Raw genomic sequence first — 72,089 nt, 5'->3', positions numbered from 1 at the left:
CAGAACCTTCTATCAACTTGGTCAAGCTTAGATAATGAACTTTGTCCAATCTTTTTCTTCTAAACTTTCTAAGTTTAACCAATCATTTTGTAACCACAAATAGATTATCAATACATTATGTTATCACTATCTTAACTAATTCTTGCACTTCAATACATAATCATAACTCAACCTTTCTTCTAGGTACTTTTGTTACATCTTGTTGATCAAATCCTCCTCATTAATCAACTAAGTGATAATGCTTGAAACATATAAGAAATTGCCTTACCAACATGGGGCAAGTTTGACATCAGTGACAGAACAATGATTCAAAACACTTCTTCAACAATAACAATCTTTCTACTCAAATGATCTTTTCAATCATATATCAACAATCTCCTTCTTTGGCATTGATGGAAAACCAAACTTATCAACCAATCAATCAAATGATAAATTAATTAGGTTAAAACAATAAGGTAATACCAAAAAGAAATCTTGTGAATAACACTTCTCCCTCTATCACCAACTCCCTCTTAGGTTATAAAATATAACATTCTCTTTTTCATGGGTCAGCAGAATATCAAAATATCTCCCTCTTTTTCTTTCATCTTTCTTCCTCTTTCGTTCTTTCAGTCATCTGATCTTTTGATGATGTGCTCTCACTTCATTACTCCTCTTGTATACTGTACTTTCTCCCTCTGACTTGATTTTTTGCTTTTGATCATCTCCCTCTTGATCAATATGCATTTGATCAATTTCTTGTACTTTCTTCCTCTTTGACTAAAATGCCAAAGACATATACTTCAACACTTGGCATGCAAATATAAACTTTTGCAGGCTCTTCAATTTTCTCCCTCTTCTCATGCCCAAAATACGAGGTAAAACACGTATAATTTTTTTTTTAAAGATTAATAAAACTACTAAGTTGATAAGTTTGTTTCACAAGTTAAAGCATAGATACATTGTACGATAGAACAAGTTCTCCTATCAATACCCTAAGACTACATCTCAGTTTAAAAACATATAGGAATAGATCATTTAAATTAAACTTTTATTGTTAAATCGATTAATTAAATTAAGCAATCCAAATTCAATTAATTAAAAGATCTAACACATTATTACTTTTTAAAAATATTACTCTCACAAAATAGTAGTATACCATACCTACTAGTAAACATAATTTACAACTACTTTAAAGTAGTATTAACATTAATCATTAAAATATCCATTAAGCAAAATGTTAATTAGCAATATAATTATTATTTTTGAATATAATGTAAAACTAATTATTCGAGCCGTTGAAATAGAAAGAACTTACTAACTCAAACATCACATCTAACATGAAAATATTTAAACTTTATTTTGACTTAACACAACAAAACATCTTTTTAGTTTTCTATATTCATTATGATTAATTAAAATCCCTAAACAACAACTTTGTGTTAATTTAAAACAATTCATTGTTTTTATACTTACCACACAAATAAATAAAATATATATAAAACAATAATTATATAAAACTTTAAAACTAAATAAAATTATATTACTAACTAAAACCTAATAACTAACTCACTCTCCTAACTTATTATTTAATATTTTTAAATAATACAATCTATACTTTAATTAATACTAAAATTCAAATTAACAAATATTAATTAAAATCTAACATATGTTATACAACTAATTTTATAAAACTTAAGCCCTTAATAACTTTAATGCAATAAACATTATCTAATTTAAAAATTACTACAATCTAATTTTAAAAACATTACAAAAGACATACTTAAACTAAAACTAAATTATACTAATTAAACTTTTTAACTAACACTATTTAAAAATCTAACATTTAATAATTCTAATTTAAAAATACTTAAAATAAAATAACACTAACTTAATAAATAAAAAAATACTAACATTCTAACCTAACTAACACTACCCAACCATCTCACGACACACACACCCCCCCCACCCGCCTTTTTCCTACATGGGCGCTCTACTCCACATGGTCTGCACTGACCTAAGGAGGCATGAGTGTGGACAACCCTGCATTTCAAAGCTCCCATCCCTATGCGGTTTAGAAGCATCTGCACAAGTTTTCTAAGCTGCCACCAAAGTGGGGTTCCACTTTCCCAATGCCAAATCAAGTGGAGGGGGGTTTGCATGTGACCCAAAGGGTTTTAGATCTACATGCCAGCCAATGAAATTTTGGCTTTAAAACAAACATGAATGGAAGCTTTGTCCCATTGTGACTTCAACCTCCCAAATCAATGTAGACTACATCCAAGGAGAGAGGCAGAGCAGATGAGATTAGCCACATCATTAATGGCCACCCCTTTTTATTAAATGCCTAGGTAAAGGTAAAGGCATAATGCAAGTGGGATAGATTAGATAGGTTTTCGAGGAGAGTGGAAATTATTACATAAAGTAAAGTTGGTAACTTAGGATATTAAGTTTTTAATATTTGTTATATATTTATTTATTATTTTTTAAAATTTAATTTTCATGATATTAATTTATTTAAGCAAAGGCCCTTTTTTTTTAGAATATAAATAGAATATTCTTTGTTACCACAAAGGGGTTTAATTTTCTTCTCATGTAAAATCCAAAGAGCATTTTTGCTCTAGGGAGGGTATTTTTTTTTTCAAGTCCATTTTTTGTCTAAGTGTTAATTTTGAATGCAAATTATTTTTATTTTTTCTAATTGGATTTATAATATAGGGTTAAATGTAATGCCTTAGAATTTGAATAGAAATATTTAACTTCCTCATACTCATGAATAATTACAAAATTGAAGTACCAACAAATCTTCTTTTAGCATGGTTGGGTTTCAAAATTTTATAACTTAATATATTTCACCAATTTGTCCAATGAACATTAATCAAATAGATGCAATGTCAAAGTATATAAATGCCATAGTAAGATAAAATATCATTACATCAAAGTTCAAGTAAACATATGTAAAAAAATGAAATACCAGAAATATCATAAGCAAGGATATTACTCAATTTTTTTTTATCAATACTCGTGGTCCAGTCATTTCTCATTTATTTTATTGAACCACTTGATTCAAAGGCTCTATTGGGAAAGAACCAAGAAGAAAACCTGACATTGTAATCATTTCAACAATAAGTTTTAATATAACATTTTTACATAGGATTATTATCCTGAGGAGAAATCTCCCAACATATTTGAATTTCCATAACAATACTGAATTTCCTACTTGGCTCCATAATAGGGGAACCAATACGAAGTCTACAACACATCGAGGTGATCATGGAGAGAACAAAAATTGGTTGGGAGAGAATCAATCTTAACATGGAGACAATTTCAAACCATTCACTCCCATCCAAGTTTTGTGCAACAGGTTTGTTATTGAACCAAACTAGGGAGAAAGTGGATTTTTCCAACAAGAGATGTCAGGCACAATACCATAACAGGTGCCCTTTCAGGGCTATAAACTCAAGAACTTCTGTTCTTCCATTTTTTAAATTTCAAAACTCAAAACATGGTTTGTGTTGACGAGTAGGGGCCCATAACACCCTACTTTCTCTCCCTTTCCTTGTAGGAGAAGACACTCTGCACTGTCGGAGTCTAACTAAAGACCTCCTCCTGTACATGGCCACTTCTGCCCTATCTAAGGGTGAGTAATTCCAATACAACCCATACAATCCCTTTGAAAATCAAAAGTGAAAAACAAAGGAAAACATTTAATGAAAACCCATTTCAATCCCTCCCAAACATTTTATCAACCACATGAACATACATATAAAATTAAAACTACTTAAAAATGAACACAGCATGAACAACATGAGCTAAGGGATTCCTACCTTCAAAATAAGGTTATGGCAACTGAACAATTTGAGATGAGCTTTCCTTCCTTCTCCTTCTCCTTCAATCCTAAATTGCTCTTTAAAACTAGAGGTTGGGTGAACACCCTTCCTCTCTCAAATTTGCCTCTAAATAGGATATTAACTCAACCACCTTCAAAAATGTAATAACTCCCCCACTTGCCTAAGGTTCTAAAGAATTCTAACTCAACTTGTCATAAGGCTAACCTCAAGGTGAAGTTTAACTTATCCAACTCATAGTGAAAACATTCAATTTTCGCAATAGAGAAAAATGAAATATTTGGAGGACCATAAAAGTCAACAAAAGGGGCTAGAGGGGTGGAAAATTCCCCCAACCCATACCCATACCCCTTAAGTACTTAGTTTTCATATTTTTGGCTTCTAGGACTAATTAGAGACCTATCAAAATGTTAGAAAATTTTGGACTTTCTAACAACCTTCAAAAATGCAAATTACTCACTAATCCTAATCAGGGTAATTAATCTTGATTACTAACTGATTAGCAAAAAGGTAACTAACCTAATCCAACTTAGATCTTTAGGTTACTCAATTAATCCTAACTGTCAAGCTAAAATGCATATATGAGTCATGAGTGTCAAGTGACACTATAAAATCACTATTACAAAACATTAACATTTAAAAATGATAGAATGACACATTCATTCAACTCACGATACAAATAAAATACAAACAATGGGGTCTGCATCTTTCATTAGACTCAACCCTGGTTTCCACAAATGGTACATAGGGTTTAGTTCTACTTCTTTGTTAGATTTTTCAACTAAAATATTTTGCACACTCATTCCACACATTAGTAGCCCAAGAAAATCACATGCATATATATATGACTCATCAGGATAATCACATAACTCAAAACATAAATCTTTTAACTAATTAGTTATTTATCTCATTTTTGTTCATATACTTAAATACTAAAATTGAATAATCAAAGTGTTAATTCTACATTCATTTTCTACACTACTTCATTAGTATACATGCTCATAAAATATTAAATAACATAATTAAACATCTGAAAGTAAAACATCACACAACATAAGATAACATAATAATGTTTAATGTATTCGACAATGTCTCGACATATCGAGTCATGAGTATCAAAATAATAATGTATCGACTATGCTAAGATGGGTTGGGGTGAGGCCTCACACCTCTGTCACCTTGCTTGTGACTAGTTTTGAAATTCCAGCTCTATAATTACTTTAGCCAACTTCCTAAAGTAAGATTCACTACATCAATGTGTATGATATGAATATCAGCTTTTTTGATGCAGGGTACTCCCTCTGTCATTTACATAGCCTTTGATAGGTGTATCATCCCTAATTTTCATCTCAAATACTATTAAGCATCTTTAGGTAATGCTTTGGTGAAGATATCAACAATTTTCTCCTTTATGTTGATATAGTCCATCTTCACCTCTTTGTCTTGAACCAACTCCCTTACATAATTATACTTTATTGCAATGTGCTTTGTCTTTGTATGCATGACAGGATTCTTTGATATGTTTATAGCACTTGTATTATCACAATAAAGTGTCACTGGTTTAGTGATCTCTTCCTTCATTCCCTTAAGTAGCTATTTGATCCATACAATGTTTGTACAATTAATAGCAGTAGCAACATACTCTACTTTAGTAGCAGATTGGGAAGTACAACTATGCTTCTTTCTTGTCCATGTAACAAGTCTTCTGCCTAAGAAGAATGCTCCTCCATTGGTGCTCTTTCTGTCATAAATATTTCTAGCCTAATTACCAACAGTGTAGGCTTTGAGTTCAAACTTTTCATTCTTCTTATAGTATAAATCATACTCTTTTATTCCTTTCAAGTATCTCATTATCCTTTTCTTTTTCATCAAGTGATTTTCTCTAGGATTAGTAAAGAATCTAGCAACTATCCCCATAACTAATGCCATATTAAGTCTGCTATGTACTACATATTACAATTTGCCAATCATGGATCTATATAATGTTTGATTGACCTCAGCTAATTCATCATTCTTTGATAGCTTGAGTGTTGTTACCATAGGTGTACTTACTAGTTTTGAATCTTCAAGTCCAAATGTCTTCAATATCTCCTTGACATATTTTGACTGAGTGATATATACACCATACTTCATTTGAGAGACTTGTAATCTCACAAAGAATTTGATCTCACCAAACATTGATATTTCAAACTCTTGCTTCATTTGATTTGCAAAATCCTTACATAGAGCATCTTGTCCTCCAAATATTATGTCATCAACAAAAATTTCAGACAATAGTATACCTTTTCTTTGTCTATTTTTATGTACAAATTGTTGTTATCATTTGTCTTCAAGTATGAAGTCTCTCTTACCATGCTCTTGGTGCTTGTTTCAATGCATATAGGGCTTTGTGAAGTTTGTATACCAGGTTTTTATTGTTTTTGTCCATAAATCCTTCTAGTTGTTTTATGTAGACCTCTTCTTCTAATATTCCATTTATAAATGCAAACTTAACATCCATCTAATAAACTTTGAAACCTTTGTATGTAGCATAAGCAAGCAGAATTCTTACTCCTTCCATTCTTGCAACAGGGGCAAATATTTCACCATAGTCAATTCCTTCTTCTTGTGCATATCCTTTACAAACTAGTCTTGGTTTATTTATTGTCACTCCACCTTTTTCATCTAGCTTGTTAATAAAAATACCCATTTTGTGCTAATCACATTCTTGTCTTTTGGTCTAGGAACTAGGCTCCAAGTCTTGTTCTTTTCTATCTACTAAATTTCTTCTTCCATAGCCTTGTACCAATCATCATCTGCCCATGCATCTTTTACTATCTTAGGTTCCTTCATGCTTAGCAAACATGCTTCACTTTTCAACCTATTTCATTTCATTGGCCTTGCATCTTTGTCTCCAATGATTTGATCTATAGGATGGCGTCTTTTGACATATTTTGATAGTCTCGGCTCAATTTTTGTGGCTGCATTCTATCTCTCAGCTTTAGTATCACTATGTGCATCTTTGTCAAGTATCTCAGCATCTATTTCATGTGTGCCAATCTCAAACTTAGGTTGAGCATTCTCCTCATTTTGCAACTTAGCATCTGAATGCAACTAGTCATTCATAGGATGTGGCTCAATAGTTGTTGAAACTTTCTATTGATTTGTTGCATGTTTTGTAACATATTCTTTAATAGGCATTCCTTCATAGTAGTATGCAAATTTCTTGTAGTCCTCTAGTTCCTTTGTCGTTTCTACCTCATGTACTTCTGTAGACTCATCAAAATTCACATTTGCATTTTTCACAATTTTTTTAGTGTTAGTAATTAAACACTTGTAAGCTTTACTTCTTGTGGAGTAACCAAGGAATATACCTTCTTCACTCTTTGCATCAAACTTTCCACTCCTAACATATTTAAGAATATAACATTTTCTTCCACATACCTTAAAATATTTCACATTAGGTGGATAACCATACCATAGTTCAAAAGGTGTTGAATGAGTACCTTTCTTTACTTGCACATGGTTCAAAGTGTATTCTGTAGTACTTACAACTTCTCTCCAGTATTTCATAGCAAATTTCTTCTCCATCATTAGTGTCCTGGCACAATCCATTAAAGATCTATTTCTTCTGTTATCAATTCCATTTTGTGGAGGGATCCTAGGTGCTGATGTCTATCTCTTGATTCCTTTGTCATTGTAGAATATCTCAAATTCATGTGAAGTGATTTCAACTCCTCTGTCTGATCTCAAACATTTCAAGCTCTTACCTATTTCTTTCTCAAGAATTGCCAAGTACCATTTAAACATTTGAAAACCATCTAATTTTTAATTTTAAGAACATAATAGTCATCATCCTAGAGTAATCATCAACAAGTAGCATAATATACCTATCTCATTTGTATCTTTCTACTTCAATGGGTCCACACAAATCAGTATGAACAATTTAAAGTATTTCCTTAGAGGCATAAGCTTTGCTTTTAAAGCTTGACTTTGTCTTCTTACCTAGTTGACATTGTTTACACATTATATTTTCTGGTTTCTTCAATTTAGGAAAACCTCTAACTCTTTTCATGTTACTGATACTATTTAGATTATCAAATTTAAAATGACATAATCTCTTGTGCTAAAGCCATACATCATCAAATTTTGCAATAAGACAAGTAGCATCTTCTATATCAAAATAGAATAGATTGCTCCTAGTTTGATCACCTTTTCCAATCAGATTTCCATTTGTATCATATATCTTGGTTGATTTGTTTGCAAACTCAACTTTTCATCTCACATTATTCAATTGTGACACACTTAAAAAATTGTAATTCAATCATTCAACATAGTAAGCATTGTCACATGAGATCTTGTCTATAAGCTTAATAGACCCTTTTCCTTTTATTGAACATGATGCATCATTACCAAATCTTATACTATTTCCATCATAACAAGTTAAGGTAATGAACTTACTTTTGTCTCCATTCATGTGATGTGAGCATCCACTATTAATGATCCATTTGTCATATTTGTTCACACAAGTCATAAGTGTAGTAGCCCCATCCTCATCTGATTCATCCTTCATTGCAACATATACCACTTCATCATCAGTTTCATCAAAGATATTTTCATCAACAATGTAGCATGACTTCTTTCCTTTATCTTTGTAGTCTCTTCCATCATCTTCTCTTTTATTTTTGTGCTTGTTACCTTCTCTGAAGTTTTTCTTCTATGTACATCTTGCTACAATATGGCCAACTTCATTGTAATTAAAACAAATGATAGGTAGCTTACCTTTAAATTCACCTTTTCCTTTGTGGAATCTTCTAGCCAACAATGCTTCCAATTGTTCAATGTCCTCCTCATCTATACTACTGTCACTGGATAAATACTTTATCTTTCTTTTCCTCTTCTTTGGCTTAACCTCCTTAGAGTCCTTCAGTAACAATTTTTCTTTGAAACCTGATTCAATACTTTTTGGGCTTTCATTGTCAAAATTAGATAACTCAAAAGCAGTGAGTCTTCCTACCAAACCTTCAAGGGTTAGATCATTTCCTAGCATACATCTTAACTCTTGGATTGTAAACACTCTAATGGTATACACCTGAAACAATGTTCTCAAGACTTTACTTAGCATAGTATCATCATCTATTTTACTAGTAGAACCTTTTATTGCACTAACAACTTCTTTTATTGTAGCAACATATTGAGCAATGATTTCACCTTCTTCCATTCTCATGTCATTAAACTTACCTCTTAGGCTTTTTGACTTGGCTCTTTGAACATTTTTTTCTCCTCCATAGGTAGTGGTTAGTGCATCCCACATCTTCTTTCCACTTTTAATTTCTCTGATGTCATCAAAATCAGCATAGCTTAGGGCAGAGGCAATCTCCAACATTACCTGATTGTGTGCTTTCTTTTTCTTCAAATCTTTAGTAGTTAGGGCTCCTACTAGATCAACATGTTCTATTTTAATGCAAGTTTGTGAATAATCTCCAAGTCCTCCAAGGTGTAGCTTCATCAAACTTTTCCATGCAAAAAAAGTTATCTCTATTTAGTTTGGGTACCTCTCTTTTTGACATCCTGATCTTTGTGCTTTTAGTACCTCAAAACTAATCTTCTTAAGCAACTGTGCTCTAATACCAATTATTAGAATTCTTTTTAGAATAATTGAGAGGGGGGGTAGGGGGGTTGAATCAGTTATTTAAGGTCCAAATGTTTAAATAAAACTTTTCACAATTCAGTGAACCCTTCAAACTTTCTTAACCATGCATGCATTCATTGTGTGTTAACCAAAACTGATATATTATAGTTAAACTAACATGTAGAAATGTAAAGAATAAGACACAACATATCCATCAATACACTTAACACAACGATTTAATATGGAAACCCAATTTGGGAAAAACCACCAATAACATGGTACTCCTTTTTCATGCTTCTAAAGTGATGCCCTGTTAAAGGTTTCAACACACACTGTTAAATGTGACCCAGTTAAGGGATTTCAATCACCCTGTTAAAAGTGAGCCTTGTTAGAGGACTCTAGATTATTCACTTGGAATGCCACCCTGTTAAAGGATTTTCCAATGACTATTAAGTCAACCTTTCTCCAAAGGATTTACCCTAATCTAATACAATTGTTAGAGAGTAACAGTACAGTTTGATATGATACAACTTACAATCTTACTTGTAGATTATAGATCACTATTCAGTCCTCAACTCTACTTGGCTTCCAATCTTTGTAGTTCTAACAACTTGTTCACCCTTCAAGCATTCATTGTTCTCTAGCCTTCTCTCTTAGCTCACCATTGCAGACTTCTCCTCTTGGGTCACTTGATGAAGCAAACCCTCTTCCTTCACCTTGTTAGATTTTTGAATCCAAAAACTTTCTAACCTCTATCCAATTTTGCTTCATGACTAGACATCCCTATGTATAGGAAATTAGGACTCTTTTTCCCACTCATTTTCCATCTCAAAAATTAGGGTTTTTGATGGATTAGGTAGGATACAATGTATCTACCCCATATCTTGTCTTCTCTAGAAACTTCTTGTAAAATTTATTTGCATTCACCTCCAAAATGGTTTACAAAAGATTCTATGCCTCTAGCTCATCAATCTTATCTTCCTCCTGATTTACAAGTTCCAAGAAAATAAAATTGTTGGCTTTTTATTTGGCAATTCTTTGATCTTTTTCATAATGTAGCAGCTCGACATTATCAATTTACTAATGCTCAGCACATACTATGTTAACATCTATTGAAAAATCACTCAACATCTACTAGATTTCACTAGTGCTCGACATCTATTAACTTGCTCTACACCTACTAACTTGCTTGGAATCTATTAGAAATTGCTTTCACTCATCTTCAACTAACTTTTTGCTCGTCTTGCACTAACTTTTCTCGGAACCTTCTATCAACTTGGTCAAGCTTAGCAAATGAACTTTGTCTAACTTTTTTCTTTTAAAATTTTTAAGTGTAACCAATCATTTTGTAACCACAAGTAGATTATCAATACATTATGTTATCACTATCTTAACTAATTCTTACACTTCAATACATAATCATAACTCAACCTTTCTTCTAGGTACTTTTATTAATCTTGTTGATAAAATCCTCCTCATCAATCAACTAAGTGACAGTGTTTGAAACATATAAACAATTGTCTTACCAACATGGGGCATGTTTCACATCAGTGACAAAACAATGATTGAAAATATTTCTTCAACAATAACAATCTTTCTACTCAAATGATCTTTTCATTCATATATCAAAAATGTTATCATATAGAATTTCATAGACTTGTTAGGTTCACTTGGATAAGATATTTTTCTTCTACAATGGTAATAAAGTACCTATTAAATAATTTTTAAGATTAGCACTACCCTGCTTGTTTAGATCTATGTTTTGTCATGTCATCTTCTTTGTATGATGTATGCTTGGCTAATTCATTTCTTCACACATTTACTTTTCTCAAACTCTACTTGATCTTCCTTCTACTCTACTCATTTCTTCTTTCTTCTTTCCTTATTATTATTTTATATTAATAATGTGCATCCATTCATGATTCAACCATCAACTAATCAATGAACAATCACTGACCAAAAACTTGTTCCAACTTCTCATTAAATAGTGAACTCTCCACTTCTAGATTTTTCCAGGTTTTTCTGGTTAACCACATCTATAGATCTCATACTCATTCTACTTATTCACCAAGAAAAAAGAAATTTCATTGAACTTTTTGCTCAACCTTATCATGTTTCAATCTCCATCATCATATTTTTATTGTATTTTTCCAATCATAAATCTTGTAACCATCTTTGACTTGCTCCTTTGAAATTATTGAAACTTCTTTATTTAAACACCATAAGTTGGCCTCAAAATTCATCTTTCTTAAATTTTTATTCCATCTCATAATCAGTGAACATTATATTTCACTTAGGCAATGAATCACTTAGTTTACATATGAATCACTCAGTTAACACTGTAGTACTTTGGGCAATACAATACTCCTTATTTTACCTTGTCACTTGGTTTAGCTTGCATAGCTTGGCAAATGCTTAAACTTCATTATTACATCAATAATTATTATTGAAAATAATTATTCGATTGTATGTTATCTTTGATGTTACATAAAATGTCAATCTTTTATGAAGTAATTAGTGATAATCATGTGTATGCCAAGTGTTTAGTGGTAACCAAGTTCAAAGATAATATTAACCAAGCTCAGTTGGTTAATGGAGCAGATCTTGTATTGATCAAGTTCACTTGGTTACCAAAGGAAAGTTAGCATAAATTTAGTATTGACCAATTTGGGTTGGGTAACATTAGAACTCCTATTCTAACTGAGTTGGGTCAGTTAATGAAGGGATAATCAGTGTTGTCCAAGTACTCAATTCTATATTAGCTGACTATGAGTGTATTGAGTATAGAAAATTTATTGGTTAATACAAGATAACTTAAGGGTTAATATTTGATTGATTAAAAGAGTATTCAAGCTAACTTGACAAGGTGAATTATCTATATGAAAGGTCAAGTTGAGGATTGTCATATAGAATTGGAGAAGATGAATTAAGGACGTGAATTTGAAGGATACTTATAAAGGGTAGAGTATCTGAGTTGACCAAGCTGCAAAAAATATTATGATCAAAGAGGATCAAGAAATCAAGCCAGAACTAAGATTTAAAACAGCAAACTTAGTTGAATCAGCAATCAGATCAAGTCATTATTACTCTCTAATAATTGTAATAGTGAATAAAATCTCTTAATAGATTTAGCCTAAGAATTATTTAGCAAATCCTCTAACAAGGTGGTATTTCTAGATTGAAGTATCTATAGACCTCTAACAAGGACAGTCCTAATAGGGTGAATTAAACACTCTAATAGGGTCACACTTAACAGTGTGTTTTGTAATCTTTAATAGGGTTGGCTCTAAACAAGGCTCACTTCAAAGAGTGAAAAATAGTAACTAGTTCTGATTGGTGGTATTCCAAAATTGGGTTCCCACATTAAATCTTGGTGTCTCTTGTGTTCATGTTATTTTCTTTATATTTTTTCAACTAATTTAACAAAGACTAATCACATTAATAGCTTAAGATCTCTATACTAAATGAGTTACAACAGAATATTAAGTGTTAACTAAGTTACAACAAGTTTTGGTTTTATATTATGTTGACATCTTAAAGGGAATTGGATTTATTTTTGTAGTAACTGATTCACCCCTCCACTCTCAATTACTCTTTTCCATTTCCAAAAAATTACATGATTTTAAAACAATTAAACTAATATTTTATTATCAATGTCCAACTCATTGATCAAGTGCTCATTGAATATCATACTTATCAACTATGTCATCAACATACTTTTTTCAAATCCTCTTCATCAATCAAATGATATGGCACTCTACTAAATTAGCATAATGTCTATCCAACTAATACTTTGACTTCAATGACAACATAACAACTTATATGACTCTCACATACATTCATAGCATTCTGAGTTATACATCAGTTGGAGCTAATAGCAATTTCAACAAAGTTAAGGACAAACCTTCTTAATAAATTAACTTATCAAAAGATGCATCTTATACCATTACAATTGGATAGTAGACATAGTTTTTGGATGGTGCTTACCCTCTCTCGATCTATCTTGATTCCTTCCTTTGAGACCTAGTGACCAAGAAATTTTGTCGTGCCTACCCCTAGTTTACTTTTCATGTTATATAGTCAAATTCATTTAGGCCAAATTTTATGGTTATGTGTTATTATTTAGTGGTACTTGGTTACCTAATTTGATTGGGCATGTTATTTCATACTTAGTTTATATATTGAGGAGCTACTTGATACTTGGTTATTTCATGTGTTCATAATTATTCTCTTGATGATGATGCTTTTTATTTTCATATAGTGATTTAGTTATTTCACGATGATAGTTAGATGGATGATTTATATACGATTTTCTATGGTTACTTACCCCATACTTGCATATGTATGGTGTACATGAATATTTTACTTTATGTGTGACATTTCTAATGTGATTGAGGGAGGGAGTTGTAGTCACCCATCAGTCAAGATCTACACAATGTACCACTCCCTACCATTTCCTATTTAGTTTAGATTTATATGCATATGTACATGTTTGGCTTTTATGCAAATTGTAGGTACTAGGCATCAACTTCCTTGAATTGCAAGGATGAGTGTGCCCTATCATAGTATCTCAATGGTAAAGAGAGGAGATAGTTCTCAGAGTCAAAATCCTAAACTGGAGCTAATTTTCCTAAAATATAGGACAAATATTTGAGTTATTTACCCTTCTAAATTTGTCAAGTGATGTGAATTTGAGATTTTGGCCCTTGAGCTTGAATTAGTACTTTGTCTTTTAAATAGATTTTCTTATTTAGGTTTGTGGGTTTGTTGTAATTTTCAATTATAATTAAATCAAATAAATATATTATTAAATGATTTAGTTTAACACAAAATTTGTAAAGAAAGATCAATTTTTAATTATATTTAATTAATTGATAAATTAATTAAATTTAAAAAATTTAATGAAAGTTCCAAATTTAACTTAATTATATTTATTTAATTTAATAATAATAAATTTAAGTGTTTCATTTTAATAATGAATTCTAATTATTATTATTAGCTAAATTAATAAATGTACTTTTAAATACAAATTGGTATATAATAAAAGCAAGAGATAATAAATTAAATAAAGGATTATTTTTATTTAAAACATAAAAAATTTGCACATGAAATTAAAATAAATTAAAATAATAAACAAAAAGGCTTTGCATGTTTGTAAAATCGAAACCCTAAAGCTCATTTCTCCACACACAGACTTGGAGGAGCAAATTTGTGGAAAGGGTTTTGAGAGAGGGGGTTTCTTACAACTTTTGAATGTTCATCTAGTTAGCATTAGATCAAGGTTGGAGCTCTAATGAAATTATTATAGTAGATTGCATTGAATTTTCTCTCTATTTGCTTTGTGTTTGATTGTAGATTTTGTTTTCAAAGATTAATTCTAGTTGAAACCCTTGTTTGGGAAAAAAATTTATTCATTATTGAATTTTCTATGAGAGAAATCAATTGAAAACTCTTATTGGAAAATGTTTTAGAAAATTATGAGTCAGGATAGGGTTTGGAAAACAAAAACCATATTTTAATTGAATGAATTTGATTGTTGTAATCATTTTTCATTTCAAAACTAGTGGGAAAATTTTTTAAAAATTATAATTAATTTCCATAGTAATTAAAAATTACTGTGGTAATTTATTGTTGTATATATATATAGTGTGGGGCTTAGGGAATCAGGTCATGACCCCCAATCCCCCCTCTTTTCTCCCTCTCAGCCCTTGTAACATGCCTCGCACTTCACATAATAGATGTGAGTTCTACAAGCAGTAGCTCATGCTACATAGAGTAGACATGAGTGTTGCAAGTAGTAGCTCACACTATCTTGGCACCCTTATGTATGTATCTAATTTAATCTTAATAAAACTTGTGTATGTGATTCAACACCATGGAACCCTTAGGAGATGTAGTTGTTAATGTATTTCTTATGTATGCATGTGAGTTATTTCTTCCACTATGTTATCACTCGTTGTTATAATATTTCAAAAATATTTGTTTGTCAAACATAGTGATAAATGGGAATGAAAATTGTTTCACAACTTTCACAATAACAACTCTTTTTTAGCTAGAGATTATCGTAATTCATGCTTCTTCAAAGGGATACTCATGAAACCTATTGAAACTTCTTGTAGACGCTTAAAATTGTCTCTAAAGACTATATTAATTTATTAATATTGCCTGTGACATTGTAATTAATTATTAATTAATTAATTATATTGGTCACATTCTTCTACTTATTTAATTATAATAATTAATTAAATAAGTTCATTCTCCTAAGTATTTTAAATTCAATTTAAATACTCCTAACCCTAATGTGTTAAATTAATTTAACACATGATCCTCCGTAATCCCTTTTTTAAATAAATCTTATTTATTTAAATCCTCACATCTCATTAATTTTTCTAAACCTATGATTAAATTAATTTAATCTTAAACCTAGCCTACACCCATCTTTTTAATCCTCTTAAGCCTACTTCTTCTATAATCCCACTTAATTCATCCAAATCTCCTTCCTAATCCCCCTCATTAACCTAAATGTGTGCTCACACATGTGTGAGAAGGCGTGCTTATACACTCCCCTTTGCACTCTTGTCTCTCACTCTTCTTCTCAAGTTTGCTCACACATGTGTGAGGAAACTTTAAATTTTTAACCACTTGCATGGCTTGCATGTCACCTTATGTGGCACTTACATGGAGGCGACCTCACCAAGCCCTCCCTCAAGCCTATAAATAGAGGCCTTGTCTCAAGCATTTGCATCTCTCATTATTACATTGTTATCATGTTGATTTCAAATTTGAGTTTTTAGTTGAGCTTGCATGCTAGTTTGAGCTTTCATAGTAGCTTTAGTGGTAGTTTTCATGGTTATTTCTAGATGCATACTAACCATTTGGTAGCTGGTTTAGCTTTTCACTTGCATCATTAGCCTAGTTTAGTTATGCATTCACATTTCCTTTGCATTTACATGTTAGTATAGCTTGCATACTTGGTTAGTTTTCTTGGTTGCATTTCATTTTCATCCTTAAATGCCTTCAAGTATGGCTTTCACTATAGCCATTTCTTGAGGTGTTCTTCATCTCATGTAGCTTAGATTCATATTTCATTATCACTCACATTTGCACATCCACATTCAAGAGATTCATTACATTGTTGTGTTTGAGAGAGCACACCAAACATACCTCACATCTTAACACACCAACAAGGCCTCTCATGGGTGCCTTTGTTGAGCTGTAGAGGTCACTTGAGGGCTTGATTTTTTGGTTGTTTTGAGTTGCAAAACTCAAGCAAGCATTAGTTAAGGTTTCTTTCATCTTGATGAGTACTTGTTGCATGTTTTTATTTGAACTAATGTTTGCTTGTTTGTTCATGCTTCCAATAGTTTACTTCTTCTATCACACATTTTGGCACACCTGGTGGGACTCACATTCCTAATTTCATTTCAAAAATTGACAAACAAACCATTTTCGGCCATAGAAATCCTTGCATTTTTGTCTTTGTGGGATGCAGTGTTGTCTGCGATAGTCATCTGTGTAGATCAACATCTACGCAAACTAGTCTCTCCACTTTCTAGCATCTTCGCTTCAGCTAAAAAGTCACCTTTGCCACATGTGCATTCATTTTGCATCATGTCAATGGTAGGAATCCATTGCATAATTTCTCTCTTGAAAAGAAAATCTTTTTAAGGATCCACTCCAAGGTTCAGTATGGGATGTACCAAAATCCGCTCAGTAGAAGATAAATGTGAGTGTTCACAAGGAGGCCTTTTCTATTTTTAAAAACTCTTTTATCTTGGAATTGAAGTAAAATCTGTTCGCTATCTCAAAATATCACACCAACAGAACAATATTTTTTTATTTTTCAATGCATGCAACTCTAACAATACAGCTACTATGAGGTCCTACTCTAACAAGGGGTTAGCAAAGTGAATAATGAAATTGAAAGAAAATAACATGAAATCAAATGAATTGAAATTGAAATTCCTAAATGGACATAAGCTACAGGACACAACATGCTACAATTTAAACCTTCGAAGAAATTGGTAGGAAACTAATCAAAATAGGAGTAGCACTTCCTAGAATCCATTGATGCAATTGTTGGTGAGAATCTTTAACAAATAAAATGATGTTTCACTCTTCATCAAATCACAAGGCCACAAAAAGTGCGCTCATGCGAGACAAAAAGCTATGTAGACACAATCGAGTGATCTCTTCTCAAGCTCGTTATGTCGGTGAAATTCATATATCTATAGCAAACACCAAAACTAAAAGATTGCACATCTAGAAACAATGCAATAAACCTTTGGCTCAATCACAATCTCATGAATAAAATTCACAAAACAATGACACATTCATGCAAGAATGACCACACTCTGAATGCTAGCACCAAAAGTATAATTTTATTGCATAATAACAGCAGCCCTTCTTACATTTTACAATGGGATATTTATAAGAAATCATCTCTTCAATTTGTGTTGACAGTGAGAGATATCCTCATGCAATAAAATACTTGTATGATATTAAAACAAACTAAATATATACAAACTAACAATCTAACTAGTGCTTAGAGGGACTCCATCCATATTTTATTCATTTATTAGATGCATGAGCCGTCTACATGTCAAAAACAAAGAAGAAGTGACAGAGAAAGTAGGAGGAGGCCATCAGTCAAAGTGGAAGTGCATGGAGGCATCAAAAGTGGAAATTAGCCCTTCATTAGGTGTGTGTCAGAGTTAACTTGCCATTAGAATGCACTCTTGATGCATGAAAAGTGCTATTTTTGGAACTGGCAGTCAACTGTCAGTGCACCTCTGAATTGCAAAGCTACAGAGCTCAAAAATGTAGAGCTGTAGACCTACATAGTTTTGGAGCTCAAAAAAGTGAAGTTGTGAACCTACGTACCTACAGAGTTGTGCACCTTGATAGCTCAAATCACCAAGAAATCAAATTTGTTAATTTTGAAAATAGTTTCTGGGTTTTTCTCAAATGGAGTTTTAGATCACTTTTTGTATATATTCTTTGCTCATTTTTGATGATTTATACCCTCTTTATAGCTAATCATTTTTATAAACTTGAACTCCTTCTGCTTCTTCGATCTAAAATCCTAAGGCACCTGTGTTGAATATTGTCGTTAATAGCTACATAAGATGAAGAACCTATTCCACTTCATGTGTCCAACCTTTGTATCTTCGACCTTTGTCTTCTCTCCAACTACCCTATCCTTCCCAGTAAGAAACCAAGTGATCCAAATGATCAAATGTTTGAAACTTTTTCATATTTTTTTCGCAAATGTTTCTAGGCTTTTTTAAATGGCTTTTTCGGAGGTCTTTTGCTCAAAATTTCAAGTTGAAACTTTCATCGGTCCTTAAAATTGGACAATCGAAGGCTCATCATTTTAGGGACTGAAATTAGATCTTCAATTCTTCTTTCCAATGGTGTAAACAGTTCTGAATTCTAAGCTCCAAGTCAAAAGTTATGACCCCAACAAGTTGAGGATACCTTTTTTGCCTACAAAAAGAAGCAAACATTAGTCCGGAGATATGAAAATGCTTAATTAAGACACACCCTAATGACATCAAAATTTTAAAAAAAGGCTAAAAACTAATTGTGTGGTGCATTGTAGCATGCACGGTGTGTTTGAAGCATGCATAAAGCCTATGAAGTGCACGCATGGCACTCTTTGGTGAACGCATGTTTGAAATGTGCGTGATGCCATTTCATGCACGTGGTGTGTGCAGGTGAGCGTCTGATGCATTATGGTGAATGTGGCCCTTTCTGACATGCATGGGGCCTTTTGGCATGCACGACCCTTTGGAGCACACATGCGACCTTTGGCGCTCAGGAGCACATGCTACCCTTCCTAGCATGCGGCACTTGGGTGCACAAGTGGCCTTTGGTGCATGTAGCGCTCAAGCACGCACGCTACCCTTGGCGACATGCGTGAGGCCTTTGGCGTGCACTTCTTTGGCGCATGTGGTGCTTGAGTGCGTGTGCTACCCTTAGTGGCATGTGCGAGTCCTTTGGTGAGCACCGCTTCGGCACACAAGGTGCTCAAGCATGCACTACCCTTGGTGGCGCGCACACACTTTGGTCGTGCACAGCCCTTTGTGGCACGCGCAGTTGATGATGATTTTATTTTTATTTTTTGTGTTTTCAAATTTTATTTTATTTTGTTTTTTTTTTTTGTAATTTTTTAATTTTTTAAATTTTATTTTGAATTTTGACTCTAAAATTCTAACTCTAATAAAAATTTATTTTCCCGACTCTCGAAATGTGAGTTTGGGAGTCAAGAAAAAGTAGGGGGTCTCCATTCCTAGTGAGGAATGGGGCATGTGTTGCAAACACCACAACACCACTGAAATCTTACTTTAGCGTCTGCGTAGGAGAGCATTATGTCATCTAGGTTTCCACATTGTCATCTGAGAAGTTTCCTTTGTTGTCTACGAATATTGTTCTATCGTCTGTGTGTTGTATGGCTTCTATTATGTTGTCTACAAATTTTGGCATCTCTATATTTCACATTGTCATCTATGTTTGACATAGTGCCACATCACGTCACCCCAAAATGTATTGAATTTTCCTCTATCATCTACAAGGTTTGTCATCTACAATTTCTAGCATCTCTATAGTTTGTCATCTTCAAGTTTCAACGTCTGTGCCTGCATTTTGTCGTCTACACCTATAGACAAAGTTGCCCAAGTTTTTTAAAATTAATCTTTGCTAATTAGCAACTTGCAAATTTTTACTAACGATTTTTCATGCAGGGTAGTTAACCTTAAAAACTTAAAAAACAAATCTAATAGTGATTTTCATCACTAAGGAAATTTGAAGTGATTTTAATCACTTAGACTCAAAATTTAATGAACTTGTATGCTTTAATCACTTTCATTGGAATGAATGAATGTTAGAATAGCAAACATTTAGACTTGGAGCTTAAAATTGACATGAATTTTAGGGTAGATAACATTTGGACTTGGTGCTTAAAATTGACATGAATGCTTAGGGTAGAAACAACATTTGGATAAAAAGAACTCATACTCTCTTGAATGTATTAAGGAACAATGGACATGTATGTCTAGGCTAGATAACATTTAGAATTGGTGCTTAAAATTGATATGTATGCCTAAGCTAGAACACATTTGAGTTTGGTGCTTAAAATGAAGTCACACACTCTTGAATGTCATAAAGAAAATTGACTTTTATTTTCAGCATCTTTCATTTTCAGCATTTTATTTATGCACACTCACTTTACTTTCTTATTGACGAATCTGCATTTTTCATTTACGTTGGTGTCATTTCAAGTTGGAAAGAACCTTGCATATTTTATTCATGAGTGTCTTCAAGTAGATAAAAAAACTTAAAGCTTCATTAGGAAATAACAAGTATCTTTTAAACCCCAAGACCACTTACGTATTCTATCCCCTCACACCTTTGGGTGATCTTGGGTGCACAAGAAATAAGTGGTTTTTTTTTTTCTTTTTTTAGGAGGCATGGTTGGGGATTTCATCACCCCTTGGGATGACCTCAACTCTAGTGTTTTGGTGGAGTATAAATAGTGGGAAGTGAATCAAAAGACACGTTTCTTGGAAGCATAATATTGTCACTCTTGGCTAAACCCCAAAGAACTTTATACCTTTGGGAAGTGAAGCAGGAGATTTGGATTACTGTCTCCCCCCGGCTGTGTGGTAGTATTTTCTTTCATCTATAGATTTGGGCCTCACATACCTTGCGTATATCGAGGAAACCCCTTAGATAATCCTTGTTCATCCTAGTGGCAGCCTTATTAGGATTGTTGGCATGTTCAGTGTGCTTGTTCAAACATTCAAAACCTAAGCCAAACATCAAACAAGTTCTAAGATGAGTGAAATTGTGAGGTAACGTTTCATTAAGTGAAATAGTGGTAAGTGAGGTCCTCTTGACTCATAGTTATTTTTAGTAGGTCTTACATTGATAGTGGTTGAGTCTAGTTAAGTCTTGTTGCAAAGTTTTTGGGTCTTGTTTTATTCCTGCCATGATCGATAAAGTCAACCAAGTCAAGCATAAGAAAGTGAAATTGTCTAAACCACCCATCTAAAAGAAAAGGAAGAACCTAGCACATGGTGACAAACAATTCCAATATGCTATAAAATACATTAAAAAGGAAGAAGCTAGACAAGACCATTATGATAGAATTGAATACAACAGAAAACTTTGAAATTGGTCTGCCTTCCTAGGAGTGAACGTAAGGTTTTTATTTCCAGTGAACGAGGATTGAGTTAACCACATAAGTGACCATAATATCTTTCATTTTCTATATCTACCTCCATTTTCCAAACTCCTAGTCTTCCATTTTCAAATCTTCTTCTAGAGAGCTTGAACCTTTGAAACATCTTTCGAAATTGTGATGCTAGACCTTTTATCTATAAGCAAACATTTATCCTAATTACACGTACTTATTTGGGATCACAAGTCCATCTTCAAATAGTGAGTAATCAATTTGGTGTCCTATCTTGCCTAAAAATCACTTGACTATCTTTGGTAGGAGAAAGAAACTATTATCTTCTAATCAAACTTTGTTTGCTAAACCAAGGTCTTTTGTCCACACTTGGGTGGTTGACCCTTTAATCACATAAGGTTAATAGCTCTCATCCTCATTTTCTTTTTCTCCGATAATCTTTCACCCATTAGTTGGTCACTATTGCATGGTATACACATGATTAGGAAGGTTCACATTTAATCCCATGTCACATTTTTGGGAATCATTGAGAAAAATCAAAGATGGAGAATTCATTTCTTCCACACACAACTTCAGTAAGGAGCACAATCCCCTCTAGTTCGAACCTTGGTATGCCTAACTCAACATCCACGCAAGAACTAGAAGATCCCTTTCGTAACACAACTTTGGGGGGTGATGATGAACAAGAATACCAAGATGAAGATCCTGATGATGATGTTAGGACATTTCTTGCAGATCCTTACAATTTGGAAATGATGGCGAAGTCCATTAGGGAAAACAAAACTGAGATATTCCTAAATTTGGTCAAAGATGGTGTTAATGTCCCCCTGAGCTTTGATGAGAGCACCTTGTTTAGACAAATTACAAAAAGGTGGTGCTCCTATATTGTCTACTTCAAATGCAGCTCCAAATTCTAGCAAAGGGAAAGAAACCATGGTGGCAACTAGTGTTGTGCCTACATCCAACACTTCCACACAATCAACATTTCAATTGAGTGCAGAACATATTCAACAAATTATTGGTGCTATGCCCAATGCTGCCACACATGCTAGCATTCCATAATCAACCTTGACAGGTACCACTATTGGATTCTTAAATGTTGGGCAAGTGTCTACTCAACCAATGGCAATTTTGACACAACCAATGCACTAGTCTTATTTACAAATACCAACAAGTATGGTAAAGACATACGTGCCAATTCCAAAAATAGCATATCAATACATTGCCCAAAGTGGAGTACTTCGACCCCCTCACACTACATTTGGGACTCCCTATAATTTAGGAGGTGAATTTGTGAACTCCCAACAATCACAAGTGCAACCCAATCAAGATTTGGCTCAACAATTTCAAGAATTGTGAAATTTGATCCTTAGCATGAACAACAAACTAGTGAAGGACTTCTCTTTGAGGGAATTTGTCCTTTTCCATTTGATAAATCCATCAATATGGTACCATTTCCATCTAGTTTTGAAATTCCTAAATTTGACAAGTATCTGTGAGAGACATGCCTCATCACACATCTCAAGTAATTTTCCATTCTATGCCAAGAAGTAGCTTACAGTGATGATTATCTTAAGAGACTCTTTGCACGAAGTCTCAGAGGCCTCACACTAGAATGGTTAATGAATTTACCTAAGGGTTCCTTTACTTCCTTTAGTGGTTTGACAAGAAATTTTATAGCACAATATTCTTACAACATTGAACATTATGCCTCATTGAGTGATTTGTGCAACACAAAGCAATGAAATGGTGAAACATTTGCCAACTTTCTACAATGGTGGAGGCATCTTGCTAACCGCATGCCCTACAAAATTTAGGATTCTCACCTTGTAGATATATTTATAAAGAATTTGATACCTGAAATGTCTTTCCATATGAAGATGGCTAGCCTCGAAGACTTTGCCACTTTAGTCAAGAAGGGCAAGAATATTGAAAATGGACTTTTGAAAAAAGGTACCATTAAACATTATAATTCATTATCCTCACATAATGAGGCAAACCAAAATTCTAGTCCAAGAACAAAGGTTTCATGCAAAATGGTGTCACTGACATTAAAAACCTTCAAGGAGGAAACAACAACAACTATCATAACTAAAACAACAATAATTCGAACAATGACAATCAACAATCTCGCAATCAAACACAATTCTTCCCCTACAACAACTACAACTACAACCATGACTATGATTGCAATAGAAAGTTAACTAACTTTTGTGAACCCTTGGAATCCATATTTCAAAAATTAGTGGATCACAATTTGATGGCATTTCCTAACACACGACCCTTTGATGAGAACCAACCCAAATCAAAATGGTATAGGGAAAATGAATATTGCAAATAACATTGCATTAAAGGACATGACACAAACAAGTGCATAAAACTCAAAGTCTTCATCCAAAATCTTGTCGATGATGGAGAAATTGAGATAGAAGGAGGACCATCCTCTAAAAATGCTAAGTTGAAGATATTTCAAAAACCATTTCTTGATCACAACAATGACAATAACAACAATGGAAAGAACAATGTGAACAATGAAAATCGAGCTTCGACATCAAATGTATTACCTTATGATTATTCCACTAACCAAATATCAGGGTTTGACTCCTTGTGTGGTAAAATTGAAATCAACGATATATGTGGATTTAACTCTATGTGTGGTTACATTGAAGAGGCAAAGACACATGTTAATACCCTTGTCCTAAAAGCAACTAATTATGATGCCACAACTCAATAAGGAAGACTTACTTTGCAAGCTGCCACTCCTAATCACACTAATCCATCAATACCACATGCGCTTGCCACGCCTTCCACTTCACAAAAGCAAAATTCTCGCTATGATGTGTTATCCTAGTTAGGTAAGACTCCTATACAAATATCCATTCTTGAGCTCCTAAATACATCACCCATCCACAAAGAGATCTTAGAGAAGGCTCTTTTAGAGTCTCATGTTCCTAAAAAAATTAATACCTCCCAATTCACTGCCATGGTTGGAAACCTTGCCACCCAACAAAACCTTGTCTTCATAGATAAAGATTTCCAAGGTCCTGATCCTCACCATAATTTGTCACTCCACATTGAAGTTCTTATACAGCAACATAAGATTAAAAGATTCCTTATAGATAATGGATCCAGTTTGAATCTATGTACATTGAAGATAATTCATTTCTTGGGACTCCCAGAAGACCTCCTAGATACCAATAAAAGGACAACAATCAAAGCCTATGATGAAAGGGAAAGAGAATCAAAAGGATTTATCATGTTACCTCTAAAGGTTGGACCAGCCCATAAATACTGAATGCCATGTCCTAGACTTGGATTTTCCATATAAAATTTTTCTTGGTCGACCTTGGATACATACTCTAAAGGCTATCTAAACTACCTATCATCAATTCTTGAAATTCCCTCACCAAGGAAGAGAGCTCACAATCCTAGGGGATCCTACACCTTTTTCATTTTATAAAAGATTGGAAGGTGCACCAGCAAATTTTTGTCCAATCAGTGAGTTTGCCAAAGTTTTACCTAGGCCTCTCACTATAACAAAATCACCTTCCACAATAGAGCCAAAATTAACCAATGATGATTCTGATTCCCAAAAAGGAAAAGAGAAGGTGGGAGATACTAAGGTCAATACTACAAGGAAGTAGGTTACTTTTATTGATTTAGGAATGGGAAAGTATAAGTTTGAAAATGCCTTGTGTGTTGGACAACTACTGCTCTCCCCTTGCTCCTTTGGAAAACCTTCACAATTGCTACCTCCCACCAAAAAAGTGACTAGGCATATTAACAAGACAACATTTGAACATTGGGGTTCACTTAGAGATAAACATATGGAATCTAATATTCTAGATTGGCTATACTATGATGGAAAAGATGAACCTGTTGAGTTCCCAAGGATAAGTATGTCAAGGCCCCTCCCATTATCAAAAACATGGGATATCATGGTACCGGCCTTGGACCTAAAGAAGATAGAATGAAGCAACCCTTAGAAGCTAATAGCTATCCTAAAGGATGTAGATTGGGCTCCATTAAATCTAAGGTATCCTTTGCTGACAACTATTGTACGGTTGAACCTGATTCTAAGACTAAGGAGGAGGAATTCTTTGAAGTACCTTTCCAATACATTGAGGATGACCTAGATAACTATGTCCATTCCATTTCCATAGATGATCTTTCATCCACCAACCTACCTCTCACCAACCCCGACATGATAGACTGGGACCTTCAAGATATACCACCAGCTCTTGATATCTGTAAGTTTGATGAAGCAGTGATGGCACTCTTTCGCCTTAAGAATCTCCAAGATTATGAACATGAGATCCAATACAATGAGCAAGCCTACTTTGGTAGCCAAGTCAACTCTCTTAGTCACAAAAGTGAAAAAGAAAATAAAAATGGAAAAATAAAAGAAACATCCTTTGGTGAAAACTCTTTTGGGGCACTTTTGGATGAAGAAAAAGATAAAATAAAGGATGCATCTTCTGGTGAAAACCTCTTAGAGGATCCAGAAGAGCGAGAGATTGACTTGCCATTCAGATCTTTACCACTAGAAAAGTCATCTATTTTAAATGAAGACACAATTCTAGTCAACTTGGGTACAGAAGATAATCCACAAATCACCTATATTGTCGCTACCCTAAATCCTGAAGAGCATAAAGCTATGACCGAATTCTTGAGAAAGGGTAAAACCAATTTTTCATGGACTTATAGAGATATACTAGGTTTAGATATAGATTTGGTTGTACATCATTTGATAGTAGATCCCAAGATTAGACCAGTGAAGAAAAAGTTGCGCAAGATGCATCCTAAGGTAGCACTTTTAGTCAAAGTAGAGTTATAGAAAATCTTAGAGGCAAAATTCATTTTCCCTATTGATTATCCTAAGTGGGTTTCCAACATTTTTTCTATAGGGAAAGCATATGGGGCCATCCATGTTTGTTCAAATTTTCAAGATTTAAATCTTGCATGTCCTAAGGATGATTTTTCACTTCTTAACATAGATATCATAGTGGATTTGATTGCCAGACATGAGATGTTGTCTTTGATGGATGGCTTTTTTGGTTACAATCAAATCAAAATTGTAGAAGAAGATCAACATAAAACAACATTTACCACCCCATGAGGAACATTTTGTTATCAAGTCATGCCTTTTGGCTTGAAAAATGTCGATGCCACTTATCAACATACAATGACCACCATATTTCATGATCTTCTACATGTCATAATGGAAGACTATGTTGATGAAATCCTAGGAAAATTAAAGACATGTGAGTCCCACATTGATGTTCTCACCACCATTTTTGACAGGTTGGATAAATATGAAGTGCGCCTTAATCCAAAGAAATGTGTATTTGGGGTCAAATCAAGCAAATTGTTAGGATACATTATGTCAAGAAGAGGTATTAAGGTAGATCCTACAAAAGTGAAAGCCATCATGGATATGCCTCCACCTACAACATTGAAACAACTCTACAATTTTCAAGGAAAGTTACAATCCATTAGGAGATTTGTGTCACAATTAGCAAATAAGGTCCATCCATTTCAGCATTTACTTCACAAGGGAAACAAGTTTCAATGGGATTGTCTATGCCAAAAGGCATTTGAAAAAATTAAGACATATTTGGCTAATCCTCCAGTTCTAGTCCCTCCAATTTTAGGATGACCATTGATTATATACATTTCAGCTACTTTAGTTTCCCTAGGAGCACTTTTGGTACAATTAGATGACAATGAGAATGAGCAAGCTATATATTATCTCAGTCGAACACTAGTTGGCTATGAGTTGAACTACACTGCTATTGAGCGAGCATGTTTGGTTGTAATTTTTTGCACGTAGAAGTTACGCCATTATATGCTTAATCATACTACATAACTCATTGCCAAGATAGATCCACTCAAATATTTGGTATTAAAAGCCATCCTCACTGTTCAAGTAGCAAAATGGATCTTGGTTCTAAGTGAATTCAACATTGTTTATAAGGATCGTAAGGCCATTAAAGGACAAGTAATTGTAGATCAGCTTGTTGAAGCTCCTCTTCAAGGTGACCATCCTATTGTAGTAGAATTTCTAGATGACACAATAAGGACTATAGCCCCTAATACACCATGGAAACTATTTTTTGATGGATCTTTTACACAAAAGGGATCAGAGGCAAGAATTTTGTTTGTGAAACCACAAGGATATCTCATTCCTAAGTCTTATAAAATCTCATTCCCTTGCACAAATAATATAGCTAAGTATGAAGGTTTAGTCATAGGACTACACCAAGCTATCAGATGGAATATCAAAAACTTATTGTTTTTGGAGACTCACAATTGGTCATTAAACAAGTCACAGATGAATACCACACCAAGGATAAAAAATTGTTGCCCTATCATAGGATAGTGGAGGATCTTAAGAAGTACTTTAAAAGGATTAGTTTTTAGAAAATACCAAGGGCTAATAATAAAGCAACGGATGCTATTGCAACTATTGCCTCCATGATTGCCATGCCAAAATATAGTCCTAAATGTGAGTTTCTTTTTGAGAATCTTTTTACTCCTACTTATGAGCAAATTGATTCACAGTTGGTGTGTGAGATTATTGATCCTGAGTCTTCATGTTATGCTAACATCTTTGCCTATTCATGTCACAAAACCATTCCCATAACCCTCACCCCAAATCAAAACAAAACCTTCATTTGTTGCACATCCAAATATACCATCTTAGGTGACACACTTTTTCAAAAACATTTTTTATGGAACCCTCCTCCAATTTCTTAGTTTAGATGAAGCCAAAACAATGTTAGAAGAGGTTCACCAAGGGATTTTTTTTGCCCACTCTAGTGGCCTTACATTAGCAGAAAATCTTCTTAGGACAAGTTACTATTGGCCCACTATGGAAGCATATGCATATCATTTTGTGAAGAGATGTATTCCTTGTCAATAGCATGGCAATTTGATAATGCTCCCACCCAAGACCTCCAACCCACCATCACTCCATGGCCCTTTTCCCACTGGGAATTTGATCTTGTTGGTCAAGTATACCCAAATTCCTCGAACGGCCACAAGTATATTATTACTGCCACTGAGTACTTCACAAAGTGGGTCAAGGCTATTCCATTAATCTACATCACCAAAAAATAGATTTCAAAGCTAATCTTGAACTAAATTCTCCTTCATTTTTGCATACCTCAAGATATCATGACTAATAATGGAACCCTTTTCAAAAATTAGGAAGTTGCCACACTATGTAGGAAATTCAAATCACCTAGCATTTTTCCACCAGATACTACCCCCAAGGCAATGGCCAAGCTAAAGCTACTAATAAAACCATTTTGAAAATCCTAAAGAAAACTGTTGATGCAGTTGGTTGTGATTGGCACCTCCATCTTGCTCCCAACCTTTGGGCCTATCATACCTCCATCTGTAACCCCATCGGAGCCACTCCATTTTACCTTGTCTATGGTTCTGAGGCTGTCTTACCCATCAAAATTGAGCTCTGTTCTCTCAGAATCTCTCTCAAGAATATGATGTGTAAAGAAGAATATAGAGTTGCTTGCTTGCAAGAGCTACAACTCCTTGATGAGAGATGCCTTAATGCTCTAAACCACCTCTACATGTATCAAAATTGCCTTCAGCTTCAGTATCATAAGAAATTCAAGCCACAAGAGTTTGAAGTGGGTGACTTAGTTTTGCAATATAATATGAGGAACCTTCAAACTATGAAAAGAAAAGAAAGTTTGACATAAATTGGCTAGGTTTTTTTATCATTACAGCCAAATATGGTTTTGGAGCATATCAAATTGCTACTCTAGAGGGAGATCCACTCCCTAAGCTTGTAAATATCCAACATCTCAAGTAGTTCTATGCTTGAGCCTTTGTAGTTCTTGTGCAGTGTTTATAGTCTCGCAAAAATCCAAAAAAAAAATAGAAAATCAGCAAAATCCAAAAAAAATCATAAAATGTTCCTCAAAAAAGCCTAAAAAGTAGAAAATGTTCATGAAAAAGTATGGGTGATCCATTGTCTATAAAGCTCATTTCGCTTCACTTCATTCCACCATTCCATTTCCCTTGTGCAAAGTCTAATCTTGCTTTTTGTGTTTCATGCATCCAATAAAAGACCTCTTGCCTGCGAAGCTTCACTTCACCTCCATCTTTTGAAAGACCTCTAGTCTATGAGGCATTTTTCATCAAGTGGTTATCCAATCCCATCGCGCTAAGATTTTTCACCATAGTGACCACACTTGGACTTACACAAAATCACCATTTGAGACTTAATGATTCTAGAAACTTGTTCGCTTCATAGCCCTTGCCAGAAACACATGATTTTATGATCATTGACATCTAACTTGACACATTATTATAGGATGAATCCTTCCTATAGGAAACATTGTAATATTCACTTCTAGACCTACTGTTCTTGGCAGGAAATGTGAACTGAATGAGTACTTGGTCATGAGGTCTCTTTTTGGTTGATTTTATTCTTGTGTGTTAGTGAAAGCCATTTATGCTGCACCTTGATCTTCTATATTTTGGTCATACTTGAAGGGATCCCATTGATTACACTTTTTTTTTTTTGGTATACTTTATTTTTTCTGAGGCTTCATTTCATGTGTTAGTTTTAGGTTATGTTAATGCATTGCACAATGGGGGCAATAGGTTAGCACACTTTCCACCAAAGATCCCTAAAAAGACTTTGGGTGAGCCAAGACCTCTCCATGGCATATACGACATTTGAGCCATCATAACTATGCAAACTACACCTATCATTCTAAAGTCTCTATATTTTGTTTAACGCAAAAGAGTCATGTCAATTATGCTTCTATAGCATATAATGCATCAACTCATTTGCAAAATCAACTTAAGGTGTGCTCTCCATATAAACACAATGAAATCCTCTGATATCATATAGTTAGGTTTCATGTAGCTAGGGTTTTCATTTGAGTAGTGCTTGAGACAAGGTCCTATTTATTTTCCCCCCTCCTATGCTACACTACTAGGTTTCTATGAGTGACAGTTTGGACAGATATTCATTTTAGGTTGCATTCATTTAATTCATTAAGTTGCATTCATTTTAGTTTATGTTTATTAGTGTTCCTTTTTCATTTTATTAGATTGCATTGATCATTCATTTCATTAATTACATGCATCCATTTTAGTCATCGCATCTCAAGGCATATGCATCATAATCACATCTCACATATATATAGTGCATCCATACATGAAAAAATAAATCTATGCATACATAATTGCCAGCAAAACCTACATCATCCACATGTTAGGCATCATGTACATATGCATACATCATAGGAAACATCACATAGCATCACATCCTGCATCACAAATGTCAGTATCCACATCATAAATATCATATGCATCACATAAGTCCATACACATATAAAGTCATCGAATCATGTCATGTATATATCTCAAAAAATAGTGTGTGTACAATCCATATACAAATCATGTAGAATCATATAGTACAAATGCATCATCAAAAACTCACTGCATCTACACATATTTTTCAAAAAATTGATCACTATACAAAATCAAGCCATTAGTTGTGAGGGCCTAGCCCCCCCTATATCCCCCCATCGAGTAGGTCTATGTCATCCTATGGACTACTCTGATCTGGCTCTACTACCCGAGATCCATGAGTTGGGCTCTCTCTCAAAATCTAGCTTTCGTCGATCAGTAGGCACGACCTCAATATAAAGTGACCTATAATAGGTTGCCTCTCGTATGGCCCGTGCCTCTACTTTTCTACCTGTGATGGCCTCTTGCAGCACTGTGATGGCTACCCCAGGCTATAGCATCTATCTAGCTATGTCCCTCTACCTGCAATATTTGTCCAGCTGCGCTTGAAGGGTAGCCCACTCTGCTTGTAATGTGGCTACCTCCCCTCAGAGTCTCTCCAACTCTACTCACTCCTCTCCCCCTGTAAGGATCACCATCCTTGCAAACTCCCAAGTATCCACTCATGCCTATAGGATCACTAAGGCCTCTTGTGCACTATCTCCTATGGCCCTCTACACTTGTAGCTCTGCCTATATGGCCCCCATGGCCTGCTCTAAGTTTTATTCTTGTGCCTGCTACACCTATGCTATCCCATGTAGCCAAGCTACCTCTGCATGGAGGCTATCCTACTTAGCCCTCACCATGTCTGGGTCCTCTACTAGCCCCTACCTTTGTCCCCCTACTAATATGTATACCTGTACCTATACCTGTGGCCCCTATCTTGGTGCTTGTGTCGGTGCCTGTGTTAGTGCCTATACTGGTGTTGGCCCTGGCCCTCTCCTCGCTCGGGCTTTGTGCCCTCATGGTCCCTCCTATGCCCCATGTGCTAGTGGTAGAATCATATCTTCTTTCCCACCATCCCCTACTCCATCCCCCTCTCCTTGTGGTTGCTCTACTAATGCAGGCACCCTATGCATTATGAGTCTAACTCACTGGTGGATGGCCCACCACTATGCATATGTTGATGTCACACCTGTATCTCCCCTATCATGTCCATGTACCCATGATAGTGTTGGCATTGATACTCATGATATGCAAGCCAACTAAAGGTTGGTCCCATGCCCCCATAGCTGACCATACTCTTGAGAGACAACAAGGTATAGGAATCTGTTTGGTACAGCATCCTGTGTCCTCCCAAACTATCGACATAGTCGAGAAGGCATGTACCACATAATCACGTTCATGGACTGACCAATTATCCAATAGTCAATCTGTGTGTACGGGAGGTACATCTGATCCTCCATGTCATCCTTGCCACATGCTACCAATGTCTGCCCCCACCGCTCTACTCCATCATATGGAGTCTACTCGAACATAATAATCTCATCGATATAGTGGAAAAAGAATCTCATCGACTCTATAGCTATATACTGAATTGGAGGCTAGTATCTACAAGCAAATGGCTCGTCGAGCTACTTGGTCTCCCATCGGATGATGGGCTAAGTGACTCCAATATGCTCCATGACTAGACCATCAATAATGTTATTCCTAGTCCCATAGTTCACTACATCGAAAGGCACACATGTACAAATTGTGGTATAGCTTTTCTAGGATCATCTGTCATAGCAATAGACCTCTCCATCCTCTTGTAGAAGGGTGCTCAGCACCTGCACCTATTCAAGAGGCCACCCATGTCCTGCATGAATAGGTAGCATCTGCCATATGAGGGAAGCTAAATATATTGCTAGCCTTAGTAATCTCTTATCTAGTGCTCCCCTCCAAGATAGCCATGATTGTTGGATCAATAGTCTCTTCTATAGTCTACCAAAGCACTTTGTCAAAAATGGGTCTAATCCCTCTAGTACATACTCTGGGTATGCCCCCTAGATTGGCACTCATAAGATCTACCACATGTCTAGAAGTGTGACTGTAGCCTCCCTTGTCAATAGATGGAAGCTCCTTGTAGGCGTGTGCCATCACTCTATCAATGTTGATAGCTGCACTAAGTGGGCCATTAGATCCGGCCACTCATGCACATGCTCCAACCCACATAACCACATGTGTCCCCAATTTATGTCTTTCAGCCACTCCTAGATCACCATAGTAGGAGGGTAGTGCTCCCTTGACCTAAACACCACAGTGTCCTCCTACAGCATAAACATGCAAAGCATTAGTCTTTCTAGCCTATGCTATCCCTAGAATGGGGCATCTTCCCTTACCTCCTACCAATGTGTCCCAATCAATAGAGCTGCTAATTAAAATAGATGCTGATAAGCATAGATGTTGATCGATGAAAACATTGATCTACCTAGATGTTGATTGGTGCAGACATCGATCAGTGTAGATGAAAAATCTTTTGTCATCTGTAGAGACAAAGACCTATGTTCTATCACCTCAATTTTCCCTAGCTACCTTTTCCATCCATGAAGATGACAAGATGAAACCTATCATCTCCATAGAGTCCATTCCTTTTTTTGGCATCGACGCAAACGATAGGATCAATCTTGTCATCTCTGTCGATGTCATGGGCACCACTTTGTTGTCTGCACAAATGACAGGGTGTAGACTGTCATCTTTAGCTTGATAGCATTTTTGTGTCATTTATTATGTAATAAATGTGCCTAATTTAGCCTAGTCTACCAAAATATGAAGAGGATCAGATGACTTACCGATGGGCCCATCTCCATTTCTCGTTGGTACTCCAAAACACATTCACCAAGCTACAATCGATCAATGGGGTCCATGATTTTCTCTGGATGCTCTCCTCTTGAGGGTGTGATAATGACCATCTTTGGGCCCCTCGGAGGCTTATATAGGGCCCCCATGGACCCTTTTTGAGCTCGTGCCTTCGTTGAGTCGTGTCCATCTCCTGTTTACTCACAAGTCATGCAAATGTAGTAATTCATTCCCTATTTTCTTCTTTTCCTTTCTTTTCGTAAGAGCTTTTCGCGAAAATTAGCCAAACTTTATTTTTTGCACAATTTTTGTGAGGGGGCACCCTCCTCCTCTGTTGTTTCCTATAGGACTTCTACCTTCTCTAGGGCACCCTATTTTTTTTCTTTGATATGATGTCGTTCTAACATCACATCAAAGAGGGGCAAAATGTAGACACTTAAAACCATCGTTAAAGACTATATTAATTTATCAATATTGCACGTGACATTGTAATAAATTATTAATTAATTAATTATATTGGTCACATTCTTCTACTTATTTAATTTAATTAATTAATTAAATAAGTTCATTCTCCTAAGTATTTAAATTTAATTTAAATACTCCTAGCCCTAATGTGTTAAATTAATTTAAAACATGATCATCCATAATCCCCTTTTTGAATAAATCTTATTTATTTAAATCCTCACATCTCATTAATTCTTCTAAACCTATGATTAAATTAATTTAATCTTAAACCTAGCCTTAAACCTAGCCTACACCCATCTTTTTCATCCTCTTAATCCTACTTCTTCTATAATCTTACTTAATCATCCTAATCTCTTTCCTAATCCCCCTCATTAACCTAAATGTGTGCTCACACATGTGTGAGAAGGCATGTCTACACACTCCCCTTTGCACTCTTATCTCCCACTCTTATTCTCAAATTTTCTCACACATGTGTGAGCAAACTTTGATTTTTTGACCACTTGCATGGCTTGCATGTCACCTTATGTGGCACCTAGATGGAGGCCACCTCACCAAGCCCTCCCTCAAGCCTATAAATAGAGGCCTTGTCTCAAGTATTTTCATCTCTCATTATTTCATTTTTATCATGTTGGTTTCAGATTTGAATTTTTAGCTGAGCTTGCATGCTAGTTTGAGCTTTCATAGTAGCTTTTATGGTAATTTTCATGGTGATTGCTAGATGCATACTAACCATTTGGTAGCTGGTTTAGTTTTTTATTTGCATCATTAGCCTAGTTTAGTTATGCATTCACATTTCCTTTGCATTTACATGTTAGTATAGCTTGCATACTTAGTTAGTTTTCTTCTTTGCATTTCATTTTCACCCTTGAATGCCTTCAAGTATGGATTTCACCACAGCCATTTGTTGAGGCATTATTTATCTCATGTAGCTTAGATTCATATTTCATCATCACTCAAATTTGCACATCCACATTCAAGAGATTCATTATATTGTTTTGTTTGAGAGAGCACACCAAACATACCTCACATCTTAACACACCAACAAGGCCTCTCATGGGTGCCTTTGTTGAGCTGTAGAGGTCACTTGAGGGCTTGATTTGTTGGCTGATTTGAGTTGCAAAACTCAAGCAAGCATTAGTTAAGGTTTCTTTCATCTTGATGAGTACTTGTTGCATGTTTTGATTTGAACTAATGTTTTCTTGTTTATTCATGCTTCCAACAGGTCATTTCTTCTAGCACACACTTCTTTATTTATTTCTTTATTTTGTAATAACATTGCCAACATTGTATGTTTAGATGCATGGAAATATATGATAAAATCCTTTTTAAAATCAAGATGAATCAAAATGAGGGCTTTGGCTATCTCCTTCTTCACCTCATCAAATGATTTCATGGTGTCTTCATCCTATTTGAAAGTTTATTTTTCACTCAAGAGATTAACCATAGGCCTTGTAGTTGTTAGATAAATGAGGGGTGAATCAATTACATCCAGTTATCCTATAGGACTTTCAAACACTTATGTAGCAATTCAAAATCATAAACATCAATAGCAATAACTCAGTAATCTCATTCAACCTCACAATTCAATCTTGTAATCAATTTAATTAAAATTGTTATCTTAATATTCCTATTATTATTGAGTATCAAAAAAATAACTTATGTTTTACTTTACTATTATCCACCATTTATGAAGTTGTAGTATTAAGTTAATACCATGAAAAGAAGCTTGCAACATAAAAACATTCACACATTTGACACCATGATTTAATGTGGAAACCATGTAAAGGGAAAAAACACCTTGGACCGACAATCCAAATAATTTTCACTCTTTTAAAGTAAGCTCTTTAGGAGACAAATTGTTAAAGTTTACATGGACATTTTTAGTGTGACCTGGTTAGAGGGTTTTAACACAGAGATCATCTAGACTTATCACTCCTTGATCTTTTCTAAAGAGTTCTCTACTCTAAAGGACTTACAAAATATCACTAATCAATGTTACCATATAGGATTTCATAGACTTTTTAGGTCCACTTAGTTAAGACATTTTTATTCTACAATGGTAAGAGAGTAACTATTAAATAATTTGTAAGATTAGCACGGCCTTGTTGTTCACATCTATGTGTTGTTATGTCTTCTTCTTTGTTTTATCTTTGCTTGGCTTATTCAATTCTTCACACATTTATTTTTCTCAAACTCTTCTTGATCTTCCTTCTAGTCTACTTGGTTCTTCTTTCTTCTTCCTTCTTCTTTTATATCAATAATTTGCATCCATTCAACATTCAACCATAAACTAATTAGCAAACAATCAATGGCCAAAATTCTTGTTCCAACTTCTCATAAAATAATGATTTCTCTGCTTCTAGATTCTTCCTATTAAACACATCTATAGATCTCATATTCATCTTCTTAGTCACTTAGGAAAAGAAATGTTCCTTGAACATTGTGCTCAACTTTATCATGTTTCAATCTCCATCATCATATTTTCACTATATTTTTCTAGTCATAGATCTTGTAACCAACTTTGACTCCTTTGACTCCTTTGCAATTCTTGAACATTCTATATTTTCACCATAATTCAGCCTCAGATTCCATATTTCTTAAAGTTTTCTTCCATCTCATACTTGGTGAAGATGATATTTTACTATGGCAATGCATCACTTGGTTTATTTATGAATAACTCAATTAATATTGCAATATCTCGAGCAATACAGTAATCCTTCTTTCACCTTGTTACTTGGTTTAGCTTGTATAGCTTGGTGAATGCATAAAATTCATTATTCCATCACATAATTACATAATTATAAAACAATAAAACCAATATTATATTATTAGTTTCCAACTCATTTAAGTACCCATTGAATACCATACTTATCAACTATGAAATCAACATACTTTCTTCAAATCCTCTTCATCAATCAAATGATATGGCGCTCTGCTAAATTATCATAATTTCTATCCAACTATGACTTTGTCATCAATGACAACATAATAATTGATATGACTCTCATATAATTTAATAGCATTCTCAATTAGATCATTTGTTGGGGCTAATAGTAGTTTCAACAAAGTTAGGGACAAACTTTCTTAAGAAATTAACTTGTCAAAAGATGGATCTTATAGCATTATAGTTGGATAGTAGAAATAATTTATGGATGACCCTTACCCTCTCTCAATCTATCTTGATACCTTCTCTTTAGGTCAAGTGACTAGGAAATTTCCCCTTAGTGAAAAAAATATAGATTTCATCAAATTTAGAGAGATTCCATGATCTTTACATCTTTCAAGGACTTATTCAAGGTATTTCAAGTGCTTCTTCCTTCTCCTTTAAAACCCAAGTAAATAGCAATAGTCTTATTAATAATATGACCAAATGTTGAGTTCATAGCACATTGGAAAGTGGCTTTGGCATTGATTAAACCAAATGACATCCTATTATAAGTAAATGAGCCCCAAGAAGTGGTGAAGATCATTTTGTGTTGGTCATCATCCACCAAACTAATCTGATTGTATCCTAAAAATCCATCTAAAAGGGATACAGAATTTCCCTCACACCACTAGATAATCCTACATCATAAGGCCTCATATTTGGTTGTGTTATTTGTATTTTCAAATTCCAAATTAAAAGAAAATTGAAATTTTCTTCCATGAGGTGAAACAAGAACTACACCTACCCCTAAACTTATCATAGAATAGGTACCATTGAATTCCATGATCCATGGGACATCTCCACTCATAGGTTTTGAACCTACAATGTCACTTTCAAGCATGATACAAATTTTGGGATATGGGATCTTCATAAGAGAAGACAATATACTTGGACTTGGTTTTAGAAAGTAAGATTACTTTCTAACCTCCTATGGGAATGATATCTTAAGAAAATCCATCTTAATCTCACCTCTTAAATCCCTACATACAGTTTAGCTCAAAAGCCTCTCATAGCTAGCTAGAATGATAGAAACCAATATACTTAACTTTATCCACTTCTCAAGAAAGGTTGCTAATGAGACTTGTGCATCTTTGATCTAACCAACAAAGGGAAATTTCTTAGAATCGATAGATTAATATTTTCCAAAGGTTTTGATTATTGGGAGGTCTAAGGCTTTGGCTATAGTTGATGGCATTATGTTATCCAAATCTCTAGAATCAATGATATAATTATTTAGTTTGAAACTATGTTATCAAAATCTTTAGAATCAATGATATAATTATTTAGTTTGAAACTATGTATGAACAAGGACACATAGAATGACTGAGGATTACCCCTAATTGGGGTGGAAAAGGCTAAATTTTCTAATTGAATAGTTTCATTTTAATGTGTGGCTAGTTCACATTGGATGTTTCACCAAAACATACATTATTAACTTATTAAGAGGTCATTATAGTAGGGGAACCCTTTACATAATCAATCAATTTATCTAGTTCATGGGTGTTCATTTTCAAATACTCAGCAATATAAATTTGGATCTTAATGGATCTACAAAATTCTACAATATCAAAAAGAGGTTTAGGATCATACCTTTTTAGGATTTGAACCTCTAGAGTCATTGCTAATTACATTTTTCAATCTCATGGATCCGGTCCCCTACATCTTTTGTTATTGGTGCCATAGAAGGAGACATTACCCAATCACTCATGATCCTTCCTTGTTGACCTCTAGTCAAAACTAAATAGGAAGGTTCCTCTAGTCACCAATATGTCACCGCCTCTTTTAGAATTAGATTCATACTCTAGGTAATAACTTACAGAATCACTAATCATTCCACAAGATTCATCTTGAATGGTTACTCCTTGTGTAGATGCTTTCATGAGTTCTAACTACTCATAGCATACATTTTTTGGACATGTAATCCCATTATGGTCATCAATTAGGTGAAAAATGCACATATTATTCTTATTTGTAGGGGTTGGTTCAATTTGCAACATTTATTGTGCAACGGACAAATTATACTATTTTCCTATGTTTCTTGTTCCTTGGTTCAAGTATTTTCATGCAATTCCTTGGTATGGGGTTGTGATGTTAAGTAATTTCTTCTTTGTAGTTATCACATCATTTACTAACCTTTACAAAAGAGGTTTAGTAGTGCCTAAGGTAAATACTTGTACATTTTTTACTTGTACTTCTCACTTCCACTTCCCTACCATGATAAGTTGATCTTCTAGCTTGATAGCTAACGTTTGAGTCCTGGCTAGCTCCACCATCCTAGCTCTTCTAAGGGGAAAATTAACATCAAGAGGCATGGAATTTAGAGAGAAACCATTTTTATTCTTTTCATTTGGCCTAGACATTGTAGAAATATGGTGTAAGATCTTATTAAATGTTGCAAAAAATCCCTTAGATGCATGTGTATGTCTTTCTTCAATTGATTTAATTGGAGCAATAAAATGTGTTCATCATTAGTGGCCTTGAACCTATTCTCTAAGGTTGATTTTATTTCATTCCAATTTTGTATAGAGGCATGTGGAAGGGGGTAGAACCAATAAGTAGCAGACTCCATATGGGCCTCTGTAAAGAACCTTACTAATACATCCTTCACTGGGACATTTAAGATGCTACAAGAAGAATGGAAGGCATTCATGTGATCCTTAGTTGATGTCTTACCATCTACATTAAAATTACAGAGAATGTCTTGATATCCTTTAGGTGAGGCACCAAGATTTCAACTAAAGTCAAAATGACCTATAGTCTATCTCCAGGGTTGATTTAGAGCCATTTTTGGCCAAAAAAAGTTCAATGGTTTGATGTTAATATGAATAAGTGCTACAATGCCAAGGATAGTTAAGGCTTGAATATTAGCATAGGTGTTTAAGGCTAGTGGTGGAGGAGAGGGTTTGAAACTGAATTTAAATTTCCTTTTCCTCCTCAAGTTGCGACTAGGGGAAAAATTTAATCATTTCAATGCCCCAAAATCTTCATCTAATAACCCCTTATTCTTGTCAATCATGGTATACCTTCTTTCTACCAGTTTAACAATTAATCAATTTCTTGTTGGGGGTTGACCCATTCAATTCACTAAAGTAGCTTCCTAAATGATGGGTACTCCTTTCATCTTTTCCTTTTCTTCAACAACCCTCATCACCTTCTAATATTATTGATTGGTCCTCCTTAAGTGTTATGCTACTGAAATTCAAGTTTGAGATCAAATCTTCTTATGTATCAAGGAATTCTAAATTTGGTTGGAACACAGGAAAGACATCATAATGTGGAAAAACCATGACTTCTCATTAATCAATCCAAAAGTTTGGAACACTAGGTCCTCAATTCTAATGATTCTCCAATAGATTCACCAAAAATTGTTACTGAAAAATCTTTCCTTCTTCTAGAATCTTAAACAACTCACATAATCTATCTCCCTAATCAGCAAAAAAAAGAATACACTAAAAATTGATCTTCTATCTTAGCAAGCTCTATGTATTTATAAGTTGCAGCTTCCTTACTTAAAAAATAATTCAATTAACTTTTCTTATAAAATAACATTTTTAATGGTACTTTTAACCAAAAAATATAAGTCAATAACATTTGATTCATCAATATGAAAAGAATGTGAAAATCAAATAACTATCCAATTTAACCATAATTATGAGTCACGTGACCAATTATTACAATGAATATAAAATAACTACTAGAATGGCTTCTCTTTGTCACTTTAGATGCAAGTAACTCATATAATGTTACAACAATTATCTCCACATACCATTCATTCCCATATGAAAACAAATGCATTTATGAACCACGGGATCCAATATTCAAACAATCAAATATATGAAGTTGTACTATTTAATATATATTGCATTGTATAATGTCTAATAAATGCAAAGAAAAATGTCAAAATATAAGTCTTTTAAAACCCATAAAATTTTGACCCTCTCAAAATCTTAAAAATACACTTAAATAGCCTCAGAGGGCCAAGATTCAATTTTCAATTAAACAACTAACACATGCAGAAGTCGATGGACTGGTAACTATACTATAACTAAAACAAAACTACCCTATTGGCTGCTAAATCCTTAAGGGACTATCTAATTACTAGCTAGGGTAGTAGAGTTTATAGGTTATTCTTGATTAATAGTAAGCCATCTAGTTGATTCTTTCCATTCTTTGCATGCATGAATCAAATTAACTCCTCCTTTTGTGGCACCCCTATGTGTTCCAATCATAACCTCCATATCTCTTTCACTTTGTAGATTTGATCTACCTTTGTCTCATGCATCTTAAGATGATACCTGCAAATAATCAATGTTGAATCAACCTTGAAAATAGTGGTGTAATCTTTGACTAAAACCTCTTCAACTTCCTTCATAATCTTCATCTTATCTTGAAAAGAATCTATTATTTCATTGGCTCTGTAATTAGTTTATTCTTCATTCTCCATTAATTTGATATCAATACACTTGATATCATTTCCATGTTTTGTTTCAAGAATTCCAACTCCTTAAGGATATCCACTAATTCAATCATACCTTTCTCAATTATGGCATCCCTCCATTCAACGTTGGCCCTAGATAGAAACAAGAAATGTTCATCTATACCATTAGTAGGTTTTTCAGTCAAAAAAATGTCCACACCATAAGCATGTACTTTGATAATCTACATGATGTATTCATACCATTTGACCTTTTTTTCCTTCATAGGCATTGATTTCATATTCTAGCTCATTGTTTACCTTATCTTCTTACATCTTGGTCTCAGAAAAATTTATACTATAATTCACTCCATTGGACATTATTGAATTAATATAGTCATTAAACATCCTCCCAACCACTTTGTCTTCTTTCATTTGGTCCAAGAGTTTTTGATTAGCAAGGGAGATAATGTTTACTACTGAAGTGGAATCTATAAATTCTAGGGAATTTAGATTTTGCAGAGCATGAATTTATTCCTCCATTAGCCTCATATATTATTTCATTCCTCATTTGTCTTTACAGTCCTTCCAAATATGACTGGCAATTTTCTAATTGCTAGCATCAATCATGTTAGCCACTCTAGTTTCTAATCCAATGTTGGTTCTTTTAATTTTTTGTTATAAGAGGGCATCCTCACAACCTAATCATATTGATTTCCCTTTATGGGGAAAGCTTGGGGTGAGACTAGTCCCTTTGGTCACATTGCAATCTATATCTGCCCCTAGGTAGGCATGATAAAATAACAACTGAACAAGTGAATCAAACCTGAGATCATGGAGATCTTCCCACAACCTCAGACTAATACACTTAACCCATGGGGGCTTCAAGGTTGGTTCTTTATATAATATAATCTTTAGGAATAATTTTGTCTCTCCATTTATCATTGGTTGGCTTTATATGCACATCAACAATAAAATGTCTAGTTCTTTCATTCACTTCAAGCATGGATTCCACTTTCAATTTCCTATTTTTAGGTTTCTTTCCCAAACATTTTCTAAAAATATCATCCATAGGACAATTACGAGAATGATGCTACATTTCTTAACAACATAAAGGTCAAACCACTTTGGGCCATTGGCATTACCTTGGCTCTATCGGGTTTGAAGGTTTGTAGGATTGCCAATGGCTAGAGAATCATGACCATTGGCACTATCCATCACCTACTTTTCTCCATGTCTCATAGTTCCTATTGAACTATCCATGATAGATTCTTCCACAATTTTTCCAACCTATTTCTCTGTGTCTAGGTTCACTACAACTAGTTCGCTTGCCTTCTTCTTTCGGTTGACTGATTCTTCTACCTTCTTTCTCTAACTCCTCGAGTAGTTTATCCAAAATTATGTTTTAATTTAAACCAAAACCTTCTCTTGTATAGGAAGTTCAACTTCAATATTAGGTTTTGAGTTACCTGCAAGAAGAAATTGCATAATTCCATCAATATGTTTGAGGGGTAAGGCTGAACTAGAAGCTATTGAATCTATTTAGGGATTTCACACTATTTCTTTTAGTTTTAGCATCTTCTTTTCTCTTATCCATTTTTTTATCCTACTCACAATAGTAAGGGTTCTTATCTGGAAGTCATCCTCCTTTCTATAGTCAATTTTAGGCATGGGAAAAGCCTCAATTTGCCCTATAAATTTGTGGTCAACCACTTCTTCACCTTTGATTTCTTCTACTTTAGAGATATCCATATGTAGTTTGAGGTCAACAATTTTCTTTAAGGTAAACCTTAACCATAATCTCTTTCTCACTCTGTATTCATCTTTACATTCAACACAATAATCCTCCATTTGGAGCTTGTGTGTGAATGCAAGATCTAGTTCAAACTTGGTTTGGAAAAATTCGTTACTGTAAAATTTGAGCTTGTCTTGATAAGACCTTTAATTCATGGCTTTTATTTTAGGTTCTAACTTGAAGGCATCCAGAATTCTCTTACAACAATAATGGCCCAATTCAATAGGAAAAAACATACCCAAAACTTCCTATAATGCTCCACCCAGAGATCTTGGAACAAGGATTCAATACAAGCCAATATATATATTTTTTACAAGTATGAATGCACATGACAACATCATACAAGGATTACAAAGATTGCAATGAAAGACTTCACCACAATCCTGACAACCAATGGATCTCTAAACACCACTACCAAACTGACACATGTAAACAAAAGCCAACAACAACCATGCACAAGATGAGGTCTCAAACAAACCACCACTCATCAAAAAAACACCAAGCTGGGGTAGAATGAAGAATCTTAAAATTTGGCTAAGTCTGAAATCCTGAAGCCCTAAAAATTGGCTAAGTCTGGATTTCTGAAGCCTTGAAATTTCCTAGAATCTTTATCTTATCTTTGAGAGGTCTAAAACCTATCTCAAAAGATTTGTTACATATATTAAAATATATCTTAAGTATAAGGAATTAAATCTTATACTTAAATGATATATTTTAAACCCCAAGAAATTGACTACTAAAACACACACAACTGAAATCAAAATGCAACACCATAGGGTTGAAGAACACTGAAGAGGGTGTCCAAATCAACTCTCAAAAAGTTTAGACTAGACTAAAAAGTGCCCACTACCCACCTGCACAAGTTTTTACAAAAAACCAAGTGATACTTTAATACAACATAGAAAAGTATCACATGACATTTCTAAAGAAGGAGAGCTACACTTTTAGTGATTGGGCAATACTTCTCCTTAAGATGTGTGACACTTTCAAGGTGTCGTACAACATTTCTTACAAGGAGGTACAATACTTTCTAGTATCACGCGATAATTCTCCAAGAGGCATGTGATAGAATCAGGGGATCCATGACAAAGTTTCAATGGGCGTGCAATACATTTTTGTGTCGCACCATACTGATAAAATGTCACCCATAGAAACACAAAAACACTTAAGGAAAACACAAAGGGGAAAAAATAGAGAAAATTTGAGTTTAGAACCTCCACACCGGGAGTAATGGATCCACATAGATCGAGGAGAAAACACTCGAGTGCATAATCAACAATATGCCAAGGAACAAGAAAGAGGAACATCTATCCATCTAAATCATAGAAATAACATAACATACTGAAAACAACATTGCAATGAACATAAACAGCATCACAATGTACAGAAATAACATTATAATAACTAAACAACCAAACTAAATATGTGGTTCCTTCCAACCACCAATAGCATCATAAGACCATCATGGATCTTAGCCATCCCCCAGGCGTAACATTCCAAGCCACTGATCAGATCATCGGTACTATTTTAATAGGGATGCCAATACTAAAACATGCTACAATATAAGCATAAGAAAATCTAACATACTAGTAGAAAAGCATAAGATAATCCTACAAGTAGATAACATCTCCTAGTCATATGCTAAACATCATAAAGATCAAAACACAAGGACAAGATGAGAACACAATGCAAAACAAAACACCCAACCAAAAGCAACTCAAGAGGACAAATTCTACATGAATCCCAAAGCCAATAAAAGTATACATCATGAAATCACTCTACCAGCCTTAATCTGGGAGTATGGATTCTACACGGATCCCAATGATGCAACAACACCAAACATCATGAACTCACTCAACTAGCCTCAATTTGGGAGCATGGATTCTACACGAATCCTAGTGTCCATAAAACAAAAGAAAAGGTCCAAAAGAAACCATAACATGGGTATAAAATTACTCAACCGAACACAAAGTCAAGAGTATGGGTGTGACATGCATCCTAATGCAACATAAAAGTACAATAGTGGTTTGACTAATATCCAAATAGATCATACAGGTCCATGACCCACATTGTGCCAAGAAAACTTGAGAAAATTGGGTGGCACACAAAACAAGGTAAAAACCCCAAAATTTTGAAAAACTTCAAAATTAAAACCCATTTGACCTTTGGGCACAAAACCCCCAGAAATCTAAAAATAAACAAGTTCAGACACTGTATTGTTAGCCTCAAAATGGTTTTTGACACTTGAGTGCCAACACACTTAACCACTTTCTATATTGGAGCCAAGTACACCATGTATGCTGAGCCACAACATGAGCCAAGTCAGGAAAGCCTTCAGATGCCGAGCAGCCTTCAGGTGCCAAGTGAAGATCAAGTGATGAGTGAAGTTCAAGTGTCGAATGACTTCAGGTGCTAAGCAGCCTTCAGGTACTGAGTGAAGATCAGGTGCCAAGTAAGCTAGTTTTTTATATGTGCCAAGCATCTGGAATCAATAAGTGTTGAGCAACACAAAATGCACATATGAGTTTGTAACTTTAAAAATGAAGATGTAAACCGTTTGCATGGCCAACATATGACGAATCTCGAAGGATTAAAAAGATAAGAACTAATCTTTTGTTTTTTCCTATGCAATCTACATGCAGCCAATAAGAAAAATAAAGAAGGCATGCAACCAATAGTAAATGTGCAAGGAATGAGTGGGAAATAGAGATTCAATATGGATCATAGATCCATACCTAACACTAAGTCTTTGAGTGTCTTTATAAGGAAGACTAAATCTCATTGTATGTGTGTGGATAAATGAGGATGTGTAAGGAAAACTAATTTTTAGAGTAAAGAGTATCAGATCACAAAGGATCAAGATCAGAGAAAGTAGATCAAGTGCCTATATTCAGCAATCGAAGGATTGTAAGCTATCAGGTTTATTATACCTAATACTCTCAGCAATTGTATTAGAAAGAAAACCCTATGGTGATAGGTTAGCTTAGCAGCTATTTTGCAGATCCTATAAATAGGTGATCAAATCCTTTAACAGGGTAACACTTCATGTAAGGTGCTTGAAATCCTTTAATTAGGTCACTATTGATACAGTGTAAAGCCTTTAATAGGGTAGACCATCAGAAGTGGTTAAACATTATTACTGCAGTAATTTTTGTGGGTATCATCCCCACCCCAGTTTTACCTTCTTATTCCTGGAGGGTTTTTGGGTTACCAAAATTTCAAGTGTTATGTGGTGATGCTTATGTGTTCTTCATAAGTGTTTGATATGTTTATATGCATACAATCTACTTTCAGTTAAAAGTTTTAATGGTCAAAGTATAGTACTTCTAATTCACCCCCCCCCCCCCCCCCTCTCAGAAGCATTATTCCTATTTGAATATTCAAACATGTATGCAAAAATGGCCAACATAATGACGTAAAACTCCAAACCTTCATCCTGAAAAATAGAGAAATGTTTATACGCACCCAACCAAGTAGAACTAGCATATAGAAATGGAGGGGAACACTAGTTCTCAGCCTCCAAAAATAGAAGTAGAAATAGAGTAGAACAATAAAATAGGAATGCCCTACCTCAAAACCAAAATGGAAAAAATGGGAATCTGAACCATAAAATAAATAGCCCACAGAAGTAGCAAAAAATTATGGCAATCCAAGGTTTCCCCATGCTGGATCCAATGAGCCCAACCTTGTGACGATCTCATGCCCGTAGCTCCCACAATGAACAAAACAGTAAATCTTCATGAAGAGGATTTTGGGTTTTACTCTCCAACTTTCTAATTCAAAAGTGGGTTTGAATCGACCCAAACGAAAATAAGCTATTCCTAGAAATAGGAATTCATTGTTAGCTTAAAGAATAAATTTGACAACTGAGAGTCAATACACTTAACCAAGATCAAGAGTAAGTGTCGAGTAAGATGAAGTGTCGAGCTATAATAAGTGTCAAGAGTAACAGTAGGTGCCAAGTGCAACAGGTGCCGAGTGATACAGTTTTGTTTAGGTGCCGAGCTATCCAAGAAACAACATGTGTCGAGCATCAGCAATGCTTCAGGAGCTGAGTAACATAGAATATCAACATAAAAGTTTGAAATTGCACAAACTATGATGCAAACAGTTTTTGCAGCCGACATAAGGAAAATCTCGAAGGATTTAATGATGAGATCGAATCTTTTATTTTTCCTATGCAATCTACATGTAGCCAATAAGAAAAATGATAAAGGCATGCAACTAATTAGTAAAAGACAAGTATTGAGCGAGAAATTGAGATTCAATATGGATCGTAGATCCATATCTAATTCTAAGTCTTTGAAGTCTTTATAAGGAAGATGAAATTTCATTGTAAACAGATATGAGTGGATATACAAGGGTGCACAAGGAAAACTATTTTTAGAAGCGAGGGTTATCAGATCACAAAAGGATCAAGATCAGAGAAAGTGAAAAAGGTACCTGCATTCAGCAATCAAGGATTGTAATCTATCAGGTTCATTATACCTAATACTTTCTAGCAATTGTATTAGAATGAAAATCCTATGGTGATAGGTTAGCTTAACATCTATTTTGTAGATCCTTTGATTAGGTGATTAAAATCCTTTAACAGGGTGACACTTCATGTTAAGTGTTTGTAAAGCCTTTAACCAAGTCACTATTGATACAGTGTAAAGTCTTTAACAGGGCAGACCATAAGAAGTGGTTGAACAATATTTCTGCATTAATTTTTGTGGGTACCATCCCCACCCCAATTTTACCTTCTTATTCTTGGAGGATTTCTGGGTTATCAAATTCCAGTGTTATGAGTTGCTGATGTGTGTGTTTAGTTTCATATTTGTTTAATGTATTTACATGCATACAATTTACTTGCAGTTAAAAGTTTTATTGGATAAAGTGTGATACTTATGATTCAACCCCCCCCCCCCCCTTCTCATAAGTACTCTTTCCATATTTGAATAGTCCAACATTCATCTATGGAAAAGTTGCCAAAAATTAAAATAAATCAATTAAAAAGCCTAAAAACCCAAAAACACACAAATTTTCTTAACAACATTTGCAAAAATGTGAAACTCTAAATGCACAGAAATGCTCACTGGTCTAATCACATAATGCAAATGAGTTTAGATTTAATAAGCATTGAAAGGTTTAATAAAATAATTAAAATAAGGATACATTGACCATATAAGGACAACATTGGTAAAATATGAATGGTTGAATCACTAACTCCATGTGCCATTGCTAGGGATATAAATCATACACACTAAACAACATGATCAAGTGCAATTGCATATAATAACATAGTCAAAGAAATAAATCCATTAAATCACTTAATTTAACCATTTATTTAATTATATTAAAATAATCTATTTACATCACTCACGTTTGCATAAAGCATAACAACATAGGAATGAAGTAAATAACCATAGCCTTGAATCCATCACCTAACATAATTAGAGGTATGTCCAAATACCAGATAACAGATATCATTATAAAACACATTTTCATCTCAAAATGACATCATTTTGAAAATATGATCCAATGAACAACATAGTAGTCTAAAATCTATGATATTGAAATCAAAGTATAACATCTAACCCTTAGGTCCTCTCAAATGTAAAACATAACATAAGTAACACATAACTCTCAAATAAAAATATAACAAGGTAAATGTCCATAGCACATTACCAAATAATCCAAATGGAATATCCATTTCTAAACATTTAAGAATTTAATAAAGGTTGATTAAAGAACAACAAAAAGGAACTTAAAACACATAAGCGAACATAGTCATAAACATGACTAACCATTGCTACATGAACCTAGTCCAGTGTAGCATGGTAATAGTTCATAGTGCAATCTTTGCACACATCTCAGGGTAATCACAGAACAACCTCATGATACTATCTCAATCCTAGTAAGCACTGGCACAAACCTCAATGAACTATAAATCATCTCATAAGCATAATCAAAGCAACTAATATAGAAACATACATCAAATGACCTCTATGATATAGACCACTCATGGTCACAATCATGATCCCACCTCAAGGAGAGATCAACAAGGTTGCATCCATTAGGATGACTCATAGAAGTCAAATGGGAGAGGAACTATACCTCCTTTGGCCTTGCGCCTTTTGTCCACATTAGTAATCTATCTGCATATTTCAATTGGTCTAGACATATCTAAAAAATACTTGGGTAATTTTACAAGTTCGCCCTAAAACCCACCAATTCTCTGGCATGTTAAGTTATAAAATTTGATGAGAAGGTTGTCATAAATGCTTAATTATTGGATGACTTCTTTAGAGAGTATTTTCTTTTTGTTCCTTGCAATTTAAAAATGAGCCTTGCCAAGAAATCATCCTATTGTCTTTTGAAATCCATATATCTCTTATATTTTTGTAATAGAGGATAAAAGTCATAAATGACCATGCTTTTGGACCAAACCTGAGGTGGAAACCCACACCATTCTCTTCAACAAGCTATGATAGAGAACAACCATGAGGACATGTAGAAACCAACAACCACAAAAACTTGTGAGTTCTTTGTGAGGCATTTCTATGATAATTTTTGCCCAATCATTATACTTCTCTTCATCTAGGATGGCCTAGATGAAAAAATGCATCCAATCCTCCCATAACAGGATGTTGTTTTCTCCTTTTACCCTATTCAAAAATGATGATATCTCTTACCTATGGGATCATGTGCTCTCTAGTTATAGGGTGTGGTACATGGGAACCTCCTTTCTTAGGTTTTAATAATTGATTCTGAGCAATAGTACAATTGAAATCCTTGGTATTGGTAGTGAATTGAGAGTAAGAGAGGTTTATAGTCCAATCTTCATAGATCTCTTTTAATAGAATCCTAAGAGCACCCATGATAGTAATACGGTTCACATAAACCAAGATTTCACCATTGTGACTTCTAATGCATCTTTTTTTGGCATCATACTTGATTGGCACTCAAAAATAGCTTTGGACATAATGCAGCTTGAGGGAAACCACTATCTTTTATTAAACTACTCATAGGCACTTGTTCTTCCATAGACCCAAGCTTAGTATTCTCAAAACTTGCAACCATATTTTTTATTTTTTTATCCACTAGTGCAACATCCCCTAGTTCTAGGAGAAAACACATTAAAGGCCCAGATTTATTTTCCAAAGCATTTTAAATTTGGAAGAAGCTATGGGTATATTGTACAGAGTAAACTTGTTATTCAAAAAAAGGCATAGAAAGGATAAACTAAAAAAGATTTTAAATACTAAAAAGAAAAAATGAAAATAGGAAATTTGAAAATGAATTTTAGACTTGCCTATTCCTTAGCTCATGAAACCTTTGAGAAGAAAATTTACTTAGCCACCTTCCCTTTATCCCAAAAGAATTATAGGTTGTTTATCACACATAGAAAATAATGGCTATTTAAAAGAAAAGGAATTTAATAAAAATTAGACCAACGTGGAAAGTTACATTGAATGATAAGGAAAGCCTTGATTTCATAGCATGTCATAATATTTAATGAAAAGCATAGTCTTTTTCATGTAGAAAACTCATTCCAGCACCACCTTTTCTAATCATCATTTAATGCATTCCATGTCATCATGTCACCTTGTATTTGTCGATGGTTATTTTATCTTGAAAATTGTGAACCTTGGACCATGAAGTTTAGATTTGAAGGTTCACCTTCTCTTGCCACAAAATATAGGATGGAATATTCTAAGGACTAATGCTTTGGGAACACACATTTAACAAACCTTGAACTCTAAACCACGGAAAATGAGGTTTGAGGTTCAAATTCTTTGAGGCATATTTCCAGCCATTACACCATATAGGACCAGAAAATGGGCTAATATCTAACATTTTTATGAGCAAATCACAAATTGAATAAACATACGTTGACACCATTTAGTCTACCATAAAAGCCAAATAAACAAAAGGAAGAAACATAAAGTTAGAAACCCCCTCTTTCATTTGTAGGTCTCATGTCCTTCTTTCTTCTCCATATGATTTAGCTCTAATTTCTTATAATGCCCACAATTAGGAAGCAAAAGCCTATGATAATGATGTGAGAGTACTATAAAAAGTGATTTAAGATTGAAAGAGCAAAAGACCAAGGACCTAGGGACCAAAAATGAGAGGAAGAATGCTCAATTTATAATCAACACACAAAATGAGAGCATTGGCCCTGTCACCTTGGATATGCAACTTGGCAAGAGATTCCTTTAAGAATCCATGACACATATGACAGAAGATGCCAAATGTAGGATTGTGTGAAGCTTGGCAGTCAAACATGGTTATAAATGGAAGAGGATCTATGATGCATCATGTGACACCTCAAACCCACTTAAAGCCAAGAATTTGTGACAATAGAAGCCAAATATGGACATACGTAAGGAATAAGAATATATGGATTATGACATATCTTAGCCAAGTGTAAATGGAGAACTCATGATGTGTCATGCCCATGTGTCACGATGATGTCAATATTATGTGGAATATTTCAACTAAAAATCCATTATTCCACACAAATAGAAATTAGTAAAAATAGAATTAATGATGGAAAATATGACTTAAAAAATTGTGAATTTTCATGGTTTGTGAATGATGAATCAATTAATTAATAAAATTAATTAATTGAGGATGATAATTAGGAAGAATAATTAGAAAAATGACATAGGATTATATTATGGGTTATTTAATCCTATAGAAAAAATTAGCAAATGATTGGCCAATTTGATTAAATAAGTGTGAAAGTATCCTTTGATGAAACTGTGATGATTATTGGGATTAACTAGGATGATGATGGGTAGACCAAATCCATGGTCAAATTGATTGATTGATTAAAATTGATAACATGCGAAGGACATATGACATGAATTAAGGACATGTAACATTTAACTAATATCAATAATGCTATAGGATTGAGATTGATTGATATGGTCGATCATAATAACATCAATGGACACTATAAATGTTATTAAAATGGTTTGATGATGTCATGATTTGACACTAAGGGACTTGAAAATGTAAATGATCAAATGACAAGAATGATGGTTTGACCTAGCACTGAGAGCCATGATAGTACTAAGGTCAAATTGATAGGCTTGATAGATTGATAGGTTTCCAAGGCACTAAAAGCCATGAAATGCCTAGGCTTGGACAAATGATGAAATATTGTTTAACATGCTCCAAGTTGATTAGGACTAATCCTAGGTAGATTTGGGGTAATTCTAGGTTTATTTGATATGATTTCGAGTTGATTTGATATGATTATCCGAGTTGACTTGATATGATTTCAAAATGATCTACAATTGATGTGAAAGAGGATATGAATAATGAAAGATATTGTTGAGATATAATCAAGTTGGCCAAAAGATTAAAATTAGTAGAATGAGAAAATTGGATGAGTTAGTATGAAATAGTGATGGTTTACCATAGATGCAAACCATTTTTTAGCATCTACATTTTTCTCATCTTTGATACAATGTGATTTAGAGCATTGTGTAAAAGAACGCTAACAAAAAAGTCATAAAATCATGCCTCAATAGGAATGATATATATGGGTGCCCCTTGAGAAATTGATTGAGATATGTATATGATAGGTCAGTTTGTTAACAATGAGATGAAAAAGTCATAGCAATTGATGGATCACAAATCAGAGTTCAAATGTGGAAGTTATGAGGTCTAGAGTGTAGAATGGGGGTCCATCAAGGACCCAAGAGTAGTTTCATGGGTGACCACTCAAGACAATGAAAAAATAATTAAAATGATAGCTCAATTTTTTCACAACAAAGATACAAATCTAATGCAACTAATGGATTGCAAATCAAAATTGAAATGCAAAAGTTATGGGCTCTGGAGTGCAACATAAGGGCTCTGGGAGTAGTTATGGACATCTAACTACCCTGAGTGTGCCCAAAATACACCCAAGTGCACCTAGGGTGCACTTGGTAAGACCAAGTGTGATATGATAGTACCAAGTGCACCCATGGTGCACTTGGGAAGCCCAAGTGCACTCTAAAAGTGCAGACTATGCCCCAAAAGGCTTCGAGGGCCAAAATTAGCTTGATTGGACTTAGAATGACCTGAAACTTTGTGTGCATGCCCAAAATGATGGAAATATGTCATAACATAAGTGAAATCAACCAAAAATGGTCATATTTGGTCAAAAAATTTTAAAATAAAGGTCAAAATGAGGTGAGAGTTCATGGAAAGTCACAGAAAGTTGACAGATAGTATAGGATGATGCAAGACTGTAGGAATGCAAGACGAAGATAATTTGGTGTATCTAAATACATGATCATGGTGTTGGATGAAGAGATGAATGATAGAAGACTAAGGAGATGAGATAAGGACCAATTAGAATAAGGTGAAGACTTTTTCTTTCAGAGAGTGCACTATATGTCAAATGGAGCTTTATTTTGATATGGCAAATAGAATGCAACACATCATGGCATAAAGGTCTAAAGCGCAAATGTAAACCTTTTGCATAAACAAGCATGATGTAGATAGAAAATGACCTTATCCTTCCTAAGGCATATATACATGCCTTAGAATCTCAAGGGTACATTGTTTAATAGATAAAAAAAGAAAAAGATGACCGTGAACCATCCTGGTCACTCTCATAGATTAGTTTATATCATCAAGTGGCATAGGAACATGATTGAAGAAAAACAAAAAACAAAAAAAAATCACTCACTAAAGAACCTGAGCCAACAGCTATTATTGTCCATTATAACTTGCCTTTTAGTTTTTAGGTCTTTAGATAGTGTTTGATAGGTTGATCATGTGATAGTTCTATTTATGGATTCAGTTCATAGGGTCATAATGACACATTGGATTAATTATTGGTTCACATTGCTCAAATAGGTGTGATTTCCATTGAAGTGCAATGCTTTGAGTTTTAGTCTGCGAAAGTGCAAGTGTTTAAGCAAAAGGGGTGATTCTCCACAATGACTATTTACAAGGTTTATTACACATTTTTGGTGGATTTTCTGATTTTTAGGGGTTTTTGAGGATATTTGATGTTTTTGTGTGTTTGGTTTCTTTAGGACATTTTACGATTTTTAGGTTTACTTCAGAAGGTTTTATGATGTTTAGGGATTTTTCAAGACATTTGACAATTTTTAATGATTATTTCATGATGTTTTATGATTTTTAGGGATTTTTTAGGACATTTTACAATTTTTAATGATTATTTCAAGATGTTTTATGCTTTTTAGGGATTTTCTTCCGGATGTTTTATGATTTTTAATGACTATTTTAGGTCATATTTGAATTTTTAGGATTTGTTTAGGATCATATAAGCATACAGAAGTGTTAGCTCTAATTTGATATGTGATAAGTCTAATGGATAAGAAGTGCTTAGAGCTATGCCCCCAGTTCAAGTTTAAACTCATGCACTGTGTAGGTAATATGTCCCTAGACAAGACACAAACTATGTACAAAGGACAACAATAGTGTATGTATAGACTAGTGATTCTTAGGTAAGATAACAATGGACATTAACTAGTTTGTGGGCCATGATAAGGGGATAGGGATCTCTTGCAATATGAATGATATGACCAAGGAATGACAAAAGGGGAAAAACTAGATCGAATCCTGATAGATGGGGGAGAAATAACTAATTACACATGGTGCATGTTTGCTAGGTTTTCACCATGGTACTTGCCCAAAGCACCTGTTTGTCAGGTTTTCACTTTTGGACAGAATTTTTCTCTTGACTCAAAATTTCATGCCAAGATGCCAGTTTACCAGGTTTTCATCAAGGCATCCATTTTTTTCATGACTTTTTACAATTTTTTGTTTCTTTTTTCATGACTTTTTTCTCCCTTTTTAAAATTTTTAAAGGACCTTTTGCCATTTTTTTGATATTTTTTCAAGACTTTTAGATGGAATCACGAATGTTGCTAATGAATTTTGAGAATAAATCTATTTTTGGTGTTGCTTGTTGATAATATCTGAACCCACGATTGACCACAACTACATAGGATTCATTCTAAGTCTATAGGTAAAATCAAACTATTGGAAATGCCTTAAGATATATCATTGTGTACCATATGTAAGATAGTGTCTGCCTCTCATGAATTAAGGCATCTGAGAATAAATCGGTCAAAGAATTCTTTGTATGGGATGTCACTGATCATGACATATATAAAGGTTTGTTGTATAAATATTTGATCTTGGGTGTTGGGTAGATTAGGTAGCTAGATTTGGGGATAAGAAACTAGATATAAGGAAGGATTGGGAGGATTGAGACCAGCATCTTCCCACATGAGGGTTGATTGAGAGCATTCAAAAAGACTTCGTGGCATGTTGAACATTAGAACAATGATATTCATGGCATCATCCTTTTCATTTTGTATCCTTGGGAGATGCTTCGATTTTGATTTTTCATGGTCTAATGGTACCTTTTGGTTTTCACCAAGAGACCTATTCTTGTCATTTTTTTCTTTGTTTTCAATTTTACATTTGGAAGATGGAATTGACTCCCCAAAATATGCCAATGTGTTTTCTTTAGGAGAAAGTTCTTCTTTATGATTTTTGATCATAATGCCTTTAGAGATTTTAATTTCTATTGTGAGAGCACCATCATTTTCAAATCAATCAAAATCAGTGGTCCACACTAGTTCCAATCCAATAGTTTAGGACAACTTGAGGGGATTTCATCATCCGTTTTGAATGGGCTTTAGTTGAAGGTATATATATGGATATCTGATTCAGTGGTATAATTGGGTTCATGCTTAGAAGCTCGAGGACTATTGGTTTTAGGTTGGGTATCTTCAAATACATTTTCATCATTAAAAACATCCATAGTCTTACATGTAGGTATTATAGTACTTGGAGGACCTATTCGCAATGGTTTTAATCCAAGCCCCAAACTAGGAGGTCATACTTTTGTAGTGATAGGTTCAATTATTCCTTTTTTCTGATATCCAAGACCACTACATATGTCATAGCCTTGTTTCTGCATAATAGTAAACCTAGGTCCATACTTTCTAGGAGATATCAAAGTGGGTTATTGTTTAAATTTTTCTTTCTCAATACAGATAGTTGTATTCTCATGGACATGTTCTTCATGTAGGCCACCTCCACTAATGAAATTGATAGAAGTGGAATTTTGTGTACTGATCTTAGAATTTTGTGCTTGCAATAGGTGTGAGTTACCATAAGATTGGGGAGAAGGTGGTGACTCCCTAATGCAGAATACTTAAGACATAAAGTAGTCTCCAAACCCATTATCTTCAATCTTTGTCTTTTCCTTGGACTTACTAAGGAGTATATCTATGTCCACATATTTAGAGGAATATATGCGTTGTGCTTCATTTTTTTTTGGGACTTGGTATGTAGTAGCATCTCTCAGATTAGCACAAAACTAGAAAGGGTCTAGATTTCCAAGTATGGTAACCTCCACATTTTTATAGGAAAACTTTATACATTGATGATATGTAGAGGGTACTGCTTTCATAGCATGCAGCCAAGGGCATCGTAGTATCATGTTGCAATTCATTTCTATATCTAGGACTTGGAATAATGTATTCTTAGTAGCTAGACCAAATCTAATAGGTAATATGACGATGTCCTTGGAGAAGTGCTATCCATCATCATAGGCCTTTATGGTGATTTTGTGAGAAGGATCTACATCATCTTTAGAGTAACTCAAACCCTTGACAACTTTAAGGGTACATATATTCAGGCCTGCTCCTCCATCTATCAAAACTCACCTGATCTTAGCATTATGGATAAAGATTTTGAGATGAAGGGGATCATTATGGTTGGTTCTATCCTTAGGAATATCCTAAAGGGAAAATGTGATATGTTATAATGCAGATAAATTCCCAACCATGGCCTAGAACTAGGAAACATTGATGTTATCTGGGACTATTAACTCTTTAAGGGCTTAATCCAAGATCTTCTAATGTTGGGGGGACACATGCAATAGGTCCAAGATGGATATTTTTGTAGGAGTATTGTCAAGATGTTCAACAAGGCTATAATAAGATGAAGTAGGAGCATTCAGTATACTAGGGGGTGCAAGTCTAGTAGAGATAGTAGGTCTAGAAGGAGCTCTAGGTAGGGTGATCTTGGTATGGCGTGTAATGATAGTGCAATGAGGGTCTTCAGCCTTTAAGGTGAATATGTATATGTGGGAATTAGACTCATTGAAATAGTTTATGGTGTAGTCATATCCAATACATGTGTAATTCACATTATCTTGTGAGTTTGAATTTGAATTAGAGGCCTTCCCATTGTCATGATTACGTAAAGGATCTTTAAAAATAGTGTGATCAGAGCTGGATGCTAGTAGTAATGGATTGATTGTGATCACACCATCATCAATAAGGTCTTATATTGCATGTTTTAACTAGAAACATGATGAGGTCTTATGTCCTTTGGTGTGGTGGTAATCATAGAATTTTTTGTCATCCCACCAAGAAGATTTAGTTAGTGGTTCATCTTTGATCAGTGGTAACTGTAGGAAGTTATTATTGAGTAATTTTTGAAGTGTAGTCTCAAGAGGTATCCCCAAGGGTGTGAATTTTCTATCTTTGGTTCTAGGATGTCTTTGAGGTCCATCCCATGTGGAACTCTCAATTTTCTATTGTGGAGGTGATGTTTGATTGGGAGGTTGTGAATTCGTAGGGTTCACACCTTTCAAATTTAGCTGAGGTTGTGTCATGCTAATTATTCATGCATCCATAATACCATCATTAATCACATTCTTTTTTTTGGAGAAAAATTTTGCCTTATCATTATATGAGTTGGTGTTTGTGTTTTCCTTGTTCATCTTGAGGATTCCCTTATAGATAAGAGCATCTTCAATACTAGCCCCTTTTTTCATTAGTTTGGAGATGGTGCTTGGACTTTTGATCTTAAGTTCATACATTAAGTTGGGGACTAGGTTTTCAATGTACAAGTTAACTTTTTATTCTTCAAGAATTTTTAGTGAGCATTGATCGACTAAGCTTCTCTAGCATAGTAAGAATATGATAAATGGTTTTCCCATCTTTTGTTTAGTTGAGCACAAATCAAAGAGTGTCACCTCATTTGTAATGTTGAAGTAAAAGTGGGAGATGAATTTGTCTACTAGCTCTGACCAAGATTTGATGGTACCAAGAAGTTTGGAATACCATTCAAGTGTGGGCCCACCTAGAGAATGAGGGTACAATCTCATGAGGTAGGTGGGCTCATCACTAAGTTTAGTACAAGAGGAATAGAATTATCTAATGTGATCAACAAGTTTTCTTTTTCCTCAGTATTTTTTGAATCTTGGAGCCTTGAAGTGTTTTGGGAATGGAGGCATACATAGACTTTTATCAAATGGATTAGGACATAAGTCCCTTTCTATATATAGAGCCTATTTCTTCTGGACTCCCAAAGCCTCAACTTGTTTGGAAAGTTGTTTGAATTGTTGTAGCCACTCTTCATTAGGGTTTTGCATAATAGTTTTTTCTTCAAGCCTTTTGTGTCTATGAGTAGATCATTTTCTATGGTGGGAACTATATCCACTCAATTCTATCATTTCTATGTCTAATGAGTTAGGTGATGTGTCACTAGGTGGTGGAGATATGTTGGTACCTTGAAGATGAAAGGTTCCTTGTTGTGGTAGATTTTGGGGTAATTGTTATGGTACTTGTTGTGGTATCGACTATGATTCTTGTACCATGTGTTGTTGTTGCATCACTTGTTGTGCTAGTTGTGTCATTTGTTGTGGTTGTTGTTGAGATACCTCTATTGGTTGCATGTGAGACCATGAATGTGACTATTTTTGTAGAGGTATCTATTGAGGTTGTTTTGGCACATGTTGTTGTTGTAACAAATGTTTTTGATACATAATTTGTTGCTCAAGGTGTCTTTGGTATTCCAACTATTCTTTTAGTTATTCTTGTTATTTAGTGAACATGGCTTGTTATTTTTGGAATTTTTGTTGATACATTATGTGTAAGTCAATTGGATTTACATTGGAGTGTGTGTTACGGATATTGGATCCTTGCACCACCTAAGGTTGTCATTTTGGTTGATGTTGTTGTTGATATGTCGAATGTGTGTTAAGTGGGTTTAAACTTGGTTGTGTATTGGAAATGTTAATTCCTTGTACTACTATAGGTTGTTGTTGTTTTTGAAGTTGGTTATGTCCTTGAGAATTGAACATCATGTTTGAGTTGTTGTTTTGGTACCTTTGTGTGTTAGATGTTTCTCCTTGGGATGTCATATTGATTTGACAATGAGGCCTATTCCTTTTGGGAATGGGTGAAATGTCAATAAGACTTTTCCTTTGTATGTCAATAGGGATTGTTGCAATTGATGTTTCACATAGTGTACTCATGGGAGGCTCCATAACATTTGATGTCATAACATTTGGTAGAGTTAGGAGCAAAGGTGTGCTTTGTTGATTTTCCTCCAAAGGAGGTATGTTTTGAATCCCTAGAGTAAAAATCCTTTTAGGCATGTCTTGTTATTGCATTAAGTGATTGAGATCAAGTCTTAACATCCTTTTGGGATATTTAGGAAGAGACTTATTCCCATTTATTGGTGGTGGTTCATCAAACAAGGGATTAATGTTGATGTTTTCAAATGTACTTTGGAGGATTTCAATGGTTGATTCTTGATGGGACATTATAGGTGCCATCATTGTGTTTGAAAACTCAAAAGGTTATTTTCTCTTATCTAAGTCCAAATTGATCATAGGCTTTATGGTTTTGAGTGTTGAGTTGGTTTGATGTTTGGACTTAGGCCCTTCTAATTTTGGGTTGAACTTGATAGTTTCTTACACTGCCAAAAGTTTAAAGTTCTTTTAGAAGGTTTTGTCTTGACATGACCTAGCCATTTCTTCATTAGTGATGCCATAATTAGTGTCATAGTCATCACATAAGTGTATAGTACCTTGTTGTGTGTTTGATATGTTAGAGTTCAAGGTACTTGTGTTGGGTTTGTCGAATTCAAAGGTGTGTGTTTTTTCATCCTCAGTTGTGGTTGGCACACTTCCACCTCTTGGTGGTATCGGTACAAATATGGGTTCAAAGTTAGGACTCCATTGAACCATCCCATGTGTAGGAGACATGTTTTAAGGAAACCTCATAGTAAGTGTGTTGCTTAGGGTTTTTTGTGTCATCTCTTGATTATTGTGATATTGTGGATACATGTTTAAGGGGTCCACAAGTAAAGGTAGTGATGCTTTGATTTGGTCTTTTTCAAATGTTTGTTGGGTTCTCTTACTCTTCTTTGGTCTTGGAAAAGGTTTTGGTTGCATTTTTCCCTCACAAAACAAGGGTTGGTATAGTTATTCAGGTCTCTAAGTTGATTGTGTTCTTGTAAGTGTTGGCATGATACCTAAGGATGCAGATGTAATGGAGGAAAGCCTAAATGGACTCTATGCCTCCCAAGTGCACACCTAAACTACCAACTACACTTAGATAGTACCAAGTGTGCCCTTGGTGCACTCAGAGCCCTGAAGATAAGCAGTTGGTAATCAAAAGGTATGTAGTTGGTAAAAAGAGGTGTTAAGGTGACTAAAATGCATAATGTGACTAATTTGAGTGTTTTCTAGACTTTAAGGATGCAATGAAAGCTATGGAAGTAAAAATTAGGGTTCTAGATGATGCAAGTATGAGTCTCAAACTATGGTGAATTTAAGTGGATGTTATGCAAAGATGAAATCTAGGTTATTCCAACACATCTAAGGTCACAAGTTGTCATGTTTTCCAAGACTTGAATGTTTTGGACCAAAGTTTGTAAAATTTTGAAAAAGATTGTAATGTATTGTCAATGTTTTGAAGATTTGACAAGGTTTGAATAGTATCTAAGGAAGAAATTTGTAAGTTTTTTTTTTTTAGTTAATGTTTTACATAGACACAAGACACAATAAGACAAGAATAGTTGTCATTAAAGTGAAAATACACACCACAACCTAGGCATTAGGAATATATCCATTGAATTCCCACTTGAATTGAAATTCAGTGACATTTATCCAAAGCAAAAAACTTAGAATCTTGGCATCATAGGCTCCCTATTTTAGTGCACTCACTTCTTAGGGCTACCAAGATTCACTTCCCAAGGGTTATGACTTCCCAAGGGACTATTGTCTCTACTAAGGACTGCAAGAATGTGGGATGTCTTCATGGGCATGGGTGACCCCCTGAGCTAGTGGATAGAAAGGTTTTTGGCCACTAAAACATGGTTTTTAGTATGGGCATTCTGTTTGGAAAGTGAATGATAAACATCCTCAGAAGATCTCCCAGCCCCAAGAATCGAGGTTTGATGCACCACAAGGGTACTAGAGGAGAGTTATCACACAGCAATATTGTTGACATGACATTAACTATATCGAGTTTTATATAGTGGCTAGAATGTTGACTTAGCTTTGGCCTATTACCACTTCAAAGTCATCCCTTAGCATACCCACTATTAGGTATCTTGGTCGAAAGCCACATGGATTTCTCTTACACCCAAGATCCACGAAAGGTGAGGGGAGAGGATACATCCAAGTAACTCCTAGATTTTTAATCACTATAGACACACCAAGTAGAATAGAAAAATTCCATTTTAATGCACCAAATGAAGTGTTATTTAATCTAGGAAATCCATAGACATAGTTTAGACAAGCACATAGGGTCTTTGATAATGTCCTGTGAACAAGCATTAGTAGTTTGTAATGATGATTTCTTCATCCAATAGTCCCCACATGCTGCAAATAGACCATCAATAACACAAAACCATCTAATCTAGGTCCTAGAAAGAAACATGAACCCTAGATGCAGATTTTGAGTGAAGTATGTGCTTTCTATGAACCAACTACACTCTGACAGAGCAGATAGTACCCTAGAAGGCTAGAATGAACCAGGATACTCCCAAGTGTGCTAAAATAGTTCTAACTATTCCCATGGTGCACTTCATGCCTAGAAGAATGTAGTTGGTATTTTATGGGCATAGTTGAGAGATCAGTTGCAGATTGTGGAGAAATGGGCCCTAAACAATAGCCAAAAACTAAATTTTTGGAATCTATCCTACCAAGTGCACTCAGATAGTGTAGACTACACCCATGGTGTATTTGGGGCCTACAAGAGCACTATTGATCATTTAAAATCACAATTTTTGACTTGGTAACAACATATGGGGGTTATGATGGCTCTTAACCCCCTAAAACTACCTCCTAGGGGTCCCAAGTGTAAACTGACAGAGCAAAGTGCAACCTAGAATAGAAAGCTAATAGAATGCATCAAATGAGAGGATATAACCATGTTACTAGACCCCCTAATTAATCTATATTTGATAAGGAAGTGTAGATAGTTATTATACCCTTCCAAGTGAGCTCCTTCCTTGCACCTACAAGCACAAACACAAGAAACCCAAGTTAGTTAAGCATTTACACATCGGGTTCACCAATTGTAGGACAAAAAAATAGGCTAATATCTAACATACAATCAGAAAATCACAAATTCAATAAACATAAATTGACACACTCTAGTCTACCATGAAAGAAAAATAAACAAAAGGAAGCAACATAAAATTAGAAACCCCCTCTTTCATTTGTAGCTCCCATGTCCTTCTTTCTATTCCATATGATGTAGCTCTAATTTCCTATAATGCACATAATTAGGAAGGAAAAGCCCATGATAATGGTATGAGAGTACTAGAAAAAATAATTTAAGCTTGAGAGAGAAAAAGACCAAGGACCTAGGGATCAGAAATGAGAGGAAGAATGCTCAATGTATAACCAACACACAAGATGAGAGAATTGGAATTGTCACCTTGGATATGTGACTTGGCAAGAGATTTCTTTGAGAATCCATGACACATATGATAGAAGATGGAAAATGTAGGATTGTGTGAAGCTTGGAAGTCAAACATGGTTATAAATGGAAGAGGATCTATGATGCATCTTGTGACACCTCAAACCCACTTAAAGCCAAGAATCTGTGACAATGGAAGCCAAATATGGACATGTGTAAGGAATAAGAATATATGGATTATGACATATCTTAGCCAAGTGTAAATGGAGAATCCATGATGTGTCATTCCCATGTGTCACAATGATGTCAATATTATGTGGAATATTTAAATTAAAAATCCATTATTCCACACAAATAGAAATTAGTAAAAATGGAATTAATGGTGGAAAATATGAATTAGGAAATTTTGAATTTCCATGGTTTGTGAATGATGAATAAATTAATTAATAGAATTAATTAATTGAGGAGGATAATAAGGAAGAATAATTAGTAAAATGACAGGAATAAATTATGGGTTATTTAATCCTATAGAAAAAATTAGTAGAAGATTGGCCAATTTGATTAAATAAGTGTGACAGTATCCTTTGATGAAAATGTGATGATTATTGAGATTGACTAGGATGATGATGGGTAGACCAAATCCATTGTGAAATTGATTTATTGATTACAATTGATAACATGCCAAGGACACATGACATGAATTAATTGTAAATATTATAGGATCGAGATTGATTCATATGGTCGATCATAATAACATCAACGGATGTTATCAATATTATTAAAATAATTTGATGATGTCATGATCTAACATTGAGGGACTCAACAATGACAATGATCGAATGACAAGAATATCAATTTGTCCTAGCACTTAGAGCCATGATAGTACTAAGGTCAAATTGATAGGCATGATAGATTAATAGGTTTCCATGGTACTAAGAGCCATGAAAATGCCTAGGGTTGGGCAAATTATGATATATTTGGGATGTTTGACATGCTTTGGGTTGATTAGGACTAATTATGGGTGATTCTGAGTAGATTTGGGGTATTTTGGGTTGATTTGTGATCTGCAATTGATATGAAAGAGGATATGAATGATGATAGACACTATTGAGATATAATCAAGTTTTCCAAAAGATCAGAATTAGTGGAATGAGAAAATGGGATGAGTTAGTATGAAATAGTGATGAAACTATAGATACGAACCATTTTTGAGCATTTACACACCATAATATAAAATGAACTACATGAAATACTTATAAGTTTATTACATAATGTGAGATGAACCTTGAACCTTTAAAATTACAATTTGATGGTTCAAGTTCATAAGATGGGAAGGGTGACTACATGGTACAATACAAGAAAGCAATAACAAGGTAGGCCTGAATAATCTATCCATGACTTTGAACTTTGAACTTCAAACTGATGAGATTCAAATTCAAGGTTCAACGACCAAATGGAAATTTAGTAATTTATACATTTGAGAAAATTTTGACAAGACTAAACCATGAGTAACACATGTCAAGTTCAAACATGTACATGTATATAAATTTGGGCATTACTCTATTGAATAATGTACACCATAAAATATATAAATTAGATCATACGTAAAATGTATAAAATACATCATCAAACATATAATTCTTAAATTGAATCAAACATATCTAACTTAAAGATCATCAAACATGTTTAACTTCTAGATCAAGAATCAAACATATTTAAATTACATGTCAAGTTTAAAGATGAATATATGTATATAAATTAGGCATAAGCCTACAACACAATGGTAACTTGCAAGCCTCTCATGTGGGAGGTCTTTGGTTTGAATCTACCTTCGCTTAACATATAATAATAATTAATTCTAATAACTAATAATAATTAATTTAGGCTTTGGTTGTTTACCAATCAAAAAATAAATAAATAAATAAAAACAAAAAAAAAATGTATATAAATTTAGTCACCAATTATCACTATATTGCATAACCTACACCATTGATTGAACATATAATAAAAAACATCAAACATGTATTAAACTTAGATGATCATCAAACATATTTAACTTAAAGGTCATCAAACATGTCTTAAGGGGATGGTATATTCTAGATTGAATCAAACATATTTAAATTAAAATTCAACTTCAAACATGTACATGTATATAAATTTGACCATCATGTACTACTCTATTGCATAAATTACAATATCAAAAATATAAATGACATCATCTAACATATTTACCTTAGATGATCATCAAAAATATAACTTAGGTTGAATAAATAATATCTAAATTACATGTTTAGTTCATATATAAATTTGATCATCAACTTACTCTATTGCATAACTTACACCGTCAAACATTAATAAATTAGATCAAGTACATTTAATTGAAAAAGACATAAAACAAAATTAATAGAATGTAGACATCAATAATCAAATGTATATACTAGAGTTTAGAGATAGAATGTAAACATCAATAATCAATTGTCTAGAGTTTAGAGATGGCATACCAAATCAAATGCATAACATGTAAAGGTATAGACTAAAAGCATATAAAGTGTCTATCTAATCTATCAATGTGTCATTGAAGGAGATGAAATAATATTGAACACATGTAGAAGTAGCTAGTTATGGATTGACACCCTAAGTTGTTGACCAATTATATATTTTCTTTCATGTTACACAAAATGCCATATCTTTCCCAGTCAGTGCATGTCAATCTCACTTTGGTGATGAAGATAGTTTCTTGTGTCAGTTGAGCATTCTAGTGTTTACTAAGCTCAAATGACAATATCTATCGAGTTCACTCAAGTTTCAAAGATAAGTTCACAAAATTTGAGTGTTAACCAAGCTCATTGGGTTAACAAAAGAAAGTTGGATGGAACCAATGTTAACTGATCTCACTCAATTACCAAAAGAAGTTTACGAAGATGCAATGTTAACTAAGTTTACTTGGTTAACATAGAAAAATCATTCTAGTGTTAGTGTCTACCAAGTAGGGTTGGCCAACAAAGGATTTTCTTATTTTGGCATATTGAGTTTAATGGATTTGTTTGTCGGTTCTAGGTGACTAAGGAGATGAATATTAATTATTCTAAGTTGTATTCAAGTTGACTTGATGTTATTTATGATATAAGTATAAGGTTAATTTGATGATTGAATGTATGAAAAATGTGTGAAAGATAAGAATGTTCTTAGAGGAAGCAAATTGGAAGGATAAGCAAAATATCCTTGTTGGGTGGCAAAGATTAATCTTTTCAAGAAGGATTAAGCATTCAAGCCAGAATTGAGATCTAAAATTAGTAATATAGTTGCATCAACAATCAAGTCATGTCATTGTTTCTCTCTAACCATTTTAGTAGTGTATCAAATCTCTTAACAAAGTTAGCCTAATAGTTATTTGCCAAATCCTCTAACAAGGTGGAATTTTTGGATTGAAGTTTCTAAAGACCTCTCACAAGGCCACTCCTAATAGGGTGAATAAATCATCTAATATGGTCACACCTAACATTGTGTTTTATAACCTTTAACAGGGTTGGCTCCTAACAAGACTCACTTCAAAAGAGTGAAAAATAATAACTAGTTGCAATTAGTGGGTTTTCAATTTCCACATTAAATCTTAGTGTCACTTGTGTTCATGTTATTTATTTTATGTGTATGAAAATACATTAATTAAGGTTAATCATAGTTAATATCTTAAGTTATACATGTTTATTATTTTTCAAGTAACAATTGATATTTCAATGGTTGTCGAGTTACAACATATTGTAAGTGTTAACTAAGTGCCTGTGTGTTAATTGAGTAACAATAGTTTCAGCAAAGTTTATGTTTTGTATTGACATATAAGGGATCTGTAATTTACTTTAGTGGTAATTAATTCACCCCTCCCCTCTTAGTTACTCCTCTTATATTTTCAATAATTGGTATCAAAGCTTTTGGTGCTTGCAAAGAAGGTTTCAAGGACCCAAGCTAAAAATTAGGATTTCTTACAGAAGAGACATTCCAAGTTGAACAAAGATAACTTTGAGGCATGGAAAGAACTTATGAAGCTACATATGGCAACCATCAATTATTCAAGGCTGAAGTATTTGAATGATCATTATAAGGCTCCTACTAGAACAATGACTGTGGAGAAGAACGGTGAAAAGAAGAATCATAACATTATGATGATTGACATTGCATCAACTCTTAACTATGTTGAATTTAATGAGGTCAAAGGATGTGATACTACTCATGAGATGTGGAAAAATCTAAAGGATATCTATGGAGGTGATGATAATGTGAGAAGAGCCAAGGAAGAAAACTTGAGAGGTTAGTTTGATCATATGAAGATGAGTGAGGATGAAAACATAGCAAAATATGTTGACAAAATCAAAGCTAGTGTCAGTGCAATCAAATCCTTTAGAGGGAAAATTGAAGATGTGACAGTGGTAAGCAAAGTACTTAGAACCCTTCTTCCTATTTATGCAATTAGAGTGTTAGTTATTCAAGAGATGAGATCTGATCCAAACAATTAGATAACCTTGGATGCTCTAGTGGAAAGATTGACAACATTTGAGCTAGATAACTATGATGATTATGTTCCTAGTTCTAGAAATCTTGAGTTTGCATTTGAAGCCAAGTTGTCATTCAAGAAGAAAGTTGCAAAGTCTAAAGGAAAGTAATATAAAAGTGAAGAGGAAGATTGTTCTAACAGTGATCTTGAATCCATTGAAACACTTCTTTCAAGAAGATATCCCAGAGGCAAAGGAAAATACAAAGGAAAAATTCCTCTAATTTATTTTTCTTGAGAAGAAGTTGGTCACATTTCTGCAAGGTGTCCAAACAGAGAAAAAAAAGATGAGAAGAAGAATAGAAAGTATAAAGGCAAGAAGGATTTCAAGAACTTCAAGGACTACAAGGAAAAAGTTAAGAAGTCTTGTTTCATGGCTAAATATTTAGATAGTAGTGATGATGATGAAATGGTCTATATTGTTGTAAAAGATGAATCTAGTAATGAAGAAACTAAAATGAAATTTATTTCTCATGTTAGAAAAATTGATACATGGATTATTGATAGTAGTTATTCTTATCATATGACTGGTGATAAAAACAAATTTTGAACATATGGAACACTACAATGGTGGTGTAATATTTGGAAACAATGAACCATGTTGTATAAAAGAAAAAGGTTGTATTTCTCTAACCAATGAACACATATGTGATAATGCTTATTGGGTTGAAGGATTGAAACATAGTCTATTGAGTGTGGCATAGTTAAATAACATTGGATTCAAGGTAGAATTCATGAATGAGAAGGCTAAGCTACTAGATGGGAAAGGAAATATAGTTGTAATACCCCAAAATTGGCTCATTGCCATCTCAACCAATTCTGGTCTATTTCTGATCAATCCTGAGACCTATTCTAATAGGCAATTCTCATTCTGCTACTCGCTACTTGACTTAATTGTCAAATGCAAAAAACCTAAATCTGCATTCATCATGCTTACTATTTAATTCCTATAGTATTTACTCATATTAGTCACATAAAACCTATTGATTAATATTTAATTTAACTATTAAGTATTTATACTTTAATTAAATTAAATTATATCTTAAGCCTAATGTACTGTGGAATTATATTTATTTAATTTAATAAATGTGCCTATTTTAATTAATTAAATAAAATTATTTAATTAAATGGAGAACTTACTTCTAAATTAATTAAACAAAGTTATTTAATTAAATGGGAAGCCATTCCTAATTAATTAAATGAAGTTATTTAATTAAATAAGAAAAGTGTCTCTAATTAATTAAATAGAATTATTTAATTAAATAGAAAAGGTAATTATGAGAGCATATCTCATTTTTATTAAATTAAATATCTCACCAAAATCTCTCTCCAGTTCAAAAAAGGAAATTCCTAGTTCACTGTTGATCAAAAAGGAATTAAATTAGTCAACTCCTTATTCTACTCAAATTGAATCAGTTAACTCCTTATTCTACTCAAATTAAATCAGTTAACTCCTTATTCTACTCAAATTAAATTAGTTAACTCCTTTTTCTACTCAAATTAAATCAGCTAACTCCCTTTAATTTGGGAATCTTTCTTTATGACTAAACTTCACCTTTAATCCTGATCGTTGATTGAAATCGATCTCAACCATTGATGGATTCCAGGAAAGTCTATTTAAGAGACCCTCATCTCTTTATTTTGAGGGAGGTTGAATGAGAATTTGCATTGAATTGCTGCTGGATTGTGCATTCATTTGAGCTCCTTATTTTCATAAGATTTTCATTGTTAGTTTAATTCTCATATAGATTTAATATGCATACATTTTAGCATAGCTTTCTTTTACATGTTTTTAGATTAAACGTGCATACTCCATTCTAGATTAATCTGCATTCTCATATAGATTAGTCACATTCTCTTTCAAATCCTTCATTCGTAGAGGGTCTGGTTGCTTAAACACCTCGAATCTGAGGATATCTGACAAGCAATTCCCTTTAGATAGAAGGCAACAAGTCGCCTTGTTGGCTGATTTTTAGATGAACAATCTAATGTTCATCTCGGGATGAATTCGCATACAATGACCATGTTGAAGTGTGTGTGTGTGTTAGTAGAGGTCGCATTTTCATGCATACAATAGTTGGGCCTAGTACTAAAACAAAAGGTAACTTATTATACCAAGATCTTAGTGAAAGTTAATGTTTCATTGCTCAAGTAGAAGAAAGTTGGTTATGGCATAAAAGGTTATGTCATGTGAACTTTGATAACCTAATCAAGATAAGAAAAAAAAAAGAGTGAGAGGTATTCCTAGTATGAGGAAACCTGATATGGACCTATGCAAGAATTGTCAAATTAGTAAGATGAGCAAGACAAGTTGCAAGAGAAAGAAATAACATTCTGATGAAGTATTTGAGCTGGTTCACATAGACCTTTGTGGACCTATTTGCACTGAGAGATACAATGGAGATAAGTACTTTATTTTATTTGTTGATTATTACTCTAGGATGTTGAGAATAATGTATCTAAAGGATAAGTCTGAAGCTTTTCAAAATTTTAAGTAATATCTAGCTAGAGTAGAGAAGGAATAGGAAAGTAGCCAAAAAAATTTAGATCAGATAGAGGAGATGAATTTATTTCTAATAAATTTTGTACTAAAAGAGGAATCAAAAGACAAGTATCAGCCCCTAGTACACCTCAGCAGAATGGTATCACAAAAACAAGGAATAGATCAATAATAGATTGTATAAGAACCTTGATGATAGAAAAGAATGTTGTAATCAAATACTAGAAGGAAACAATCAGTATACCAGTTCATACCTTGAACAGAGTATAGCTAAAGAAAGACTCAAATCAGATTCCTTATGAACTATGGTATGGCTATAATCCCAAAGTAAGTTACTTGAAAGTATTTGGTAGAAAATGTTATATTTTGAAGAAGAATAGGAAAGGTAAATTTGATGTCAAAAGTGATGTTGACATATTCTTAGGATACTCCACCAGAAGTAAAGAATACAAATGCTTGAATCTAACTACTCATAAGATCATAGAAATTACACATGTGATGATTGATGCATTTGCAAAAAAGAGTAAATAAGAGAGCAACAAAGAACCTGAAGATTATAGAAATTTGATCTACTTTGAACCTAATACATTTCCTAATAGAATTGGAAGTTAGCAGACTTCACCTCCCAAGCCCTCAAAATCTCCAAAAGCACTTGAGTTGTAGCCAATGCAACCTGAGTCATGATCTAAAGGACTCGGGTCATAGTCAAAGGCTACCAAGTTGCATCGAGTGCAACCCATGACAAAATTTGAAGGACCCAAGTCATAGATAGTAGGACCCGAGCATGATGCAAATGATCATGGTGAGGCAAGTGGAACAAGTTCTAAATCTAAAGTACCTATATTAGCAAGATATGTTAGAAGTCACTATGCACTAGAATAGATCATTAGAGACAAGTTAGATGGTACAATGACAAGGAAAAAAATGAAATGTACATTTTTTTTACTAAATTTGAACCTAGAATAGTTAAAGATGCTTTGGATAATGAAAGATGGATTGAAGCAATGAATGAAGAGATAGAACAAATAGAAAGGGATAAGACCTTGACTCTTGTTCCTAGACCCAAGGATATGAATGTAATTGGCACAAAGTGGGTTTTCAAAAATAATTTGAATGAAGATGGAGAATTTTTGAGAAACAAAGCAAGGTTAGTATGCAAAGGTTATTCTCAAGAGGAAGGTATTGATCATGGTGAAACTTTTTCTCCAATTGCAAGATTAGAAGGTGTTAGGACCATACTTGATTATGTTGCACATAAAGGATTTAAAATGTATCAGATGGATGTGAAATCTTCATTCTTGAATGGAATTTTAGAAGAAGTTTACATAGAACAACCTGAAGGTTTTGTAGATCCTAGAAAAAAAGATGCAGTTTGTAAACTGCACAAAGCATTGTATGGTCTCAAGAAAGCTCCCAAATCTTGGTATGAGAAACTTCATAATTACTTGATGAAGATTGGTTTTCAAAGCAAAAATTATAGCAGCATCCTTTAGATCAAAGAAGGACTAGACAAGAAGATTGTGTTGGCAGAAATCTTTGTGAATGATACATTATTTACTAGAAATGATGATTTATGCATAAGTTTTTTAGAGGAAATGAGTAAGGAATTTGAGAAGTTAATATTTGGAGAAATCAAATTCTTTTTTAGATTATAGATTCACTAGAAGAAAGATGGTATCTACATTATTCAATATAAGTATATCAAGGAGATACTAAAGAATTTTGGAACACAGCATTCAAGACTAGTTGGAAACCTTATGTCTAAAGGACATAAGCTTTCTAAAAATGACAATTCCAAGGAGGTAGATTAAACCACATGTAGATCAATGATTCAAAAACTCCAATATGTTGTCCATACTAGGCCTGATATTACCCTTGCAGTTGGTATTGTAGCAAGATTCTCAACTAATCCTAAACAAAATCATATGATGGATATAAAGAGAATCATGAGGTATTTGAAGGGTACTGAAGACTGGATTATGGTACAAG

The sequence above is a fragment of the Cupressus sempervirens genome, chromosome 7 (assembly GCF_028749045.1).
Source record: "Cupressus sempervirens isolate cs-2001-9-10 chromosome 7, ASM2874904v1, whole genome shotgun sequence".
In the NCBI taxonomy this organism is placed as follows: Eukaryota; Viridiplantae; Streptophyta; class Pinopsida; order Cupressales; family Cupressaceae; genus Cupressus; species Cupressus sempervirens.
This window is presented reverse-complemented; position numbering follows the sequence as displayed.